Here is a 72089-nt window from a genome sequence, read left to right on the forward strand (position 1 = left end):
GGAATATGTATGACTGACAAGACACGTGTAGAGACCATTTCTTATCAATCGGGTGGGACACGTGACATTTTATCTCCAATAACCACAATACATATAAATGCCCCTCACTTCGAATAACAACATTACGTATAGTATTGGGGGGGGGGGGGGTCAGCATATTTGTTTATGGTGTAAATGCCACGTGTTGATATATACACTGAATATACCACTATGTACAATTACACCGCGTGTCGTCAACAGAATACTGGTCACGTGAATACTGGTATCCTTTAAATAAATGCCAAAGGTCAAAATAGGCGTGGATATAAATGACTAATACTTACACAATACCAGAATCTTGGAGAGACTATTATGGGATAACCGGCGGGTCAAGAAGAAAGGTGTCAAAAGACGTGAGTTGATGTAAGCACGTCGGAAGTCATCAACACATCGATGCAGTCAACACTGGCTACTTGTTTACTTAGACGACACACGGACCGCATACAGAACGGTAAGCATATTCTGGCGGCTTTAGTATTTGGATTCTTTCGCTTGACGTACCTGGTGATAATAGCGACATCTGTGACGTCTTGGACAGTTTCAAAGGTGAGTTATTATCTCCTAATATTGACAAAACGTAGACTTAATCGCGCTTAAATAGAATGTAGATTCAGGGACAACTGTTTGTGGCCATTTCCCGATGAATGTATGCCTCCAAGAAGGTAAATGTGGTGACTTAGTCAGTTTATATAATGTCTTGCACACAACATAAATGACTGAACACATCCAGGCTATACACTCCATAGTGTAGTAAGTACAGGTTTATTATATCTACCTAAAATCACAGACACGGAATGCACCATGTATTATTTGAAACTAATACATTTTATACCGAATAGATCGACACATACATTTCACTTTCTCAAACAATTTTCCAATTACGAATTGTTCGCGTTCATTTATGCAAAACAAGATGTGGTGCATAGTCGCATCCGGGATACTTGGAAGCGTATCTTTTCTTCAGACGGATCATGCAGTGAAGTCCTGACCAGTTACTCAGTGTCCTGTCTTGGTGTTTGGTTTCTTTTTTCAAATCCTCCTACTGATATAACTAGACAAAGACTATGGGACTGTAGCATTATACATCTTGACAGAGCAATAAGTACATATTTATTATACATGTGTGTCCAAAACAGAATAATCATGTCACAAGTAATGCTACTATAGTATTATACAATGCAAGTACCAATGAAGAAGGAACATTTACAGGAAAAGTTGAGTTTTATTAAATCTGATATTGCGGACATATTATTTAGATTTGAAACTCAAATCCTGAAAGTGAAAGTTAAATCCTATTAAATTTGAATTTTTACTGCGCTTCAAAGCACAATTGGGTATTAGCAAAATAATAATTAAGGTAGCAAGACTATTATTTGTGTTGAAAATTACGATTTTCACATTTATTTATTAATTGATGAAATGCACCATAAACTTTCATATGATAAAGTCAATATAACATAGAATGTCATGTAAGTTGGTTAAAATGTAGATTTTCTGAAGGGAAGCAAGGCAGCCTCAGTAGTGTTTTCCAAAATCAACAACATAGGTTTAATCTGTGTGCCTATAAGTTTCAAAGATAAACTCAAGATAAAGCAATGTTAGGATGTGTTATCAGTAGCTATCTGACACACAATGAGTGTTTCCAAACATTTGAGTGGTTTGTCTCCGCCCCTGTTTGTTTCACAGATTAGTCATTTGCATATGAATGTGTCAGACACAAGGTCACACAGCCACTGAAAAAAATCATTGATTTTGGTGTTTTCATATGCCGAATTTATCCAATTATAGCTATCCCATTCCTTTATTTTTTTGGTTTCCAATAGCCTTACACATTTGGATGTCCCTACACATGGTAAAACAGACCTTGATGGGAAAACAAATTGATTGTGCCGATAAACAAGCTTGAAAATCTTTGCTGTTACTTCATGGACGTTTTCTAGGAGTTTATGTTTTTCAAAATACAAGGTCTTTAACAAAAAATAACGTATACTTATTGTCGTCGGATTAACAACAAATTTTAACAGCTTTAAGGTGACAATGAGAGGAACTTGAATGTGTCCAGACAAACTATTTCATCGATTATTTACCAACGAGTTGTGGTTTGAGTTGGGGGCAATGCGACTAAAACAGTAATTGAAATTCAGGACACTATTTTTTAAAACGTGTTGCTTGAATAAAACTAACCAGACACATTCAATTTACCAGACTATTGAACAACTAAGAAAAGTGAAAAAAATACTTCTTATCACCAGCATAAATGCGTAATTTTTTTTTTTACAGAAAAAGTAATTTTTCACCTTTGATTGAGTAACGCGTTATAGAATGCAGATACGGGCATGCAAAATACACTTGTGAAAAGCTTGAAGTCTGGCGATTCTAAAAATATATACTTTCCCGGGTCTATTTGTAGTCATTTAGTCACAATTAGAAGATGAAAACAAGTATGCAAATAATAGTCCCGCTACCTTAAGCCCGACATTATTAGCAATTATACTCGTTGTGACAACTACCACAGTATTTCTTGGGTTCAGTTTCGGATCCATGCTTCAGGTAAACCGATTTATCGTTTACTTGTTTAGTCTACCGGACATGGACCCGTAGTTGCACGAATGGAAACACATTGTTTATTACTCATGGTGGACATATACACCATGCCGTTTAAAATAACCATTTGTAATGCTTGAACGAATCCAAATGGCGTGTACATACATAATATGTGTAGGTCTCACATTCAATGTTTAAATTAAAAGAAGCCTGTTATAGAAATGGTCTTTATAGAGGAAGTCTTATTCATCCACGATAATACGAATTGAAGAGGGTTCGAATTTCATTTGTCTTCACCAAAAGACGCTAGACTTTTAGTAGTAAAGCGGATGATGACTAAGTCGACAATATGCTCATTTGATTAAATAAAAAAATGTTTAATACTACCTAGATATGCAGTAAATAACACTATTTATTTTCGTTTGTATATGTGAAATTAAGTATTCATAGCGAAAAATTAATAACAATATGGTGTCATCGTATCCACTAAAAATAGAGTTAATGTTTTAGAACAATTTACGTTTATTTCATCATATGGCAAGGATATATCTCAAAATTGAACTTGATGACGTAGGGTGATCAACCACTTTCTTAAATTTACTATTTGATATAATGTTTTCAAATTGACATCCTATATAATCTGTTTTAATGATGAAATGTGATTTTCATTATTTGGCAGTATTTCACAAAAACAAAAATTATGATAACAGTAACTAAAACAAGTTTACGTGTACTGTTGACCAATACCAAAAAAATGTGCCATTGATAATGACATAGTCCCTGTTGCAATTACATAGAAATGTTATTCATGCCTAAGATCAAATAATATAATGGCTAAAACGCACTATAACTACAAATTTTTCGTATTTGTTCCGATCAAGATTTGAATTGTCATGAACATGTATTGCTACAAATGTAAGTACCAAGTATATCGGTTATGTAATCAAAAAGGAGATGCAAAATACTGTGACCTGGTAAATTGATTCTGAATGAATTTGTAGTGTATGGTCAGTAATTGGCGAATCCTGTTTCATCAAAATCTGTTCTAAATTTGCATCTAATATCACATCGTCAGCAATTTATAGGATATATAATTTCTCATACTTATATATCCATGTTCAAGTAAAATGCATGTATATAGTATTGTAAGTGTGTGCCAGATTATTTGTTATGGGGTTACCCAATGTCATTACTTCATGCTTCCATGGCGGGATATTAAGGTGTTTCACAATTGCATGAGAATGGAGCATAGGTCAAAAATGAACTTGTACCAAGTGACTAACATACATTGTATCTATATTTGCACGAAAAAAACCAGAATATTTTGGTTATATACACGAGATATACAGCATCTCAGATGTATGTCAACGTGATAACAGATTTCTACAACTTAACACATTGACTACTCGTGTCAGTTAAGCTTTCTCCACAACCATAGTCTCATAATCTGCTGTAAAAACTAGTAGACACCATTACATAGTGTTTATTGTAAACTTAATCAACTTGAGGATGAATTTCATTTTTGTTTGATTTGCCCATTCTAAAATATTTCCCAGAGAATTTTCTTATTTTCCCCACAATAGACGAATTTATACATTAAATGGACACCACTAAATGTGACTGTTGTTAGAAACCTTGCCAAATTTATTTTCTATGCAACTAAGAAACGTGATTCAACAAGTTAGATTTTTAGTATTATTGTAATGTAAAATCCTGTTTATTTGTGTTCTGTTTTGTTATTCTAGTTACCATGTAAATTTTAGCACACACAGTTATTATTAAGCGTTCTGTAATACATTCTTGACATATTTTACTTGTACATGTACTTATAGGCCTCTGTACCTTGAATACATATACATTAAGCATTACTGGTATACTAGTCTGAAATCTTCATTCAAGAATTCATTTGCAACCAGACTCGTGATATCCAAATGGAAACAGGACGGATACAGGATTTTTTATGGGAGGGGGGGGGGGGTCAAACATTAAAATCGCCAGACTGTTAATGATTTTTTTATATTATACAAAAACAAATTGAATACATTTTTTTAACGGGGGGGCGGGGCGGGTCCGGACCCCAAGAAAAATATGAACAAATTGATTTGTTTGGCCGAAAAGCAAAATTAACAGCAGTAGACGATCTTTTGGATTTGCTCCAGAGGATTCCGAAATAATACTCCGGACGGACGGATGAAGACCGAGCGGGGACTAATTACTCGTAATTGCAGCCTGAGACATATTTTTGCAAGAAATATTGCCACTGGTACTAGGTAACATACGCACATATAAAAAAAACACGAGTAGCAATCTACCTATTAATCAAAGTGGTCACTAGTTGTTAGTTTAATTTGTTCTCGCTTACTTGGTAATTTGTATTGATTTTTGTAAAGAGGCTGTTCAGATCTCGTATAAAATCATTAGTCCAGTAGAAATATCTACCTGCGGCAATGTAAAGGACACTCCGATAGGTACTTCGAAACGAAACAAATTATGTTCGTTCAGGTTCGTGTTGAAGCACTGTTCCACCATATACTTCAATCTCCGTGGCCTTGTGATCAATTGCCGTAGACAGTGACTGGTCATTGGCACTACAGGGACAGACAACTAATGTTATGCAAAGGAAAATACGGATTTGGTAGTAATTAGGACACTATTGTCAAAATTAGTGCGCGTGACTGGCGAAGAATAATATGGAGACAAAGACGAGGTTCTGCTAGAGGCGACTAACATTACTATAAAAACACTAATCACAGCTAACACATTATAACATCTCATATTGAGATAGAAAACGTGCTTCAAGTAGGTTACCTTGACTTGGGATTTAAATGACTCCATTGATAATGTCATTGATTCTGTCTCTAAGCAGGGGGTAGATGAACTTGCTGGTGACAATGATGTGTTTTCAATAAAATAATCCCCAAATATAAGCCAAATCACAGAACTATTGTGTGGATACGACTTTCACTATCTTTACAATGGCGGGCATTGCGAGTACGTAGCATACGGGAGAAAGGTATCCCTATGGCTACCGTGACGTAATCTATTATTTGGCGGTGTGGATACGACTTTCACTATCTTTACAATGGCGGGCATTACGAGTACGTAGCATACGGGAGAAAGATATCCCATTGGCTACCATGACGTAATCCATTATTCGGTGGTGTGGATACGACTTTAACTATCTTTACAATGGCGGGCATTACGAGTACGTAGCATACGGGAGAAAGATATCCCATTGGCTACCATGACGTAATCCATTATTTGGTGGTGTGGATACGACTTTCACTATCTTTACAATGGCGGGCATTACGAGTACGTAGCATACGGGAGAAAGATATCCCATTGGCTACCATGACGTAATCCATTATTCGGTGGTGTGGATACGACTTTCACTATCTTTACAATGGCGGGCATTGCGAGTACGTATCATACGGGAGAAAGATATCCCATTGGCTACCATGACGTAATCCATTATTTGGTGGTGTGGATACGACTTTCACTATCTTTACAATGGCGGGCATTACGAGTACGTAGCATACGGGAGAAAGATATCCCATTGGCTACCATGACGTAATCCATTATTCGGTGGTGTGGATACGACTTTCACTATCTTTACAATGACGGGCATTGCGAGTACGTAGCATACAGGAGAAAGATATCCCTTTGGCTACCATGACGTAATCCATTATTCGGTGTTGTGGATACGACTTTCACTATCTTTACAATGACGGGCATTGCGAGTACGTAGCATACGGGAGAAAGATATCACTATGGCTACCATGACGTAATCCATTATTTGGTGGTGTGGATACGACTTTCACTATTTTTACAATGATGGGCATTGCGAGTACGTAGCATACGGGAGAAAGATATCCCTATGGCTACCATGACGTAATCCATTATTTGGTGGTGTGGATACGACTTTCACTATCTTTACAATGATGGGCATTGCGAGTACGTAGCATACGGGAGAAAAATATCCCTTTGGCTACCATGACGTAATCCATTATTTGGTGGTGTGGATACGACTTTCACTATCTTTACAATGGCGGGCATTGCGAGTACGTAGGATACGGGAGAAAGATATCACTATGGCTACTATGACGTAATCCATTATTCGGTGTTGTGGATACGACTTTCACTATCTTTACAATGGCGGGCATTACGAGTACGTAGCATACGGGAGAAAGATATCCATATGGCTACCATGACGTAATCCATTATTTGGTGTTGTGGATACGACTTTCACTATCTTTACAATGACGGGCATTGCGAGTACGTAGCATACGGGAGAAAGATATCACTATGGCTACCATGACGTAATCCATTATTCGGTGTTATGGATACGACTTTCACTATCTTTACAATGGCGGGCATTGCGAGTACGTAGTATATGGGAGAAAGATATCCCTATGGCTACCATGACGTAATCCATTATTCGGCGGTGTGGATACGACTTTCACTATCTTTACAATGGCGGGCATTGCGAGTACGTAGCATACGGGAGAAAGATATCCATATGGCTACCATGACGTAATCCATTATTCGCTGCTGTAGATAAAAGATTTTAAATGGTTGGGATTATCGCAGCTTCTATATTATGCAATGTTAGAAACCACGGTTGTACAACCAATACATACCGAATATTTGAACTATTTCTACTATAATATAGGTATGTATTACTACACAACTGGGCCAATACTAACACATAAGACGGGGATTATGCTCAAAGTGGATTGGTGAGTTGATAACTATTCTATTTCAGATTCGTTCATTATAATTGTCAACGTATAAAATGGGAATATCAATGTCTCCATATGGACTACGATGGATTACACGTAATGGTTCCCTTGTGGATATAGATATACACATAATAGCCTTCCTATAGAAGGTAATGGGTAATAATAGGTTACCCTATTCATCAATGCGGGATGTGGTGCGTTATACGTAATAATCTCCACGTGGGTAATACGTAATGATCTCAATGTGGGTTATGATGTAATAATATCCACGTGGGTTACATGTAATGATATCCACGTGGGCTAATATGGGCTGCACGTATTAATCTCCATGTGGGTTATACGTAATGATCTCAATGTGTTTTGTGACGTAATAATATCCACGTGAGTTATACGTAATGATATCCACGTGGGTTAATATGGTCTGCACGTAATAATCTCCAGGTGGGTTATACGTAATGATATCCACATGGGTTAAACGTAATGACCTCCATGTGAGTTACGATGGGCTACTTGTAATGATCTCCCTGTGGGTTACGATGGGCTACCTGTATAGATCTCCCTGTGGGTTACGATGGGCTACACATAATGATTTCTCTGTGAGTTATACGTAATGTTCTCCACGTGGGTTAAACGTACTGATCTCCATGTGAGTTACGATGAGCTACTTGTAATGATCTCCTTGTGGATTACAATGGGCTACACATAATGATTTCTCTGTGGGTTATACGTAATGTTCTCCACGTGGGTTAAACGTAATGATCTCCATGTGAGTTACGATGGACTACTTGTAATGATCTCTCTGTGGGTTACGGTGGGCTACTTGTAATGATCTCCCTGTGGGTTACGATGGGGTACACATAATGATTTCTCTGTGGGTTATAGGTAATGTTCTCCACGTGGGTTAAACGTAATGATCTCCATGTGAGTTACGATGGGCTACTTGTAATGATCTCCCTGTGGGTTACGATGGGCTACACGTAATGATTTCTTCATGAGTCATACGCATTGGTCTTCATGTGGGCTATGAAGGGATGCGTGAGGATCTACCTGTAGGTTACTATGGGCTGCACAAAATGATCGCTCTGTGGGTTATGAAGGGTTATACGTAAGGATCTACCTGTGGGTTAAACGTAATGATCTCCATGTGGGTTACGATGGGCTGCACGTAATAATATCCATGTGGGTTAAACTTAATGATCTCCACGTGGGTTACGATGGTTTACTAGTAATGATCTCCCTGTGGATTACGATGGGCTACACGTAATGATTTCTCTATGAGTCATACACAATGGTCTTCATGTGGGTTATGAAGGGATGCGTAAAGATCTACCTGTAGGTTACTATGGGCTGCACAAAATGATCGCTCTGTGGGTTATGAAGAGTTATACGTAAGGATCTACCTGTGGATTAAACGTAATGATCTCCATGTGGGTTACGATGGGCTACACGTAATGATTTCTCTGGGGGTTATACGTAATGATCTCCACGTGGGTTAAACGTCTCCATGTGGGCTACACGTAATAATCTCTATGTGGGTTAATATGGGCTGCACGTAATGATTTCTCTGGGGGTTATACGTAATGATCTCCACGTGGGTTAAACGTCTCCATGTGGGCTGCACGTAATAATCTCCATGTGGGTTAAACGTAATGATCTACACGTGGGTCACGATGGTTTACTAGTAATAATCACCCTGTGGATTACAATGGGCTACACGTAATGATTTCTCTGGCGGTTATACGCAATGATCTTCATGTGGGTTATGAAGGGATGCGTAAAGATCTACCTGTAGGCTACAATGGGCTGCACGTAATAATCTCCATGTGGGTTAAACGTAATGATCTCCACGTGGTTCACGATGGTTTACTAGTAATAATCACCCTGTGGATTACGATGGGCTATACGTAATGATTTCTCTGGCGGTTATACGCAATGGTCTTCATGTGGGTTATGAAGGGATGCGTAAAGATCTACCTGTAGGTTACAATGGGCTACACGTAATAATATCCATGTGGGTTAAACTTAATGATCTCCACGTGGGTTACGATGGTTTACTAGTAATGATCTCCCTGTGGATTACGATGGGCTACACGTAATGATTTCTCTGTGAGTCATACGCAATGATCTTCATGTGGGTTATGAAGGGATGCGTAAGGATCTACCTGTGGGTTACAATGGGCTACACGTAATGATCTCCATGTCAATTCAAAATAACACTATTCGCTTCTCATATATCAATGATGATTTTCAGAGAGTCTGTGAATGGTGTAGTACGAACCAGCTCACTATCAATATACACAAAACACATTATATGTTAATTACACCACAACGGTTATTTACCACAGTGAGCATTTGTTACCTGTCCAGGACCCTTGTTCCAATAATTATTTAGGCATAATATTTGATCAGCATCTAAACTGAAAAAAATAACAAAATTAGTTGCCAAAAAGTTGGACTACTGTCACAAATTCGACAATTGTATGTTACCATGGATGATTTTTTTTCATTGACCGAGTTACGATCGTGAAACAGGCAGTACACCTGAACTACGATGGACACGTGACCATCGACAACCCATAATGCTAAAACCACGTGTGCTCTCCCAGGTAATATCCGCCAATGATACTTTTGTTTGGTTATTATGATATAACATGTTTTGGGGTTCCAGCTATTTATTATTTAATTTTAACCAATATAAGATACAACGCTTGAAATAACCACAGCATAATGGCAGCCTTCTACATTCGTCCAACATCGCTACATTGTTTGTACAACTATTAATGCTAAGTAGATAACTGCAACATGTTGTCTGTACCCTCTCGATTTCCGAATTTTGGTACCCCCATATCGCTACCATAAGAAATAGCTGGCACGGTGATTGCATCAAACAAATTAAATGCACTAACCAATGGCATACTACCAAGTTTCTTACAGTATGTAAATGTATTGGTTCATTGTAAATCTGTTTTTAGATGGCGGTAAAATAATATGCATATAGTAGCAGTTTAGCAGCGGTCTCAATAAACTTCTCCTTTTTATGAACCCACTAAAAATATAGAAAATTTTCTATGACATCAAAAAAAAAAAAAACGTGTAAAAAAAATATGTTTGAAAAATATGATTTATCGCATAGTTTCAGTGCTGAAGCAACACTGTGGGATAATTTTTTGGCTGCAAGAAGCTCTTCAACCAACTTTCAACTCGTGATGATAAATCTTCGTCATTTTTTTAATGATGTTTTCAATTCTTAGCTGTACACTATGTCCAATAACACATGCTACACGTACTAATACAATATGTTTACTACATTTGGCTGATACACTTAGAACAAAACAGTATATATGCCATCATTAACTTGAAGAATACAAAACTAATGAACCAATATGAAAGTACAGTGTCGTGTTGTCGTCTCAATCCCGTTCGAACCCCACACTTTACTAACTGAGCGAACACTAGCACAAGACAAACGAACCTATTCAGGACCACCACATCTTTCAGAGAGTGACTACCATTACATTATTGTTTCAATGTTGCTTTAATATTTAACATCAGCTGCTTGAACGCGATCTTCATTACACCATCGCGGAATCACCGAATAAAAGCTTGCCCATTTATAACAGCCTGTTTTGATTGGCTGCTGTTGAACTGAGACGGCGTAACTTCACGATTGACATTTAAAGCTCGTTGTCGAGTCTGATAGTTACCTCACTGAGTCAAGTTATTTAAACGATGATAATTATTTTAATTAATACTGTTTGTTTTATTATGTTCTAATCTACGATCATAAATCTATTCACTTCCAAAATTTAGGGGGTTCGACCGAACCCCCCGAACCCCCCAAACTACGGGCCAGTATTCACTGTAATGAGGCGGCCTTGGGTTATTGATGACGGGCCGATTGACGAGTGTGTGCCCCGCCCGTCACCTATCACACCCATTGTGCCCTGGGCGATACAATTGAATAAATAGGTTTCACGATCAGCAGTAAACTATATTGAATGCGATTCTTAATATCGTCCAGGTGGCCTTCTTTATGCTTAAGTACTTTGTGGTCACGGTAGCTATATGCGGCTAATTGAACTGCAATGCTTTACCAATGCCCCCCCCCCCAACCGGTACACATTATAATGAGATTCATTCTAGTCACGTGAACAATATATTTGATATTTATCACCAGAACAGACTGATGTCGTGACAACCAGAATGTAATATTATATAACATTATTATACATCTGTCACCGTAACGCCATAAGTTACAGCGTGCCGTAATTTTGCGGTATTTTACGGGGTATTTTCATACTACCATATTAGGAAATGCGAATTCCAAATATGGAATGATTACGCGTGTAAGCGTCCTCTAATAATAAAAACAAACATGGCTGCCACCAGGATTTGACCGGACTCCACACAAATAAGTTCGCTGATTCTGTTCTAAACTTTTTGGATTTCGGCATTCCCATGATGTATCATTGGAAGGAAAAAATGTATAATAATAAGGTTATTACGAAGATACCTCAAAGTATGCACTCAGACAGTACGCTGTCGCATCGACCTCCGCTGCGCGTCGGTCGAAACTGCCGCTGTACTGTCTTCGTGCATACTTTGAGGTATCTTCGTAATAACCTTATATCATGATTATTGTAGCCGTTATTTCACGAAATAGACTGGTCTATTGTGAACGCATGTCCTAACCCCCATCTGACAAAAAATGGAAGTTACTTAACCTACAAAAGGTTGTACTAACTATATTTTGTATAATCTGAAAAATATGAATAATGCGGAAATCACGAATGTCTTCGATTTCCTCTCACCTACATGCATAACAACACGTACTACGTCACTTCCTGCTGGAGTGAAAACAAAGTTCTATGTTTTCATAGAATCCAATGATAAATATCCGATGTTGTTTTGATTTTCTGTTTATATAGACAAACGTGACGTCAGAATGTATACATGCCACAGTTATATCACCTACTCAAGTTGGCAGCATACGTCTCATTAACTTTAATTAGTTAGCAGAATTGCAGAAGTATAGGTCGTTTAGTCAGCAGCCTTACTGCGGCATACGGTGTCCAATTAGAATGCTTCTTGCAGTACACGCCGTTCAGTTAGCAGACTTCCCGCCGTATACACCGTTCAGTTAGCAGACTTCCCGCCGTATACGCCGTTCAGTTAGCAGACTTCCCGTCGTATACGCCGTTCAGTTAGCAGACTTCCCGCGTATACGCCGTTCAGTTAGTAGACTTCCCTCAGTCCGCAGTCCGCGTGAAGTAGCAGGGCGTGTTCAAATTCCGTGTAAACAAACGATGTATATTACACGTGTTACACGGAGCGACGACTTGCACTTTACACTCGAAATTTCGCAATTTTATTGGCGTGGAAACGGCTCGACCTGGACGAGGTTTGAAAGCGCCCACGTCGCAATTTCGTCATTACTTCTCTCCTCTTCATCCATTTCTCATCCATAATCTTACTTACTTTCTCCCTGGCTGGTAACACACTGATAGACTGAACGCGTCCGATTACAATGTGACCCTCTATACCAAAGTACCATATTTTCACGTAGACATTAAATAACTGGATGCTTTGATAATAATATTTTTACTGGCATTAAATTTCATTATTTCTTAATTAAATTAAATTACATGGGGTTCGTGTTACCACGGTAATTATGAGTTGCATTGTAAGCAAACATTCTCATGAAATTCTCGTTCGCGAATATATCACGAGTCATATGACGTCATACTATATTTGTATTTACCTTGAGTGATATATTAATGTAAACATTTATACCACTTTGTTAATGATTTAATAAATGATTGATAAAATATAGTTTATTATTTCAACACCTGTTGATATAACTCCGTACGTGACATTCAACACCCACCACTGATAGAGGTACTCGATGCGCTACTCGTGCAAACACCCCTCACATGGAATGGTTTAACCCACAGTACGGAGTCGAGTATGATGCATGTTGTTGTAACCGTAGAGTTGCTACACTCCTGAACACAGTCGGGTAGAACTCCGGGATCACTGCAAAATACCCATACACGACGATTGAGTGGCGCTTCCAATGTTCCTAACGTGGTCTCCTACACCAGCCTCTATTTCTCGATTCATCAAAACACGTCTCGGCAAGATTAAGTATGTATATTTATCTTCAATCAATTCACCATAGCTTGTATTGTAATTAAAATTGTTACCGATTATGGCATATTTACAGTATACTAGTAATTAAGATTGGTAATACATCACTGAGGCATTTATTATTTCCGCTAGCTAGTTTCTTAACTGCCTCACAATTTAACACTTACGCCAATGCCACTTGTCATTCGGTATTCATCTGATTTATCGTTTTGTGGACGCGAATGCCTAAACTACAAGTTACATACGTTATTTGCCTGTATAGTTTTGGGTTAACGATTATAGGTGAAGTGTTAATTAAGTGGTTTTGCACACTTTGTGTATCACGATATTTGTCACAGGATTTTTTTATTGCAAGATCAGCATGAAAGTGTTTCACAGGCACGCAATAATCATCCATTAAATAACAAGTGCTGCGTGATAGATATGTTTCTGTGGGCGGCGTTTTCTCTCAAACTAGGGAAACATAGCTGAATACGCCCTGCTTCTGGGAACTCTGTTAGCGGTGTCTGATCCGATACAGTTTATTCACACTACCCTACCGTGCCCACTTTTATGAGAATGTATCTCACGTTCGAAATATGAAGCCAGACTGTGGGAGTAGCACAGCAACGCACTATGTGGTGTTGGGCCCCATGGTACTCTGATTACACGGCAAAGCATTGTCCATATCACTGAGCACTTGACGCGATGAACTTGTTGTTGAATATCACCATAGTAACAACATCTTTTTGTCCCGGGTTTGGCCATTACATTACCGGAATTCCAATCTATCCCAGGTAGCAATACTGGAGTGTCACCTTTTTTACTCATTGACAAGTCATTTGTAATCTATTGAGAGTCGATCTTCAGTTATTTAGAGGAGTGCTTCGTGGAGTATTTAGTTACTGTGTTGTCTGAATGGTGGTATGCTGAACATCGATTTTCTACTTTTGCTGATGAGACCAAGCCATTAGTTGATTCAACATATAGGCTTTGAAGTGTTGTAGGCTTCTTCCATAAGTTATCTCCATCGTTGTATTATACTAGCCACGTTACCATGGTATATAGGAATTTATCTAACAAGGATCGCTCTCAAATCACGCACTAAGTGTATATTGATACTTGACTGCCGCATCACACCCAGGTGTGCATTGGTACACGTCTTAGCTGCCCCATCACACCGTACACCAGGTGTGTATTGATGCAAAGCTTCGCTGCCCCATCACACCCAGGTGTGCATTGGTACACGTCTTAGCTGCCCCATCACACCGTACCCCAGGTGTGTATTGATGCAAAGCTTCGCTGCCCCATCACACCCAGGTTTGCATTGGTACACGTCTTAGCTGCCCCATCACACCGTACCCCAGGTGTGTATTGATGCAAAGCTTCGCTGCCCCATCACACCCAGGTGTGCACTGATACACGACTTAGCTGCCCCATCACACCCAGGTGTGTATTGATGCAAAGCTTCGCTGCCCCATCACACCCAGGTGTGTATTGATACATGACTTAGCTGCCCCATCACACCCAGGTGTGTATTGATACATGACTTAGCTGCCCCATCACACCCAGGTGTGCATTGATACACGTCTTAGCTGCCCCATCACACCCCAGGTGTGCATTGATACACGTCTTAGCTGCCCCATCACACCCAGGTGTGTATTGATACATGACTTAGCTGCCCCATCACACCCAGGTGTGCATTGATACACGTCTTAGCTGCCCCATCACACCCCAGGTGTGCATTGATACACGTCTTAGCTGCCCCATCACACCGTACCCCAGGCGTGCATTGATACACGTCTTAGCTGCTCCATCACACCCCAGGTGTGTATTGATACACGACTTAGCTGCCCGATCACACCCCAGGTGTATATTGATACACAGCTTCGCTGCCCCATCACACCCCAGGTGTGTATTGATACACAGCTTAGCTGCTCCCTCACACTCCAAGTGTGTATTGATACAAGACCGTCGTCCTGTGTCTATTTTGTGACATCATTAATATTGATTGATTGGAAACGCATTTAGACAGTTTTTATATATTAACTTAAATTAACGGACGCACGTGATTTGTGCACGTGACTATGACAAACTAAAATACGAAAGTTTGAAATACCACTGTAACTCGGTAGCTAAAACTGTTGCTTACAAATTAAGGTCGTCCGCCAAGGTCAACTGGGACGACAGGTCGTCATCGTTCATTGGGCGTGTAGCTACGTGTTCTATATATATAAAGACTGAGTTGATGTTTTCTTAGTATTATCATTATTACAATCACCACACGTATTCAATCAGTGAGCGATATTTACTTCACAAAATATAGAAATTATTCATCACGCATTGTTTTGACCAGGGACAACTATCGATCGCCTTATTGACTTAACTTAAAACCGGTGACTTGAAGTGTTTGCTCGCAGGGATCGGCTATATACGTACTAGAAACACTTAACGATGAACACTAAACAGCGGCAGCACACCAATTAGACAATCAAGTGTTTGAACACGCTACGATCGGCGGCATAACAAAACATTGAGTGAATTGAATCATCGTGATGTTGCGATTTGCGGCGAGGACGTGGATTCCAAGGGTGGGGGTTCTATGAATAAAATATGGTACGCAAGCTGAAAAAAAATAAAAAAAAAAAAACGTAAAAGGGGTTTTACTTAGTTATTTGACGCGTATACGCGTGTACCGGATGTAACTTAGAATATAGTAATAAAGTGTGAAAAAGGAATCTCATGAATTCATGTTACCTCATCTTGGAAACAGTATGATTTTAGTATGCACATACTTGAGTAGGTTATCTATTTTACGTTTCTGCACTTGTAGGGGTATAATTTCACAAAAATAAGTACGTGTTTAGAAGCTTTTTTGAAAAGCTATACTTCAGCATGGGCACTAGTTACCCCCTCCCCTCTCGGGCGTGGATTGTTGGCAGGCTACGCTTACACTCGAGATATATTTGGTGAATCGACCCAAAGAACGCATAGCAGCGGTTCTTTAGAGATAGTTCTACTTGATTACTAACCGAACCCTCCTTTCTACTATCGAGTCGCCCTCACCAATCACCAACCACTCATCTTTGGTCGGATTGCAATCTTCTATACATTTCTATATAGCAACGATGAGGCAATACGTCATCAGCCAATAATTGGAAGTCACTGACATGACCACGTGATTACTAGGTCGCAAAACTCATTAGAAAGCCTGTACAGTCGCTAGTCTCAACATAATTGCAATCTTAACGCGCGCGCACGACGAGCGATGAAAAATCTCTAGTGATACTCAAAATAATAAAAAGACAAACAGATCATCATTAATTTTCTTTGTTTTCTGTGATTTAATCGGATTGTTTTGTTGGAATTACAATATTAATCACATTTCCCGAGCTAAACGTTCTACAGAAAGTGTCGGTATGGCCCTTTTCATTGTACTCAAGAAGGGACCTACTTGTTGTGTTTGGTAACGTTTCCATGGCTATTTATCACATATACGAAGCATTGCCTTGATGAACAATAATTTTATATGATTATATTAAAAAACAAAAACAAAAAAACAACTGTAACAGAGTGTGACTGATTCTGGACTTTTCTCAACCACGCCACCTACAGTAGTAACCAATCGAGGATTGGAGTTTATATGCGCCCAGACATGTAGGTTGATGACATGAAGTGACCACATTACACTGTAGTATCCAGTGTGCCTACGTGCTTCTCACGGTTTACCCTTAAACTATAAATTATATGGTAACAATCATGATGACATACTGCGGGCCAGGACTACTTCTATGGTCGATTCGGATATTGTAACATGGACAACGTAATCCATCTGTTGTTATTAATTCAATAATCACATAGTTGACACATCGAACAGAATGGAAATGTATGAATGATTGAATGATTGAATGAATGAATGAACGAACGAACGAACGAACGAACGAACGAATGAATGAATGAATGAATGAATGAATGAATGAATGAATGAATGAATGAATGAATCTCCACATGATATTCACTGACAGCGCTATAAGGAAAATATATATAAAATATTCCTTTCCACGAAAAACAAGCCTGTGAACTATCTAAAAATTGTTCACCCTTTGTTAATCTAACAGTGTTTTTTTTATCTATCTTTGTTTTTACAGGTAAATAGCTGATAGTTTTCGTTGTGAACAAACATGGAGAAACATACAGAAAATTATCGTAGCATCGACAATACAACTGACGTAGAAAGCGTCTGTATTTGCAAACTGCCAAATCGTGAAGGTGAAAACACATTGAACACAAATGATGTGGAATATTTATATAACGCCGAGGGCGATCAATCTAATAGCATTCCCAAAAGTGCAGAACACTTACAGTGCGCATGCTCTGATAACAGCCTGAAATCTAAGAACTCAAGCGACTTCCATGAAGCTAAAATTAGAATAAATGGGAAATTAGAACAACTACGAAGTGATTTGGTAAGTTTGTCTCTTCCTACCGGCAATGATCATATTACCGAGATGATTTCAGTTTCATACAAATTTATGGAGTATTTACCCCTGAATTCAAAACAGCTACTCTTTTGTGCTGCAGGATGTAGTTTTCAGTTTACGAAGCGCATTGGCATTTGGACTCAGATTGTTTGAAAACTTGTCGAATGACTCGACTTTGAATACGACAATAAGTCTTCGACATAGTTTAACAAGTAGCAAATGAATACATCACCTGAGCAGTACATCTCCGACTAGCACAGTGTCATGAATACAAGATGTAACTAAAAATAGGCCATGGAACTTATCTATCTCTGGTACACGTGACCCATCGTCCAAATCGCATGGTTTGTTGGTGCCGACATAGTGTAGACTCCACCAACCCGTGCGGGATCAGCATGGGTAAACGTATTTTTTTTTATTTTAAACGAATGGCCAAGTTTGATTGGATGCGCCTGTTGGAAAGGCGCCCAATCAGATGCTTTGTAACATTGTGTGGCAAGCTAAAAGAACAAAATTCGGAAATGGCGACGTGTACATGGGTACTACAAAATTCTTCTAGTTACCGTGCGTGTAGAGTGTTTTGCCAAACCAAAAAAAAATGGCGCTGCATTTTTTCACCCAGTTTTCCAAAATTTGTCATGCCAAAGTTGCAGGCTGTATGTGGCATACTCCGTCAGCAAAGTGGCAAATATTTATGTTTTAACAAAGTAATAAAACTGTCTAACTCTGAAAGAAAATCTCAAAAACTCTACTCAACTGATCATTCAAGAGTTGAATTGTTGCACAATTTTCGTGATTTGCCACTTCCTTGTCCTCTTGCAACAAACTAATCTTTTTCAGCTAGTAATGTCTCAATGGTTCATGGTTTTGGTGATCGGTGAGGCTTTTTATCTTGAAAAACTGATTGGCTGTTTATTTTTGTCGCATCTCTCCTCCTTGTCGTTAAGGGCGCCTATGAAATAAACACTGTAGTTGTTCAATCTGCCAAAGGTTAGTTTGGAGGGGTGACCCGAAACAAGCGTTCCTTGGCTGGCGAAGATGCGGTGGTACACCCAACCGACTACCCCGGGTTTCCTGCGGGTCTTCTCAATTTTCCACCTTTTTCTTTCAGACGTCATTACAAAACCAGGATCAGTCACTATTACGTCAGCTACTGCATATTCATGAGATGATAGGACAGCTGAACGGAGGAAGATATAAAAGCCGGCGTTTTACCGTGTCGTCTGCGTTAGGTGGCGCCAGAACAGAAGTCGATCTTCAAGAAATTGTTGACAGGTTGTCACCAAGGAGACTGCGAAGTCTCAGTTTCTCTTCTATGGATGATTTTACTGAATTTGATTTTGATGGTAATTATTTATTTATTTACTTATAAAAGTACGAAAATATTTTATATACACGTTTAGACACTAAAGTCGATTTTCAATCTGCCACCGGAGGGCGCTGGCATCTGACCCTGCCGACGAAGTAACACTCTAGAAGCGAATACGAGTTAGAATGAAATTGTTTGTGACACTCTGATATTGATTTCAAAAAGGCAATGACTTTCAGCATTTGGGGGCTAGTGTAAGTGCGCATCTACACATAGGGTCCCATTAGGTCACCGTGACATTTTACGTTTTACCATATTTTTCATTGAATGAATACTGACCCACTGCTGTGCACATCGCCGAACGCGTTTTATACATACGCGTTGTATGCGTCAAATGGGATCCGTGCCAAACACGACACGGTACTTTGACCATGCCACGACCTCATTTGATATATTGTAACCCTTGAATGTGGTCACCAGTAGGGTGTTGTTGTTGGGCGTTTTTTTACGCTTTTTTTTTTTTTTTTTTTTTTTTTTTTTTTTTTTTTTTTTTTACAGATGATGCAATTGAAAAGCTTAGTATGTCTTATCCAGCTTGCTTTTGATCACGTGTACTTGGTAGGTACTGCAAGTTACCATTATGCTAAGCGTCCCTACTAATCACCATGAACACTGTTCTAGATGGCATTATCGATTTATGACACAAAGCGAACCTGAGCAGAGTAAAGTACATTATTTCCGCTTGAAGGATTTTATTTTCGCTGTTACCGTTGAAAGAATGAATCAGTGAAAATGAAATCCGTTGAAAATACTTTTTTTACCATATTTTACACATTCAACTCATCAAAAATCAGTGAAGACGTGTAATGACGTGAAGCTAGGCGATTAAGTGCCAGACGCGAGCGCCGGTTCGAGTAACGCATGCAGTACGAGTTTACTTTGATTTGACGTAGTATTTACCATATCGTTTATTCTGTGATATTTGCGCCAGGCGCCCCCCCCCCTCAGCCGCAAAAAACAAAATTGACAAATAGAAATGACAAACCCAGCCTACCGGAGGTGCGCGGAACAGGCCTTCGATCACGTCAATGGTAGCGCGCCCCTTATCCGCCAGTGATTTGCTGACTTTACTTTCTATGTCAGCAGCAACTATGAGTTTACAATTATTTCTCAGTACTCAGAAAACAGACGATATGTCTTTTCAGCTAAAAATAGTTCCAGCTAAAACAGTGGAGAAGTGGAGAAGACTTGGGTAGAGATAATAGACAATTAATGTGGCACAAGAGGCAATTAAACTTCGGGAGGTCGGGATGATTTCTGCAATATTAGTGTCAGCGTTGAAGCAATGTTTGTAACTACTCGGGAGGGACATGATTTCTGCAACATTAGTGTCAGATTATTGCCACCATCGTTTCTTATGAAATGTGGGGTTGTTAATTACGAGTGGAATGCCGAATCTGAGGCTAGGTTCATTGTCAGGTGGTACTTTTTTTTGGTATAACCCATAACACCTTGATGGAATTATTTGACGCCATATTATATAACCTGTGTTGATTGGGTTTGAAAATGAAACTAGAAAATGGGCTCCCAATCCCACAATGAAACCCCATCACCGGCGTACAATAAGCCCCATCCCTAAGTGTTTTTTAATTCACACTATAAGTCTATGTGCCTGGATGCCCTTTTTGGTATGAAGAGAAAATTCCCCGGAAAAATCTGTTTCGCGTCTCATGATTGGTCAAAATATGAACACATATTTAAATTAGGCGTGTCTTCAGGCTTGCCCTGGCAACCAGACACACTGTTACAGATAACGAAGTTAAGTAGTACTATACGATTACAGCGAAAGCAAGAATTTTCTCTGGTATTCGATTTCACTATTTTTTTTATTTTTTGGACATATGTCCCCGGGTTTTAAATTTCTCGCATTTGACTGGAAACAATGCGTTTAATGATAATTTAACATGTTCACGTCAATGCAGTTTATTTCACGAAAATAACGAAATCCAACTTTGAACTGCGTGGATATTCAATGTATTTACAGTATGTATGTTTTCCTTCTATAGCTTTGAGTGGCAATCACTGGAGTACTTGGATCGTCATCATGTTTAATCGCCTGATAACAGCGGAGCAGTTCTTTACACGGGCATAACTATAGTGCAATGGAATTGCATTGACACACAGAATGAGAAACCCGAGAGACGCCCTCTATCGAATTCATGTGTCCATCTGTTTAATAACATATACTTTGTGTAAATGCCACTTTAACATGTAGTTTTATTTTTTGATCTCAATAATAAAGGTTTCAACGTCTCAGTTTATGTTTAATTCTATGTTACATAAATTAACTTAACTACTCCCCCGTCGTCCACGCAAAACATGTAGGAAACCCCCATAAATAGTGTATGCGACCGGAAGTAGATTGATTCCACGTACTTTCAATGCGCCACAATTACACATTCTCTTGACATTCATATCTGAGAAGTGTCATCTCAGTTGTAAAAGCAGCCGACATCAGATATAGCAATCACCTTGCTCATAATTTTGCTGAGAGGATGTACTTATCATGTTTGGTCACCGTCTTACGTAACCGCCTTGTGTATAGATTTTCTAGTCCCACCAAGTCAAACGAGTATTAAGAAAAAAATCTGGTATAAAACGAGTCATCACAGGAAACAAGCATACATGATCACGTGACACCATTGCAACCACCGGTGACGTAATCTGCATCATGACGTACCGAAAACGTCTTACGGTTGACTGATTTGTATACTACAGTTTCTGTTCTGTTCGTTCAGGGAGCTGTACAGCTGTACAGCTCCCTGGTTCGTTAGAGACTGGAACCGAGTCGGTATATCACGGTGTATTTGAACATACGGGTCTGAGATATGATTTACGTCGAAGCGTTTTGTTTTAATCCAATAAACTGACTTTGAAAATACACACTATTAACTAAAATGTAGTTATGTACAAAAAAGAAAAAAGATAAACGGACGATTTGCTTTCATTTCTTTAGCATATCTATCCCACGCATTCAAACAGGTTACAACATTAAAATTTCGTACACGCCCCAAAATATGTGAACTTGTTGTTTAGGGATCATGTGAAAATTACGTGGTACGACTTTCGTCGTAATTAATGACTTAAAGCGAGGGAGTTGTCACCTGCGCATGCATCAGATAGCCATGGCGTGTCATTGTTTACAAACAAGCGTCTACCCATGAGACTTTGCGTTTTTAGCGTGTGTTGTTATCGTCGTCCCGCGCGTGCCTGTGCGCAGCTGACGACTCTCCCGCTTTAAAGTACCATTATGTGAACAACTCTGAAATAATAAAACAATGTCAACACACACCACGTTCCAGTATTCTTTATGTGCATATGAGACACGGCCAGGTTTCTACGTCCATATGATAACATGTCGGCGATCCTCACTCAGTGCGTGTAAAAACAAACTCTGTAATTTACACGCGTTGTATACAACGAGTATGACCCATTTCGAACACAACGCGATGAGACGCCATTTAAATTTATCAAATCACATTTTACGATACAGAATGGTATAGAGCTTAACATTTAAAAAATGTAACCGTATTTCAAAGCACATGTCTGCTACAGTAATACACGGTATTTACATAATATATTATTGAATGTAGAGTAAACAAGTGTAACTACTCTTGTACTATGTATATTGAACCTCTTAGGTAATCACTTTCACCTGAGATCGTTACATTGAGTCAAGTTGACAAACAAAGTCACCTAAAATTCCAATCCATCAACTTTCGGAGGTAGAAAACTGTATTATTCTTAAATATGATATCACATTGCTACACAAATGCACTGATAGTCATAGTAAATATAGTATTATTAGTTTGCTGTCCACTTGTACCATAGCCCAATTCTGGAAACAAACAAACTTTAAACTTAGGCTACGAAGAATCAGTCGAAATAAGGCGAAAAAATCGGGTAATAATCCAGAAATTAGTGTCAAAGTTCTCTTTCTTGTGGCTCGCTGTGGACTTGCTGCCTCGACTTGGCTTTTAAGATTCATCAATGTAATCTGTGGGATTGTTGTCGCCGTTGGTGGCGCTCGTAGGTTTAATACTCTCCACTATGAGTGACAGACTATCGAGACTGGAGACACCAACATTGTCATACCCTGAAATCACAAACAAACAAACATATTATGATTAAATGAACGCATTCAGGTCCAGAACATAACATGCAATCTCAATTATCACAAACACAGATTTAAATCACAGATGGCAAACACACCCCTTAATTACAGACGAAAAAACAAACAAACTCACGATAACACAATACTAACTCTAGATATACAATAACCTAAGTCTCTCTAAAAATAGAATAAATTATCTTTTTTTTATTAAAGACGACTTTTGCTAGACGCTTGTACAATCGTATATTCCGAACATTTTTATCACGTTTCCAACATTTGATAAATTTATATCATTAAAGGTCGGTGGTCGTTGCGCCACGCATGCGCGAGATGTAGGTCCCATATGTACAAAGACGGCGACTTGAAATGTTGCTCAGAGCAACGAGTACAAACATGAAACGTTTAGCTAGGCAATTTATGTGGCGATTAAAACACAATGACGAATATTATGAGTCAAAGTCAGTATTTTGTTCACATCACACCAAGTTCAAAACTCGTATTCGCTCTTGCCATTTACGGGACGCATTGAAGTCTGGGAAAAGTAATGAATATAAACACAATGCACATGCGCGACGACCCACGCCCTTTAATGAAAACAACAAGTGTGCCCATATTAAGAAACAACTTTTCTGAATTCATTGTTCATACCATGCTGTTGCAGCCTAGAAAATGTAATTATATTATTCACATACATAGCGATATATAAACAGTACTGCACTTGTATCCAGTTATCTCCATCATAATTGTAGTATTTTTATTGGGCAAATAGTTGTGATACACAAACAAAAACACACAAACAAACAGTTTTTCTCCTGAATATGTAGCTCCGCTGTATACATTGTAGTTAGGCAGCTGTTTAATAAGATTTGTTTACCAACAAATGACAAAAATATTGTCGTCACGAAAAAGTCGAAAGTACCCCGTTTTACCAAAAATTTAAGTATCAATATCGAAGCAATGGGCTCGCCGATTTAAGAAGTCTAAAATAGCTTGTGTTACAAAAATTGGCAAACAATTTGAACAGGAAGATACTATCAACTTTCTTCTTTCAACACCTTGGGTTCACGGATGACGTCATAGCATGCGCGCATCATAATAACATCCGGGTGTGGACTGAGTACAACTAATTCAATAATATAGTACAAAATCGTGTTTTCGGTTCATGTAATAATTTATCAGCAGTTGCTCAAAGGTGGCGAACATAAATAGTTTTTGTTGTTTTCTTTCCATTACACAGCAGCCAGGCACGAAATTGACCAGATAATAGAGACAGGCGTTGTTCATTTTATTGTGATTATACACTCAACGGGGGCCATCATTCAAGCGTGTCGGCAATTTGTAACTGATGTTTTCAGATTTTTACAAATCGCGTATTCATTTTGTTATTTCAAGTAACGCATATAAATAAACACATATATATTTCATCTAAAATCATCACGGAAACATGGTTTCTGAAAAGAGGGACAAGAAATTGTAATAATAAAAACACAAATATTTGTATTGCGTTTGCCGGCACTCGTCTTATTTATTTCTAACTCGGAAAGTTTGTTGAATTAGTGGGAAATCTGCCCATTACTTTTATATTAATGCTTTAATTAGTAATTAATATATATTAATATAACAGCAAACCGACGTTGATCCAAAAGTTGTTTTTGAATTATGAAACTCTGAGTCAGTCATATGTAGTTTTACCGATTTTCTAATCAAAAACACAAAGTCATTGTTTATTTGGCAATAAGTTTAAGTACCCCTTCTTTAGATGGCTCTGGAAAGTTGTCAGATTTATTTGATGGAACCTTCCGCTAAACGAAATATTCCACATTTTCCCCTAATTGGCTGCTTCCACTCTTGAATGAAATAGTAAATGAATATGGATAAAAGCGAGAGATAACATTTATTTTTAAGCAAATTGACATGCACTTACAACAAAAATCAGGAGAGACAACAGTGACACTCAATGTCCACGACTGTCGCCTGGCACAAAAACATTTAAAAAAAAAAGTTGACATGGTTCGGATAGTTGGCTAAATAAGATAAATATCACCAAAAATAATCTATACTAACATTTCCAAGGGTTTGTTATTTATTTATTTATTTATGATAATAAACACCACTGTGTTTACGTAACCATCACGTGATTATACAGATATGTACTATTTGTGATTTCTATGATATTTGATATATAGCGTATTTAGTCAGAAGTAACACGGTTTGGCATAAAATCATGCAATACACTTTCCACCGGAGGGTTTATTCATTGAGGCGTCCAATGTAATGCCAACTGTGGTATATCAGACACAGTGACAAGATAATGTAAATTAGCCCGTACATGCGATATCCCAGCAAATCATATCAAATTCGCTCCGAATCAAATCCAAAGATTGTAAAACTTAATAGTGGATTGTGTCAAATGGTTTGAAAGGGCGTGGATGTGCAACACCCGAATAAATATTCTTGTGGGGAATGTCTATATGGCATTAAATATTTTCAAAATTCCCTAGGAATAAAAGTATACTATGTCACAGATAGCCACTATAGCTGGTACATCATTGTTCGCGCCATCTTGATATGTTCGACCAAATGTTTCATATCGGACACGAAACAATACAGGCAAAATATGAGTACGTAGTAACTTGCCATGATTATATGATATCATTGTTCAATCTGGTAACATTGAAAAATCCTTTCCAAAATTCCAGTTTCCCTGACAACCAAATCTCCCCTAAAATCTAATCGAATAGTTCATGTTTTAATTAAAGACAATCTTCCTAAATATTAAATGAGAACTAGTTCTTAACACTTATTAGATTATTTTCCTGACACAATATTTGAACTAACTTTGATGTATGACCTGATAAAGTTTTCAATTTTTTTGTTTGTTTTTATTTTAACTGTCATATTAATTTTTGTTATTTTCGTTTCTATTATATTTTATATTTCCATTTTTTGTCACGGTGTGTTTCAATATTATATTGTTTTTCTTGTTAATTCCCTGTTAAGGTTTTACGTGTTTCAGAAATGTCGTATTTATTCTCATTCAAGTTTGTTTTTCATGCTGTAAACCTTCCAATTTTACAGCTTTCAGAGCATTCTGTTAGACACTCTGTCTCAAACTTAGATATGCGATTGACAGAACTGGTCGTCAGTTTTCAGCTCTAAATAGCATCGGCTCCGCCTGTATGTTTATTTTGCCCCGGGCTTCTATCTATGCGTTACTTAATTACTCTGCAGACAGCCAGAGAGACAACAATCCAAAGACGGAGGAGGTAAATAAGTAAAAAGTGTTGATTTAATTATAACCAGAAATTACATGACGTATGACTTTCAATGGTGAATAAATTAATTACGTGATGTATGAGTAAATTGTAAATTATATTACGTGACGTATGAATAAATTATAAAAATCCGTGACGTATGAATAAATTATAAATTACGTGACGTTTGAATAAATTATAAATTACGTGACGTATGAATAATTATAAATTCATAATTGTAACTATACCATAAAAGGAGACTCACCTCTGATACCGTGATCACGTGGATTTTCACCATAATGACGTAATTTATCAGAATTAAAAGATAGCGGACTTGTTGACATGGAGACAGGACTGCTGCTAAGAGAACCGCCCATTCCCTGTAAGATAAACCAAGAAAATTCATGTGAGACAATTATTCAAAAATGGGACGGTGAAGCGAAAAAGTTAAAAAAGATCTACTCGCACACATAAACATTTTTTAAGGCTTCACACAGCATAACTATATTAGGCCATTATCAAAATACAAATATACAAGCGAGAATTTAATAGGTCGAAAAATTAGCACAACAAGCAGATTTCTGATTGGTTCGACTATTGGGTGTTAGCTTTGGACGGCCAATCAGGCACAGTTTTGTATGTAGTTTCGTATTGACTCGAATACTGTACACGGACCAAGATATCCGATATAGCTTTATCCTCTTGTTCAAACATTTTGCTAGGTAAAAAATAATATGAAAATTGTTATGATGACGTCATCAAGTTGAAAACATTTTTTTTTGTAGTAGAAAATGATATCACATTATAAAACACGGTGAGGAAGGAATTATGCATTCAATACAAATGTGACCAATGTGACTGATACCATAGACAGACACGTGTTACTAGAAGCTAACAATTTCAGTTGGTCGATTCATTTATACAAGACATGATGGAAGAACCTGTTAAAAAATAAGCTTCTTTCTGATTGACTGAATTTGTTGTCAATCAGACCAATCTTGTAAGTTATTTTGACTTGACTCAAAAATGTATGATGGACTCGATATACCAGTATAACTTAAAAACGTGGAAATTTTAAAAGCATGACATTTTTGTTGAGTTATAGATTCCATAAAAATACATAAACCAAAAAAGGTTTCATGTTCTCTGCACGTAATAAGCTCGGTTATTAAGCATCCTTTTTTGGGTATGCCCGGTGGCCGAGGGGAAGACGTGTAGTGGCGTGAAGCTAGGCGATTAGGTGCCGTACGCGAGCGGCCGGTTCGAGTCACGCACGCAGTACGTGTTTACTATAATTAGACATAGTCTTTACCTTGCCGTTTATTCGGTGTTATTTGCTTACTTTACTTCCTATGTCGACAGCAACTATGAGTTTAGCCTCTCGGATGAGATAGTTCCGCTGTTAGCAATGCACATTTCAATTAAAGAACAGAAGATATCATTAGAAAATGAACAATATGTGTAGTATCAATGCAATGGGACTTGCTGTTTTCAACAAGAATTCAAAAATATAATTTTTCACCATAAATGATTGTGGTTTTTAACAAGAAGAAAATATCACTTTTTACCAAAAATGACAAAAATATTCACCAAAATTAGAGAATTGACGATATAATTACAAAATGAACAAATTTGAGAGTGGTCCACATGTAGTACCTATATATTTAATATCAAAGCAATTGGACTTGTGGTTTTTAACAAGAAGTCGAAAATATCACTTTTTACCAAAAATGACAAAAATATTCACCAAAATTAGAGAACTAAAGATATCATTACAAAATGAACAAATCTGAGAGAGATCCACATGTAGTACCTATATATGTAATATCAAAGTAATTGGACTTGCGGTTTTTAACAAGAAGTCGAAAATATCACTTTTTACCAAAAATGACAAAAATATTCACCAAAATTAGAGAACTAAAGATATCATTACAAAATGAACAAATCTGAGAGAGATCCACATGTAGTACCTATATATGTAATATCAAAGTAATTGGACTTGCGGTTTTTAACGAGAAGTCAAAAATATCACTTTTTACCAAAAATGACAAAAATATTCACCAAAATTAGAGAATTGAAGATATGATCATGAAATGAACAAATCTGAGAGAGGTCTACCCAAGGTACATATACACCAAGTATCAAAGCATTCAGGCTTGTAGATTTCAAGAAGAAGTCGAAAAAGTAAAACATTGACACGGACGACGGACGACGACGGACAATCACTCATATGATAAGCTCCGCTCGACAAAGTCGACAGCGGAGCTAAAAAAAATACCAATCAAGTGTACCCGATATTATTTCTATGGTAACAGTGACTTTGCGTTTTGTCTATAGCATTAAACCTTGCTATTGTGGATTAGAAATGAACAAAGAACAAAGTACATGATGAAATTCAAATACTGGTTTGGGTACCCCAATTTTTTTTTCTGTGGAATTCAAAACAGCCAATGACAAAAAATAATCTAACAAAGATTCGGTAAATTTCTGCCCCAAAAGTGTTAGCCGCGACCATCAAATTCATTGATGACATTTGAAAAAACAACAAAAACAATCAAATATTATAAGCCAAAATTCATACGTACTGGTAGTCAGTGGAAATTTGACAAATTTGCAACTTTGCATTCAATTGTTTGTAATACACACTTAGTATGTTATATTCTGTATAATTATTCAAATTATATTTTTTTCACGACGACAGTTATTTGACTTTCACGGGAGCTGCAGCTACACCACCATATGGAAGTTAGATCATCGATAATTAATAGCTTACAGTGTCTATAATTAGATTCAAATGAGAGGACTTAACGAGAAAGATGAGACACCCTAAGACGATCAGATCGTAAATTATCACTTGTCACGCGACACTGATAGTTATTTAAAGGCATATCGATTTTCGTTTTATTACGACACTTTTACGTTCGAGTTAAGAAGGTTTATTATTATGTGTTTTTTTCATCGACAGTAAGAAATAAATTACTATTGAATGTATCGAGTCAGATTACACGTAACGGAAAAACAACAACACGCCCAGTATCTGTACGATAGATTTAAAACAGTGTCCCCATATTTTATTGCAAATACATACATTGAATAAAATAACTAATTTTTACAATACTGGCAATGTCAAGTCCATGAACGTACAATATACACTATATTTTTACATATTTCGTTTAAAGTGACAAAGAACTAGGTTAAACCATCCAACATGTCAAAGGTCATATCAATGTGTTGCTCAAGTATTATGGAATAGTCATGTGATCAATCTATTTAGATCAACTTGTCTGCTATTGTTCTATTTACAAATTGCGACGAGGTCACGTGATATAAAAATTGATGGCAAGTACATTTTAAGATACAACGAAATATGTACAGTTAAACGTGTCTATTTATCACGTGACCATCACAGGCTCCGCGACATTATATTCAGTACGCCGATCTACTTGTTTACAAAATAAGTTCTGCTGGTAAGTATTTATGAAATCTATATTGCAAGGGAATGTTAAGCCTTATAAAATACGATATGTATAAATTCTGATCGGGTTGTTTGATATTAAGTAGGTATTGAAAAGACGGCCTGCATATTAATCTATGAGCTAAAAGCCGAGCCGCGTAGTAATCTGAGATAAAACTAGGTTAATTGCCGATATTGCGCAAACGTGCAGCTACAGATGTTAAAACAATAAGTCGATAACATTTCCGGTTTGAGGTCAAAGGTTACGACAATAGTGGGTGATTCTCTCCTGGGGTTATCGGATATGTTGCACATCGCAGAGACCGCCCTTCAGTGAATTATTACCCGCACTCACACCGACACTAACAACGCAAAAGGAAATATTTGTTTAAATCAGTACCGTATGCTTGTTGGCATAGAAACGCGTCATAAATTAGTATACATGCCTTATGTGTAAATACACAGGCATCTTTGAGTTTGTTTACCCTTGTTGAAAAATCCAACGTCATCTTTGTAATTCTTATCAGTGAATACCCTCCTTATGGCACATAAGGGATCTGTTACCCAAATGGGTGACTCTCACCACGGTATTAGAGTTGTATTGATGACTGCCTTAGCTTATCAGGGACGAGTTACCCAAATGAGAGACTTTCATCGATGCATCGAGGGTTTGTTACCCAAATGGACGATGTGTTTATCAATTCTTGTACAAAAACTACACATTTTATCTCAGGTTTTCCTATCCAAAACGTCTAATTTAGTACGTGGAATTTTGAAGGTGGATGTTTCTAGTTGGACGGAAGCCTTGACATGGATGGTCCTGCATGAATGCGTAGACATTTTTAACGGTAAATCAAACTGACAGAGTATATTGACCTAATCGTTTTTGACTTACATACAATCGATTTATGACATGTGTGTCATGACCGATCACTGAACAAGTCACAAAAGTAGGTGGCCATAAAACACGCTGTGGCACTGCTGCTCTATTCTATTCTATTCTATTCTATTCTATTCTATTCTATTCTATTCTATTCTATTCTATTCTATTCTATTCTATTCTATTCTATTCTATTCTATTCTCTATTGTATTCTATTCTATTCTATTCCATTCCATTCTATTCTACGACATGTCTCTCACCAGGATGAGTCAAACCATCGGATGAAAGAACACTTGCGGTTGTGCCATCCGCCGTCGCATATTTTGAGAGAGAGGAGGTTGCCTGAGAAATTAATGGTTAGATTCCCAGGCCGACTGCACACGGATCTATGTTCTATGTTCTATCCCAATAACCACTCAACATACAGGATTGGGATTAGAGAATTGTATCCCATAGAGGAACATGTTGCAGGCATCAAAGATCAGAAGATTTTCGTAGAAGGGATGTTTTTTCTCACACGCCAGCTTGCATAGGAGCTTGTATGTTTTTGTCTTTTGTCCCGAGTAATAAATAAATACGAACAAAATATACGATGCTTTTAGTATACGTGACCACATGTCCGAGTACTCAGGCTGGGTTTACGACTACAGGGCCACGGTTTATAGCCAATATTATTTACATTATTTATTGGTTAGGATGGAAATGTTTAAAGAAACACACAATCACTTCCGATATTTTTTATTAAAGGCGATGGGTAACACCAGTACATCATAACTCGAGGATTCATTCTTCACATGACATAGCACTACTCAGATGAGCATGCGCTTTAAATTACTTGTACACACTTTTAAATGGCGACGAGTCGGCGTGCAGTGCGCGTTCGAGTTTCGAATAAACAAAGTAATTTACACGCACTATGTTCGTCGCATGGGACTCATATCGAACAACGGGTACCACGCTTAAATTCCAAGTTCGTATTCGCGTAATTCACTATTTCTAATAGAAATTGGAGATATGGAAATGTTACACATTTTTCCAAATAGTATGAACTCGCGGTGTGCATGTGGGAGAGGGAGCTAGAGTAAAACTTTTGTACTAAGCCGTCAAATATTTACTACCAATTCTCGGAGGGAAGATAGATTAGATTACCTCTGGCAATGATTTTTACCGTCACTTTGTTTTGAGTTAGATTTGTTTTGTCAGTGTGCCTATGTTATTTAAATATATCTTTTTGAAATTATCCATGTACATTTTATAAAAAATGTGCAGATTTTTCCTTCATTCAAAAAATTTTAAATCTATTTTATTGGGACTAGGCTACAGGGATTTAGAGAACAGATTGTCGTTCGCGAAAAACAAACAATATATATTAAAATGCCACTGACTACTCAAAAAGTAAACGACTTGGAAGAAAACGTCAATCTAATTAACTACATTGTAAATAGAATATACTTCTTTATTTCATATATTTTAATATTTTCACTATATTCATTCTTTTCGTTTCATTACATCTTAGTTTGAATTATCATTTTTTTATCTATCGCCATGGGCGTTCACAATTACAAAAAAAAAACTATATGTTTATAGAGAAATAACTGAATACATAAAATTTGAAAATTAGTTATTGCCAGGGATTTATGAATAGAATTTAGCAAAATAAATAAATAAATAAATAAATAAATAAATAAATAAATAAATAAATAAATAAATAAATAAATAAATAAATAAATAAATAAATAAATAAATAAATAAATAAATAAATAAATTAATTAATTATCCCAACCGCAGATATAAAATACACATAATGGACATCCTTCATGTGCGTGATTATGTCAATATATTTGAGTAATAACAACGCCCTAATGACCAGGATATTCAAATAATATAAAAAATAAATTTTAAAATAAGACGACTACAACAATGCGCTTTTACTGAGTGCTGACATACACCCGATTATTCTTGCCAACAAAATTTATACTTTTCTGACATGCTCTGGTGGACAAGTGATTACGGTGTCGCCCACATATACGATACAGATCTTGCAAAGTACCCGCCGGAAAAAGAGTTTTTTTTTTGTTTTTTTTTTACCAGGAAAGGACGTAGAAACGATATACAGGTGTTGAAAGCATTAGAGGGTCTCATAGGCTAGGCATATTTATTTAACTTATCAGTAGCGTTAAACCAACCGTACCGATACAAGACAGAACACTCTGTTTGAAGTATCATAACTTTGTTCACGAATCGTTAGTTTCAAGCTGTTTCTTTGTACATTTCCGCGACATCCCCAACTAATCATTAACACGTGGGGTATATGGAGTTTCCACAGATGACCGGGTACTTCGTACTTTAACGAGTCAGAGGAAATACTAAAAACAAAAAGAAAGCCATACTCTGGGTGGGGGAAATGGTACAACAAAATGTACTTTTTTCAGGTCACATAAGTTTTGAGGTACATTTTTTATTCCCCGATGATGTTGGTGTAATTATCGTCTATCAAATACTTATCGTTTTGTAAGTTTGCAGATCTGCGCATATACATATATTTTTATGGTCAACCTGTCAGTTATCAGCACATTTCAGAAACACGGTTTGAAAACTCTTAATTCTGTTTCTAATACTAAACTCATACTTTAAATATTGTTAATATTGTTCGCTGATAACATCAATTGGCGACGCCGAGTAACTGTCCAGGACACCTTGATCCCTGACCTTTCAAACAATTACAGTGTTTTTACAGAAATCATTCTAGTTTATCGCTCAATTAATTTAATTCGAACACTCTCCGATGGAACCTCATATTGGGTTACATGGAGCAAATGACGTAATACTAATTAGAATAAATCGAATTGATGACGTTTCTTCATGTTTTCTCGCAGGATCTATGCGATGACGAATGACTGATGCATTTCATTCGACGGGGGAACAATGGTTTGCATTCACTGGGTTCACTGAGAAATGTCTCAATCATTCCATACAATTAAAGTAAAACAACCAGTTGGTGAACTCAAAAATCCGTTTTATCGATAGAGGTCACCCAATGTAAGACACTAGTCTGCAAAGCTGAATACAAGCTGGTTGTTTAATAGTGTGTTGTAAGCCGCATGCTTATAGACGAGGACGTGAAATCTATACACTAGTCATGAACAAGTAATTGCTTTATCAGATGCGCAAACCTTACATGCAGCGTTATCGACATCCATCTTATTAAATATCTAGCCTTTTAATAAATAATTTGTCACAATGTATTAGGAAAAAAAAGCGAATGTGTTCCACGACTACTGTGTCGGAATATTGATGTCCAGCTAGTCACGTGACACGTACCGTATTGTTACAAGGCTGGGATGTTTAGATATTTCATTCAATACAGTTAAACTTTCCATAGAAGACAATTCAAGTATTTAGAAAGTCAATGCGTTCTGTGCCAAAAATAAATATAAGACATTTTGATTTTTTTCTTGATTCTTAAGTGCTAACACGACAGTTTTTAATTGTAAACATTAACACTCTTTAACTGGCCCAAAATGAAGTCGAATTTTACACTGCGTGAAAATAAAACGACACAAATACGCATGCGTTGTGAATTACTTGTACGTACTATTAATTACTGCGATACGTAGTTTGTGCATCACTAAATTACGTCATTAAATTACCATGATTGAATGTACAATATCTACCAAAATACAAATATAAAAATCTTAAAAAATTCTATTTGTGTATACATTTGTTGAAGTGAAAATTTACACGTTTGCATTGCCATGTAGAAGAACTCAAGTAAGGTAAAATTTTAAAATACATTTACTTGTCTCTAGCGAAAATTTGGACAGATTTTTTTTCGATAATAGCGAGATATTATACTGTTAAAGGCAGTCGTCGTGTCGCGTTCTGTTCGATATGGGACTCATAGCGACGTATACAACGCGTGTAAAAATACATTGTTTATTTACACGAAATTCGAACACGCGCTGCGCTACGACCACCGCGCTTTAAGTATTGCCAGCATGTACGGTTTAATTACCGTCCTGATCGGAAAACACAATGTCTCACCCATATATCAGTTAAACGTTACATTAGATTACAGCGAACCACGGCACCGCGATCGAGTCTGTTTGGCCTGCATAGATGGATTGACAGGGTCGGAAGACGTGACTCGTATTTCTACTCAGTTTATCGTCAAATTAGGGGAATGAAAATAAACATCTTACAAAAACAAATGATTGTGACACGAGTGTTTATTTTACATCCTTACCTACCACATGTTAGTGAGATGCGTGAATCTGCTGTATTTAGTGTCTACTGCGCATCTAACTTCGCGTATATGGCAGGCATACCATATTTTTGCAATATTTTGAAATATAACAAGTTCACGGTGAATTTTTAAAACTTTAAAAATATGCCAACGTAAACTGGGAGTAGGAACGTTGAAACGGGCAAGGTAGAATTCCTCGCCATCTCATCATCGCTACCCTAATCGTCTGCAATCAAACAGAATCTCAGCCTGGGTGAAACCTTATGATTGAATCAATTTAAACAAATTTTGTGTATTTCATCATGAACATTCCATTATGCTTGTCAAATGACGTGTATTTGACCAAAAATCCAACAACAACTTCATCGCTTTTTTTTGCAATATAAATTTGTGCAATTTTCTGGTTAAAGATCCATCCGTGGCAAACATAAAGCTAGTAGCAATCCGTGCATTCTGGGAAGTTCTATTTCCGGTGGAAGTCCGTGGTATGATTGTTTTGGTTGGTTGGTTGGCTAAAGGTCTATTGTTTCATGCAAAATTAATCATTTCTACATATTTTGCAAATTTTCAGAGTCAGTCAAAATTGCGAAATTTTGTAGAGAGACACGGCCTCAACGACTTTCGCCAGCAGCAAAAATAAATAATATAGGAGTGCTATATAATTGATGTAAAAGATGTAGTGAAGGTTGTTCACCTAGTTCGTCTACAAAATTACTGCAATATTCTAGTAGAGGGTGAGATTGTGTAGAGGCGAGATTGATGTTAAGACGATGTTCTCCGTGAGATTGCTGTCATGTTCAATCCACGGAAACGATGTTGAGACGGCTTCCGTGTTTACCCAAGTTTATCTGTCCCGTCCCGTGTTCTTGGGGAGCCAACCTCACGCTGCCTACCAACACAACTTACGTGGTTCCATGTTTATGAAAAACAGCAATCCCGTTGATTTGATCGCTAGCTCAGTCTGTAAACAGACTTCCTCCAGGCTCCTTCCAATTCCACCAAACAGGCGTAGTATTCGATTGCACATTGCGGTCACAGTGAATATGATGTTAGATTTATAAAGCATAATTTGAAGTGCAATAGTCGTTACGACTGAAAATGAATCGACGTAAGTCGTGTATTTTACCCGAGCATATGTGCCTCGTAATGATCGTGGTCAAATGGCGAGTAAAGGGTATATATGTGTGCTGTCCGGGAAAGTTTGAACACCCGGAATAACCGACTTCAACATGAAAGCGGTTGTCAAGACGCTGTGGCGATTTGAGTTCTTGTACATGCATCCAGGGGTATGGCAAATAGTTTTAGAAAACTGTCCCCCACCTATCATAAATTCTGATGGATTCCAAAGCATATCAACTCAGCACGTCACGTGTTTTTGATCGGTATCGCTATCTCCGAATAATGGCCATACTGCTAGCTATTTTGCTAAGATCTAAAGAGACCGGTATATGGGGAATTAATCCCACTTTGAAATCAGACATTTGATCGTAAAGCAAACGGCGTGAAGTCAGTTTTAATTCGAACAAACGAGTTTGAATCTTCTTTGCACCAAGGCAATTTGCCGAAGAAAAGCACGGATTACCTAAATCGAATCGAACACAGACGAAGCTGTGACTATAGTGCGATTCGTCTATAAGATGATATCCCGTAGACAATTTTTAAAAATGTTTATCAATTAATTGTTAATTTTGTAGTGTATGTATCTGCCGTATGCCGCCAACAACGATCGAATACCATGGACCACCGGTGCTGAACGTCGCTCGCAATCACAACCATCGGTTCAAGTTGCTTGGCTACGCACTGCCACGCCGTGGTAGACGACGGCCCGGGGCTGCACATTATACCGTTCCATGTATCAACACACAATTAGTGATATTTATAAAAAAAAATGCATTTATAAAAAAAAAAACTGCGGATATTGAAAAGTGAATATCCAGCGCATGATCATACTTTGCTAATCTCTGATCCCAAAAATACAACTTGAAAATTGCTGTGAAGTCATTAAAAGAGGAAGGAAATTCTAGTAATATTAACGCGCGTGATGTTTCAGTGATACGACTGTGTCATATGCGGAGTATATTAGTGCGTTTACGAGTATCGCACCATGTTGATTAAGACCTATTTGCACCTGCCTCGGGACATTTTATTAACATTGAGAGAATTAGAACCATAGTGGAAAGTCCTTGAGGTAACAGACAAAACTGAAACAAGGGATGAACACGGGCGGAGTGGGGTTAACGGGTCAGTACAGACACAGGCGTTAAGGAATTTCACGCATTAGTAGTTACATTTTGTGTAACAAAATTTACAATCTTTGACCATATTCGGTATAGTACGGCAACCGAGCTAACTCGCAACATGGAATTTTATAAAATCATTTTTACAATTCATTTACATTTTTATAATTCTATTTTATTTTATAGTCCTTTTTAATAACATTTTCGCTTCTGAAATTTTTTTCGTTTCTAAGATCTGTTCTTAAATTTCGAATTTTGTTTCAAAATCCATTTTCGTTTTTAAAATCCGTTTTTATTTTTAAAATCCGTTTTCGTTTTTAAAATCTATTTTCATTTGTTGTTGACCTTTGAACTTTAGGTATAAATGTATTTTTCACTTTGAAGCAAATTTTCCATCAGAATTTACTGAAAAATGACTGTTGTTTCCCGCCTATCGCATTAACTTTAACATAATTTTTTTTTAATATCATTTCATCGTTTAATTTCAAAATCCATGTCTAATATTTCCAATATGTTTCACGTATACTGTCGCTGCTTTCACAGAATTAACTGAATAAGTTTCGGCCACCATTTTCATCCTCGGACTTTTCGGCCACGCGTTTTTCAGAAGGCGGAATTTTCGTCCACGCGTTTTTCAGAAGGCGGAATTTTCGGCCACTTGTAATAAGAAATATATATGTATTACTTGTAACACTTGAGTTGTCGGTAAGCCAAAAATAAATATGAAGACTTCCACCATCTGCATGGCCGAGATAATATATGGTGGACGAAACTTTCATTCACCGTATGAAACATATTCCACACACAACATGTTCATATCGTATATTTACTCACTTTCTCGACTTTTGCGTGGTATTTTCGTGGTATTAAAACGTCGAAGATAGCAAACTAATCAACTTAAAGAGATATAGGTACATTGTTAGTACTATCTGAAACTAAAAGCGTGATGTGTTTAAAATATCTCACTTAGTTCAAATAAACTTATTTCTACCAATACAGAGCAGGTCAAGTTTTTTTTCTAGCTACCGTAAGATGACACTTACTCAATCCAAATATCACAACAAACTGACATTTTAAGAAGGTCATTGTTTTGAAACGTTTTTGCTTCAAGTCTGGTCGTCTAAACAAACATTTTGAGTGGATCTGTATTGTATATTGGGATATATAGTTTAATTATATTTCAAATATGCCATGGGGTATATAGAAACAATGTTTGCCGGGTGTGTGGCACGAGTTCTGAAACATTTGATACTCAGTGTGACCAATCAAAGATCAGACGAGCAGTGAGGTAAAACTATACTCACACGTGTAGGCAAGCAATGTATACTAAACACTAACACAGAACAATTATTTTGGTTGGGTACTAAGTTCATTAGTACGACGCTTACAATAAATCCAGGGTAGATGTCGACGGTTCGATTGTACCGTTACAATCTAGCCTTCCGTCTTCCGACTGTAAACGTTATTATCAAACAAACGAAACCATTCTATTTTGGGGTTATTTTGTTTAAATCTAAAAATTTCGGAATTTATCATATATTGTAATAACGTTTAAATGATAACGCAGCGCAACGCAACGCAATGCAACATGGAATTAAAACATATTTTTTTTTCAACGTGTTCGTCTTCTTTATTTCTATGTTTTAACATACGTTTTGACTGGATTCAGAGATAAAGAAAAGCAATAAACAAAAACTCTGAGAACAATTAAGTTCTAACAATTTAAACAACATATCAGCCCGAGTGAAAGATGAATGTGTCCGAGTCTTGAAAAAAAAGCTCTAGAAAAAGTATAACAGATTAATTGTGTGTCCTTGCGTAAAACCAACAAATTGTACAGGTAATAGGAGAATGTACTTCAGGCAGTTGCAGAATACAAACAAACTTATCTCAGAACAAGTACTGCCAGAGTTGTTGAGATAGGACAAACGATTACAAAGTATGAGTTTCAAATAGTTCGTTTAGAGTACCCGAATAAAGTAATAAACGGAAAATAAATTGATATTTTTGTTTCGCATTTTAAAAATCGCATACATATTATCATTAAGTTTGTTATAGTGTCTAAAAAGTGCACCAAACCAAACTCTTGAATTTATGACAATATACCACGCATGAGTTATAACGGTTATGTTCAGCTTTCCAAGCTCAATGACGTAGTGCGTGCTTATAGGGTGGATATTTTCTTTGTTTCACAGATTTGTCTAACTGGACTGCGTTAAATCATTAATTGCGTGCAGCATAAAACTTGTTTCAATTCAGCTACTCTCCAACGACAACACAATCTGTGGTGATATGACGGACTGCGCTCAGCTTAGGGTACAGCCAAACAGCAAGGGCATATGTCAACGGGGTCGGGGGTACATGACTCAGCACATTAAAAAAAACACATAACAATCACAGGAGATGCCCCCTAATATATTGCCTAGATCAAATAATTAAATGCCACCTTACCTTGGGGCTCGCCGATTCTCTACCAGAGTCGTAGTCTAGTTTATCAATTGACATCGAGGATCTTTCCACATGTAACAATTTTTCGAGTCTAACAATGTATTCAATAGCGTTCCGTAGAATCTCTACTTTTGGGAGTCTCTGGTTGGGATTGGCACTTGTATGTCTCTTCAAAAGTTCAAATGCTTCGTTAACTTTCTTTAAGCGTCTTCGTTCTCTCATTGTGGCTGCCTTTCTCTTGTCGATAGCGACTGTTTTCTTCTTGCATGCTTTGCAAGCCCATAGTAAACACTTTCTCTGTGACTGTCCCGTATAGCCTGGCGCGAAGACATGCTCTAGATGCTCATCTTCATCAGCGTCACCGTTCTCCCCATCTTCCAAATCGTAGCATTCATTTCCTTTGTTGATATGCATGGAGTCGGCTAACATTGTCCGGTAGAATGCTCCTTGTTGACGTCTATATGTTTCATGATGCCGATGCTCGTCATCGTAAGTACCCTCGTGGCAACTACCCGTCAGTGGTGTATAGCGACAACTACTTCGCAGCCCGTTCATTGCTGTTCAGTCTAAAACACGATGGTGGTGTTATCAACTAAATACACATCTCATCTCGACTGGATGCCGTGGATAAATGATTCCTTAATAATAGAATGCTCGGTATTGAAACGGACACCACACAGTAACCCCAAGAATTTATAATGCCAAGTACGCATGCGCAGCATCAGATATAGTCAAACTTTGCTTGTTGCGGAAAACAATACTTCCATAAACATTTTGTGAGGACAAATAAAAATAGATTTTGTGACAACTTTGTGAATCAACTTAAATCGCATATAATTGTCACGTGACAGCTTGGTTACTTCATATATTGATATTTATGTTCAATATGTAAATTTCAATAGGTTTCGCGTCTTTGCCTGATTAAGGTCACCATGGCAACATCGCTGTTAATGATTGAGTTGGTTATGTTATTATCTTTCTTCTGACAATATGCCATTTAAAACAAACAAACAAACAATATTTTGACATTTACATATGGCAACAAAAATTCTGGTTGGCGGTTACAATTTGATCAGCTGATAGCGACGGGTCTTCATCAGTTGACGTTACGGGTATGCATTGATTTCTGTTGGTTTAATTAATAGTCATTTTCGGATAAAATACATCTTATCAATCAGGATGGCTAGCCCGCATTTTCTAGGAAACCTAACGAACGACTGAGGGGTGAATCAAACCAGCGACCTGGCAGTTCGAGTAGAATATTAATACTCTCAACAGGAAAGCAGCAGACTTGGGAGTGATGAAGAGAATAAAGTTGATTCAGATCTTTGAGCGAAACACAATCTGGAGTCAAAAAGAGAACCTGCATCTTCTCATACGGCCAGTCCGTGTTCCACCACTCAGCACGTTTTGATTTTGCAGTTTCGATTATTTCCTAATTCCGATGGTAATTAGGATTTCCAGCCATCCGTATCTCTTAGTCTTTTTAGGTGAGAGTAATTCAAGCCGATGTCCGCTTCATACCGCTAATCAAGTTGAACGCCATCGGTTGAGTTGTTCCCGTTCACCACATGGCCAAATTAGAGAACATGGCCGTGTCAGGTTTCGTATTAAGTAGGCACTCGAGTCAATGAGGCAAATGAATCAAAATTACCGTCATCATTTTGCTAGGTAAAGCGTAGACAAAAATGACCATCGACATATCGTGTCTTACACGTGGGAAGTTATGATTTCCTTCCATTCACACTATCCAGCAAATAAGTATACAAATCGAATAAATCATTTGTTGTTATTGGCATATAGTGTTATGTTTACAACTCACAATGTTGTGACATCCAAGTCGGCAGCTTGCACCAACGCTTCTCTGCTTCATTGCCACCGTAAAACAATACCTAAAACAGTCACTTAACATATCTTCGACACGTGTCTCATGCGCCTAAAAAGCCGACACCGCGAAATCGATGTTTTTTTCCTTTCCGCTTCTAAACACATGTTATCGAAAATGAAGAACTCAACTTTATTTTCCGTCAAACGGATTTCTAGCTGTATTACAATTCGTTAATTCCACTCAATCATCGACTTTTGGGAACTTTTTTGAATAAAAAGTAGTTCCGATATGATTTTTTTTATCATAGTGTTTTGAATAACGGCATAAAATGAAATAAAGTCAAAAAATATGATCACACACATGGTTAAAAACAGTGGTCCTCGCGACTATGATACATAATGTACTACGCAGAGGAAAGTATGCGTTTGAGAGATGAACGTGTGTATTTACCGTCCGTTATCTAGTTTTGGTAAGCATGTCTATTGCCTTTCCTGTACTTAAATTGTATTGTGGTGTTTGCAAATATTATCATCGATATCCTTCGTGTTAGCTTCGTGACTGTTACATCACATACTGTGGTGTAGGCATACAATCGAACAAGCACCGCCACCAGCATTGCAGTGCATTAAGTAATTATTTAAAAAGAGGTGAAAATTCAAACGAATTTTTAAAACTAAAGCCGGACTATGGGTTTTTTTTCTCATGTCATGCTGAATAAAATTACCTTAAAGTTTGTGTTACAAAATAAATATATAGGTGAAACGGGCAGCCGGAAAAAAACAAGCATGTGCAGCCCAGGTATTAGCATACATACACGTCATGTTACACGTCGATGTTTTCATTTATTTATGTGTTCATTATATGGATTAGAAAAAAATACTAAAACATATCAATAAATGCAGCGTTTTTAAGAGAAGAAATGAATATAACGTCTGGTCTTCTATTGTTAAAATCGTATTTGTCGCAGACAACAAAATCACTACTATTATCAATCGTATGTTTACATATTATAGCATTGTGGGTATATTTGAATATCGCGACGTATGAGAAATCACGTGAGTGTGAGTAGCCAATCATGTCACTTATAATATATCACATTAATTTTATTTTTAAGAAATTTACTGAAAGAGTAATTCGCACAATATGCTAACGCTGTTACATTATTATGTGCATTCATGGATGACGTCACGTTGAATAAGAATAACGCATCTATAAACAAGTCATTGCCGCCATCAATGCGTTCCTGTGGTTTTCCCACGTGACCTTACCCTGTCAGATCCACATTTCGTTTTAGTGTTTTGTCCCTGGTAGCACGGAAACAATTAAATTAAATGATCATCAGCACAGGGAGTATCGACACTCGTTGGCTTACTACTCAATCTATGATAGACATCCCGCCGGTGGCTTTAGTGCACCTACTGGCATGATAGTCAATAAACGACAAGCAGAATATTGTTAGTAGTCAGTGTATTTTGATATACAACGAGCAGGCAACCGGTATCTGTCTCGTGGTATTGGAGAATCATCTAAAACATGTCTTCTCGCTCTCACCCACAAACCACAATACATTAATCGACATTCTATTTTTGTTAAGATGTGTATCAAAACCAACGAGAATTAATTGGACTTGAAATTTATTTTCCCGCTAAAACTTGCCCATAAATTTTGTTGTTTCAAAAATAAATAAATAAATAAATAAATAAAGGCATTGTCGGTTTAAATCATGTGACAGGTCACCATCCACAAAGTGTTGAAATGTCACCTTCAACTTTGCTACAACCAGCAGACGATAGTAACATGTGTTAAAACAATAAATAGGGAAACATCAGGAAAATACGACGATGATTGCAGAGACTCAGATATGCCCCCAAACAGATACCTTACACCTTACCACCATACTAACGGTATTTAGTATAACGACTCAAGTGACATTCCGCCCACCAGTTTTATTGGAAGCACGTTTGCCAAACGCTGGAAGCGGCTTCGAAAATTCCAAGACTTCGAGAAATCTCAATAACTTTATTGAGTGGAATCCAAACCATTATTCATATGGCTCCGCTTACGTCATTATACGAGGTCGTCTGCTGTATCTGGCTGTTTGCCATTGTAAAGCTAATCTACCCCAACGTGGTGTTGGTGACCCGGTCGCCTGGTGGTGAACTCGTCGTCTGCCTATAACCCGGTCGTCGCCCGGGTGCAATCCGACTGCCTGGTGGTGAACTCGTCGTCTGCTTGCAACCCAGTCGTCGCCTGGGTGCAGATAGGTCACCTGGTCATACTGTGGAACTGATCGCCTGCGAATAACCAATCAAACATTCGTCTGCTTGCCTTAGGCTGCAACCTGGTAGCCAAAAATAACGTCTTCACCTTCGAATACCAACTTGTTTATTTTTAATTTATTCCCTTTAAACAAATCTGTGTTCATGTACTCCGTATGGAATTCTTTACCACGCCAAAATAATCATATTTCGTTTGATTATGCGAATCAAAATTTGTATAAAAAAATTTCAAATCGCAAAAGTGTTGCAGCATGGCCGTAAATGCCGATGTGACATTTGATATACGATTATAATATATATGACGTCATCAATGTTGGATATGGGACGGTGAGGTATAAACCTGTAGTTGGGAAACTATGAATATAATCGATAAAATGAAATAATAATTGGAATGAAACGCTGTATGAAGTAATGTGTCAATATTGTTATAAATTACATCTTACTTCTGTGGTTGTGTGACGTCATACTACGTAGTGATCGGCCACAAGAGTTACCGTGAACCTCAATAACCAGAACACCTCACGGTTGGAGTCTTCTCAAACATTCAGGTTGTCACGAATCGTGCGTATTCGTATGAATGATCTCTGAGATGGATTTATTCTGAGCGCACATGACGAGAATTCTTGCTACGAATGAGTGTGAATCTACTGTCAAGATAGCGACAGCAAATGAATTTCGAACAACAAATCAAATACTAGGAATCCGAAACAATCACTAGCATTCATTTGAACCGGAAATTGTTGACATTTGAACGTATTTGCAATAATTTTCACAATTCACACATATATCAATCAAATACGTCATACAATAGTTCAAAAGTACGGATCCACTAAAAAAGAGATTACCATGGATTCATATCCACACACATGTGATCCACGCGAGTAGATGACCAGCTTGGGTAACTATTCAACGCTGACAACGGACAACATTTACCGTACATCGCCCAAATAACAATTATCTGTTTGATACACTACCATCTTGTATTTATTCCATTGAAGTCTAAAATGTTCGTGGCATGTTTCAATTACCGGAGAAACCAACCGAAGACAGATATTGTTGTCATGTGAAATTTGAAAAACAAAACAAACGAAAAAAAAAAAAAAAAAAAAAGGCGAGGGAATAGTACTTGACAGATCGGAGAAGACATGCATTACAAGCTCAGCTTGCCAAATGTTAAACTCTTTTCTCTGATGATGCATTGAACATATTGTATTGACACAGAACCACTACGTAGTACTGCGAAGAGAGCCTGCAGAAATGTTTAACAGAACGTTACTCAGGCTGTGAATGTTTTAACGTAATTGATCACTAATTTTAAACCGCACAAACTTAGATATAGATCGTCACACTTTGTAATCTGAACTTTGTGGATATCGCTTAAATCAGGACTTTGCTTTTTTTCACGTTTTTGTTCTCGTTACTGCAGAACTCACGTTACGGTAATGAAATGGACTTTAGTTTGCAGAACGGTGGCGATTTTGACAATTAAATGCGTTGCGCGCATTATCGATAATTGAACAATTATCAACACTATTTTCAGAAAATTAATAGTTGAAAAAATTAAAAATTCAAACTGTGAAATTTTTGCGTCATTAAATTGTCATATGTATTATGAATATGAACAAATCAACATTGAATTTTATAAACTACGAATTCATCATGTTCGTTCTGTAATTTATTTTTAGTTTTAAGACATCATTACACCATGTCGTGTCCTTCCAGTGTAGTTTGCTGCGGTGACTCACACAGCGTACTGTGGGAGTTCCATGGCCATCATAATAGCTGGAACCATACAATACAATCAGAATGCCTGATACACTTTATCGCTGTTTGTAGTTGACAACAGAAGGAAAATATATAACACAAAAACAGGTTGTCTGTCATCTGTCAATCATGAACCAATCAGTGCACATGGTTCTGACCGCATGTTAGCGATCATGAAGTGACGTCATTCCTTGGTATGGTTTCATTTATATCGGCTTCTTCTTTTATCATGGTACGATTCGATGGACGACACTTTTTATGATTTTTCCAGTTCTGATATGCTAGCATATATTGAAGATATAATTAAGGCAATTCCATTGTAATGCAAGCTTTGTAATTACTGGTAATCCCACAGAGTAATATATTAATATTATGGAAGAGAACATATATAATAATACGGACATTTAATGAACTTTTATAGGAATTTAGAACAGTATCATATCACTCAAAATACTGTAAAGGGGGTAATTATTCACTGGGTTTTAATTTAGCTTATTTCGCTGACTGGAAAATGCGCTAAATTAAAACCCAGTGAATATGTAAAATTTAGCATAGAACACATTATCTAAATGACGAAACCGTGAATTTAAAACCCACTGAATATGCCTGAAATGGCAAATCAGTGAAATTTAAACCCAGTGAAAATTAGTCATTTTACAGTATGGTACTTTCAGTCAATGTCACCAAATATTAATCTAGGGGTGTCAAACATTACTATGGACACAAGCTGGGAAAAGAAATACAATGATTATTCTGACATTTCTCAATACTGCCTAATAATGACATGAAAGTATGAAGAATGTGATGTTTGATTCAGTTGACGACTTGTTTGTTACAGTACCACGTGGTATGTTTGTTCGAGTACGTCACACCTGATTTCTCGTTCGTAGCCAGCCAGTCACGTGACTGATGAAACGATCGTTCTCCTAATACCTACATATCACACCAATGCATGGCAGATAAATTCTTGATATGAAACACCGCAGAATCCAGAAATATTTGCATTCACCATGTATGTCATAAAACGACTGCGAACGAGCCCACAAGTTCATGGCGACAGAACATCAAGCTAACACATATCTATTTGTCAAATTTTCTTATTTTTTTGAAAATAACATAATTAATGTTATATGTTTAAAATGCAATAAAGATGCGAACATTTAAAGGGCGGTAGTCGTCGCACATTTGTGTTGATAAACATTGATTTTCCCACAATTCAATGCGCTCTTCTAATATAAATCACAAGTATGAGCTTGACCTGGGTGCGACTTGCACTAATTACCGCTGGTGGCTCATTCGATACCTTCCAATTACCTGAAAAGTCCTAATTAAAGCTTTGTAACGTTTCAGTTTGTATTAGTTGATCTGCGCAACAGTCAAAGTCGCCATCTTTGTTTATATGAAATATATATATCTTGCGCATGCGTGGCGCGACGACTACCGCCCTTTAATATTGTTTGATACTGCATGTTGATGACTACATCGTACTAAGATTATTCATATCCAGGAAACGTTTTATTGTACATACACACATCTCAGTGAGTGTTCGTTCGATGAAAAATGACGAAATCATGCGCACCGGTCTTTTAGTACGTACAATAACAATCAATGCGCATGTTTTGTGTTCTGCAAACGCAACATTTTTATGGAGTATATTTTATGAAGTATCGAACAACAATATTACAGATATATGTTTAAAGTGAGCTCTCGTATGTATTGTTTGGTATCAGAGAAAAATAGCGAAAACAAAGCGACTGGTTAAGTCCAGCTATTATTGAAAGTTGAATTCACACTTTACATATATGTGAAAGATCACACCAGTGGGAGATAAAAACATAAAATGTGTACAAATAATGTTGTTTTAGCTAAAAAGATATATTAAAACTAGATAACCTGGCATAACTTTTCTCGCTCGTTTCATTTTGAGAGTACTGGAAGGTCTTATCCCTTATCCATCATTGTTACTGACCTTCAAGGAAAAACAAAACCCCCTAACTCCTAACTGTATAGTGTTTACAAATACAGCTTAATTTAGGAGAGGTCACTTAAATTCTTATTCTGCAGTAATTTTTCATTACTCATCCACAATCTCAACATTGGATGGATCAGAGTGAATGGAACTTCACAGATTTGAAAAGCGGCTCAATTACATTGATAGAGGGCGCAACACGCAAATTCGCCTTGGCACAATGCTTTATGGATAACATTTCTATTTACATTTTCATCATCAGTGTAAATATGCCACAATGTTACTGACATTGACGTCATCAGTGTAAATATGCCACAATGTTACTGACATTGACGTCATCAGTGTAAATGTGCCACAATTTTACTGACATTGACGTCATCAATGTAAATGTGCCACAATTTTACTGACTTTGACGTCATCAATGTAAATGTGCCACAATTTTACTGACTTTGACGTCATCAGTGTAAATATGCCACAATTTTACTGACATTGACGTCATCAATGTAAATGTGCCACAATTTTACTGACATTGACGTCATCAATGTAAATGTGCCACAATTTTACTGACTTTGACATCACAGTAAATATGCCAAACTTCCACTACCAATTACGCCATCAAAAAATGCAAGTCACAATTATAGTGACATTGACGTCATTAACATCATTGTAAATATGACAAAAAACTAAATTCAATTCCACACATTTAATACACATACGATTAGGCATGGTTGCTGGGTGCGGCGTTAGTGGAGGTCAGTAAACCATTTATTAAAATCATTAGAGATAAACACCTTTTTTGGTCATATGACTCATTTTTCTGGTCGTGCGATTATTTCAGCAAATCCACTCATACCCTTTATATCTCGTGCGATTATCTTTACAAATACACACAAATTGTACGAGATAATAAAAAATCGATCTTAAAGCGGGAATTGAATCGAACTGCGCACGCGCGGGAATTAAATCCCAAACGATGAAAAACGCAAAGGCTCATGGGTACGCGCTTGTTTGTAAACAATAACACGCTATGTCCACCTGACGCATGCGCAGGTGACGACACCCCCGATTCAACAATCAGAGTTGCGATAATACTGACGAGAGCATACCTTCAAATCACACAGTTATCTTATTTATACACTGTACAGCATACAAAAACGTACAAGATGATAAGCAGTCGCTGAAAATTATCAAGAACCTGAGCTCACCGGTGATAACACGTTCAAATAGGCACCGTAAGTTATTTTCAAAAGCTGGTAAACAAGAAACGTGTCAAATACCGCATTAGAACACGACAAAATATAAGCATCTAAATAAACACGATACATAAACAAATTAATAAACAACTATAAATTCTAGTGACATTGACATTATCAGCGCGAATATGCCGTTATTTCATCGATGGTCGTATTTTCATTTCAATCATTTTAAGGCCGTAATCTGCCCCTCTCCACGTATTCCACGAATCGTTAGCGTCGTCACGTGAATTGTGCCCTCCTGCATATTTTCCATTCAAGTTCGACCAATGGCAGTGGTTGTACCACCAAGCACCGTATGACGTCACTGCGCAATTGTTGTTGTCTCTGTCTTTAGTGGCGAATTCCATGTCGTTATGATAACTCAACGAATCACCTGAGAGTATGGTTTCAAATGGAAATGTAATACAACACATTAATAATGTAACATCTCGAATTGATAATGTGAGATCTCGTACTAATAATGTAAAATATTGTAGTGACTATTGATCTCGAATTAATAATCTTGTATTGACAGTGTGAGATTTCGTATTAATAATGTAAAATATTGTAGTGACTATTCATCAACTAAGATCTCGAATTAATAATCTTGTATTGACAGTGTGAGATCTCGTATTGATAATGTGGGATCTCGTATAATGTCATATCTCATACTGTTAATGCGAGATCCCGTATTGTTAATTTGTGAGATATTAATATTAATAATATTCGTATTAATAATGTATATCAAATCTTTTATTGATTCTGCGATTTCGTATTATTAAAAAATTTCGTATTGGTAATGTACGATCTCACACTGATCTCGTATCATTTTATTCCACCATATTGTATCGTCCCTATGACATAAAAAGCATAGCACAGAAGTTGAGTAATCAACATATAAGAAGATATCGGACAACAGCTTACCGGCAGTACCGCTATAGTCTCTCACATTCAATTTATAGCCATTTTGTTCGTTTCCAACGCTGAAATGATTGTATTGCGCACTCGCATGGTTGTTGTCAAAATCCTCCATGTCGATTCTCAGACTATATTCTTTATCTTGATTCGTAAGACTGTGAATGTTATCCAAACCTAACCAGAACTCTTCCCTAATATTACCAAAACCAGTTTTGTAATCTATCCATTCGCGATAGAAATCTTCACTGCCGTCGCGTCGCCGCTGAATCACCTAAGTTGCAAATTAAATTAATTAATCCAAACACTATTTATGTATTTATATCACATAATAACTGAGGCAAGGCTAGCTAATTAATATATATAATTATTTAACATATTGTACAAACCGTCCATCCTCCTCCGTCCGTCTTCATGTCACAGTAGACTTTCAATGGTTTGTCTTCACTGACGGTGATTGTATAAACACCACTTACAACCGATGGCGATTTCAATGAAGTTTCATAACAATCACGGCCAGTCAGCTGCCCTGTGGATGGATAATACGAGACTCAAGGCACAGAAGCCAATAAAATTCACACACCAAATAAATGTGTGACGTCATCACGAACGTGAGAATCCCGGATAGTTGCGTATTCACATACACAATCCATGATGACGTCACAGTCGTTCGAAATACAAGCAGAATATATTTTTAAATGTAAACACGTCATACTAGAAATTTATAGTTTTTACGGAATATTTAAATGTGATTCGCAGCTAATACAACAGAATGCCCAAGCAATACAAAAAATACGGCAATTAAACTTCAAATATATAATGCCAATTCTTATAACATCGCGATATTGCGGCCAATCGGTCGTACATAGTTTAAATTAAACCAGAACTCGAATCTTACTTTTAATAGGATTTCGGCTTTTACATCTGTGCACTTCATTAAGTCGCTAGCCAACCAATAAATGCTTTTTGGTTTTATGGACAGACTCTCACCTACTTGTTTACGCTTTCTAAGGCGTCTTTTGATTGGTCGGTGGCACAATAAAGAACCCGAATGTATTTCGTTCATAGTGATATTAATATAGATATCTTTGAGGGTCCTTGCCGTTTTTTTTCGAGGCTCGAAGTTTTTTGAGCTTGTCTGAAGTTGCACTCATTTTCTCTGTTGAATGTGACGTGTACGGGTAGAGGCTATTCTGATGCATTTTTAGGATCACTGTTTTATTATTTTTATTTATTTTTAGTTCTCCCATTCTATTATCATCACTCATCTTTTCTATGCACGATTTACTTAAATGTAAAATTTGTAAATATTTTTGTATTTTCTCACACAGTCTAAGTAAACAAGACGTCATCTGGCTAACTTTGGTTCTTTAGCGAAACATTATTTTCGAAATCATGTCCATATTAATCACCGGTTTTACTACATAATACTGTATGATCAACATAATACTATTTATGGTCAACATATCACCGTATGGTTAACATAACACTATGTATGGTCAACATAACACTATGTATGGTCAACATAATACCATGGATGATCAACATAATATAGTATGGTTAACATAATACTATATATGATCAACATAACACAATGTGTTTTCAACATAACAGTGTATGATTAACATAATTCTACGAATGATCAACATAACACTGTATGGTTAACATAAAACTAGGGATAGTCAACATCACACTATGTATGTTCAACATTACACCAGATATGGTCAAAATAACACTATATATGGTTAACATAAAACTTAAAACTATGTGTAGTCAACATAACACTGTACGGTTAACATAATACTATGTATGGACGGCCAATATAACACTGTATGGTTAACACAATACTATGAACGGCAAACTTAACACTACATGGTCAACATAATACTATGGATAGTCAACATAACATAGTATGATTAACATATACTATGTGTAGGCACATAACACTGTATGGTTAACATAATACTATGTGTAGTCAACATAACACTGCATGATTAACATAATACTACGTGTAGTCAACATATCACTGTATGGTTAACATAATACTATGTGAAGTCAACATAACACTGTATGGTTAACAGAATACTATAGATGGTCAACATAACACTGTATGGTCAACATAATGCTATGGATGGTCAACATAACAATGTATGGTTAACACAATACTATGGATGGTCAACATAACACTGTATGGTTAACATAATACTATGTGAAGTCAACATAACACTGTATGGTTAACAGAATACTATAGATGGTCAACATAACACTGTATGGTCAACATAATGCTATGGATGGTCAACATAACAATGTATGGTTAACACAATACTATGGATGGTCAACATAACACTGTATGGTCAACATAATATTATGTGAAGTCAACATAACACTGTAAGGTTAACATAATAACATGTGTAGTAAACTTAACACTGTATGGTTGACATAATATTATGTGTAGTAAACTTAACACTGTATGGTTAACATAATACTATGTGAAGTCAACATAACACTGTATGGTTAACATAATACTATGTGAAGTCAATATAACACTGTATGGTTAACACAATACTATGAACGGCCAGCATAACACTACATGGTTAACATAATACTATGGATGGTCAACATAACACTGTATGGTCAACATAATGTTATGGATGGACAACATAACACTGTATGGTTAACACAATACTATGGATGGTCAACATAACACTGTATGGTTAACATAATACTATGTGAAGTCAACATAACACTGTAAGGTTAACATAATAACATGTGTAGTGAACTTAACACTGTATGGTTGACATAATATTATGTGTAGTAAACTTAACACTGCATGGTTAACATATTACTATGTGTAGTCGACATAACACTGTATGGTTAACATAATACTATGTGTAGTCAACATAACATTGCATGGTAAACATAATACTATGTGAAGTCAACATAACACTGTATGGTTAACATAATACTATGTGTAGTCAACATAACACTGTATGGTTAACATAATACTATGTGTAGTCAACATAACACTATATGGTTCACATAATACTATGTGTAGTCGACATAACACTCTATTGTTAACATAATAATATGGAAGGTCAATATAACACTGTATGGTTAACACAATACTTTGAACGGCCAACATAACACTACATGGTCAACATAATACTATGGATAGTCAACATAACATTGTATGATTAATATGTAATATGTGTAGGCAACATAACACTGTATGGTTAACATAATACTACGTGTAGTCAACATTACACTGTATGGTTAACATAATACTATGGATGGTCAACATAACACTGTATGGTTAGCATAATACTATGTGTAGTCAACATAACACTGTATGGTTAACATAATACTATGTGTAGTCAACATAACAATGTATGGTTAACCCAATACTATGTGTAGTCAACATAACACTGTATGGTTAGCATAATACTATGTGTAGTCAACATAACAATGTATGGTTAACCCAATACTATGTGCAGTAAACATAACACTGTATGGTTAGCATAATACTATGTGTAGTCAACATAACACTGTATGGTTGGCATAATACTATGTGTAGTCAACATAACAATGTATGGTTAACCCAATACTATGTGTAGTCAACATAACACTGTATGGTTAACATAATACTATGTGTAGTTAACATAACACTGTATGGTTAACATAATACTATGTGAAGTCAACATAACACTGTATGGTTAACATAATACTATGTGTAGTCAACATAACACTGTATGGTTAACATAATACTATGTGTAGTCAACATAACACTGTATGGTTAGCATAATACTATGTGTAGTCAACATAACAATGTATGGTTAACCCAATACTATGTGCAGTAAACATAACACTGTATGGTTAGCATAATACTATGTGTAGTCAACATAACACTGTATGGTTGGCATAATACTATGTGTAGTCAACATAACAATGTATGGTTAACCCAATACTATGTGTAGTCAACATAACACTGTATGGTTAACATAATACTATGTGTAGTTAACATAACACTGTATGGTTAGCATAATACTATGTGTAGTCAACATAACAATGTATGGTTAACCCAATACTATGTGTAGTAAACATAACACTGTATGATTAACATAACACTGTAAGGTTAACATAATACTATATACGCTATTATGAATTTTAGCGATTTGAAACTAATTAATTTTACACATTACAGATTTGACGCTAATTACCATAGAATGGACATGTAGACGTTGACATCATCAGGCAACAGTAAACTAATAGTCCATAAAAGCAGCCAGTCATATCGCGTTGTTTTGATATAAACTTCACCTGAACAAAAATGACATTAATCAAAATTGAATTGAAATGTAACTACATGGTACATATCACGAAAACAAACAACAAAGCCAAGTTGTAGAACATACACCACACAATATATAAGTAGCTGTCACAAAAACAGACAGTACAGCTAAGTGACACCGCAAACTTAGTTCATAATAGGCAATAATTACGAGTTTACGAGACCTTACTGGAAAATAGAAATGACGTAATCAAAACTTACTTACTCAGAAAGACTTTGCGAAATAACTTGAACGCCACAGTCGTTCAATATGTCTTTTACTGTTTATATTTAAAAAGTATTACAATGGTGTCAAGGAAAATAGATACAGCAAGGAGACACGTGAATACAATAGACACGCGATTCGACAATGTGCGGGTTGCAATTCACTTCCGGTGTTGAATATGTAAATATGGACGTGATGAACATTTATATAATAATTACATTAACAATAATAAGTTTCTGGTATCATCTGTGAGTACTGTATGGTAACAACTGCCGTGTAAATACATTGCAAAGAATACTGACAACTACATGAAACAGAAAAAAATAATACAAAATAAACAATCTATGTATGTTCCATGAACATTTAACGGAGGGGGTTGGGAGGGTAAAATTTAAGTGGTTTGCTAACTCTTAACGAGATCTCGACAGACGTAAACACCCGTGGACATGTACTGCACTAAAATATGAGATAATAACATCGAAATATATTTACGGGCATGTATGTATTTAGGCTCCATCGATATTTCTTTGATATAATTGATTTTCCCAACTGTCTGTTTCGAAGACATCTGCCAGTTTCATCAGATCGCACGATCATATTGACCACGTGACCGAGAAATCTCATTAACAAAAAAATTCACGTTTTATTGCTGATAACTGGTGTGATCAGTGTTTCTACGGAGATTGGAGAACTGTTGTCTGTGCTGTTAGCTTCATAAGTTGGTATAGTCACGTATGTAGGTACGTACGGCAATCGTTACCAAGAAACGCTTAAAAGTTTTGTTTTTTCTGTTCACAACGTCCGATCAATAACTGATCTATTATCTGACTAGAACGGGTCCAGGGTGATGGCATTGTGATGGGACTGAATTGATAGCGGTCCTTTTGACAGGATGCAAGTTCCCTTGTCACCAATCGAGCTTCTGTTACACTCGACTCACTGGTTGCTCCGATGTTCCTCCCTACTCGAAAACTGTTCTCACTCTCCATAAACATAAGCAAGTAAATTGCATAGTTTCTAATTTTCTGTTCGCTTTGTCATGGATCAGTCGTAGTTCAAACTCATTGTCAGTCTAATGGCTGTTTCGATTGAGCAGTTAAAGGGCGGTGGTCGTCGTGCCGCGTCCTGTTCGATATGGACTCATAGCGACGTATACAACGCGTGTAAAATACATTGTTTATTTAGTACATGAAATTCGAACACGTGCTGCGCGACGACCACCGTGTTTTAATAGCAATTGTTCCCCTCCGAAATGTAGCAAAATACAATGAATAATGTAGAACTACGACCATGTCTTTTTCACGGGACGCTGAATTGTTCGGACATCGTGGCGGAGCCATTTTCATGTAGTCGAGCAATTTTCAAGTAGCCGACCGATTTTCAAAGTAGCCGACCGATTTTCATGAAGCGAAGCAATTTTCAAGCAGCCGACTAACTTTCATGTAGCGGACCAGTTGTATACATGGACCACAATTCTTATTACTATTGAGTAAGAAATGTTCAACTGTGCCCTACTGCCAAGATAAGATTCGTATCTATATACTATTATATCTCTTGGCCAATGCCAGTAGCTGTGCCTCTCCAAAGAGATATGAGCGGTAGCGTCCTGAGGAAAAATGTTCGTCAGATTCGTTACAATAGTATTTTTTGGATTTCATGTCTCTGGTAACCCGATTGCTGACACCAAATATGGACAGGTTCGAGGGGTCTACTCGGATACCGGTCAGGAAGGGCTGAAAGTGACGTATTTTCGTGGAATAAAATATGCCGAGCCCCCCGTAGGAGACTTGCGTTTCGAATTGCCAGTTGAGATCAAACCATGGTCACCCGACATATATGATGCAACAGTGTTTGGTCCATCTTGTCCACAGTATTTCTCAGTACCCGATTGGATGCAAAAGCTACTCCCGAACAACGATATTTCTGAAGACTGTCTTCTCTTGAATATCTACGTACCTGGTCATAACCTACAGCCGGCAAACACGTATCCAGTTATGGTATGGATCCACGGCGGAGCATTCAATATTGGACAAGGTATGCTGTATGAGAGTACTGCTCTGGCTGGATTGCATGACGTAATCGTCGTAACCATCAATTATCGCCTTGGAACATTCGGTTTTTTGAGCACCGGTGACGAATATTGTCCTGGAAATTTTGGTCTCCATGACCAAATTATGTCACTACAATGGGTTCAAGAAAATATTGCCAATTTTGGTGGTGACCCTACTCAGGTGACGATCTTTGGTGAGTCGTCTGGAGGTGCTTGTACCAGTATTTTATCTCACTCCCCCGCAGCTGTAGATTTATTTCATCGCGTCATCTCACAAAGTGGCGTGTACCACCGGGGATTAATGATATCCACTGAGCGGGCAACACAGTTTGCTTACAACGTTGGTTACACTGCCAACTGTAACACAACAGATAACCCCGATCTGACCGACCATTACCTACTGATTGAGTGTCTGCGTGATTTGACCTGGGAGCAGTTATTGTACGCCCAGTCTGAATCGATTATTGTACCCTTCCCCGTTGTAGATGGAGACATAATTCCAGGTATCGAACCAAAGCCCGCGACTGATAAGTTCAAAGAATACGATTACTTGGCAGGGACAAACAGCTGGGAAGCTTCGTTATTAGTTGCAAATGTGGACCAGTTTGACGATGGAAAGATGAATGACGTCATATTCAGGGCAATGATAAGGGTAGCAGTGCAAGTCATATTTGAGAACAACGAACATTTAATATCAGACGCTTCGTACCACAAATACACAGCATGGTATCAAACAGATGACGATGAAGTTCGTTTAGATAGATTTAAAAACTTCTTCAACGAACTGGCTTTCCTAGCTCCAACTGTAGCACAGTTACGTGAACACTCGAGGCGCACTCTCATTCCTCCAAGCCCACCAGAAACCAACACATATCACTACTATTTCGACCACCGTCCAAGTTTCTACACAGGTCCTGATTACATTGACGGTGCTGCGCACGCCACTGAAATACCGTTCACATTTGGACTCCTCATGATGACGGGTATCGGCCCATTTGGAAACATGACTGCGCCTGCGGATGAAAAACTGCTCAGTTTAGACATGTCCAGATACTGGACGAACTTTGCCAAGTCAGGGTAAGTCACTTATCTTATTTGATATCACGGAGTCTTTTGAGAAGAAGCAGTCCGTACCCCAAAAGCCAGTTGTCTAAAATGCCCCTATTTGACCCTATTTTTTGTATTAAGTGACGTAAACACACGTCACATATTACTTCTAAACACTTGCCATGAACATTCAAAGATCCATTGTGCGAATTAGAATACTCCAGGCGGCTCTGCACTGATTTACGTAATCTCTTTAAACTACGTGAATATATAATTACCCATATACAAATGTTTTATTTTTCATAGAGATCCCAACCAGCCTGTTGCCGTGCCGGTCCAATGGCCACTGTATGATAACACTCTCTATACCTACATGCGATTTGAACCGAATATGAGCGCCAATAACGTGAGAGAAAACCTACGAGCTGATGGTACTGCATTTTGGATCGAATATGTTCCCACTCTAGTGAATTTGACGTGTCCATCGACTACTCCACCTGAATGCGCATCGCCTACTCCACACGACTCCGCGCCAATCACTGATTCTGTGGCTATGGTTACGACAAGCAATTTCCCAATATGCATTTTAACGTTAATTGTGCTGTTTATTAGTTGTTAATATTTACTTCAACCTGGGGATTTTTAAAAGAAAAACTGACGCCGAGCTGAAAACAAAGTTTCCCCTTTCACGTTAAATTCTCGTACATCTTTGAGATCGGTATTATCATATTATCATATTATTATTGTAATCGTGCTTTTAATATATTTCAGGGCAATTATTTTTTTCATCCCATAATATCGCAAGTATCGCAAGCACAACATAACCATGCAAATTAGTCACGTAGTAATTAGAGATAATTCGTGGCTAAACCGGAGATAACATGTGGTATTTCGAGAAACAATGCTCAATATGTGTACTGTGATGCGCCCTGGACCGATTGATGTACTAACTGCCAGTTTTCGAAGACATTTGTCCGTCTCATTCGACCGCACGTTCTTATTAACCACGTTATTGACAGAGATATCCAATGAACAACAAAATTCTCGTTACTACAGTCAGTAACTGATAGCAGTAGATTGGCATGATAATCGCGCCGCATATCGACTATGCTATCTTGTCCTTTAAAACTATAACGCGATAATGTGTTTAGAAATGTCTTGATAACCTTCAAAGATAGATAACAGAAATACAAATAATAGCTCTGCAGTTCTATTGCTACAGTGGGACCGAACTAAATCACTATAATCGACCCAAGTAATACATTACTTTACCCGAACCTTGTAATACATTACACCAGTTCACTCGAACTAAGTAATACATTACTTTACCCGAACCTTGTAATACATTATACCAGTTCACTCGAACTAAGTAATTCACTACTTTACTCGAACCAAGTAATACATTACTTTACTCGAACCAAGTAATACATTACTTTAACCGAACCTGGTAATACATTACACCAGTTTACTCGAACTAAGTAATACACTTCTTTACTCGAACCAAGTAATACATTAATTTACTCGAACCAAGTAATACATTACTTTACTGCGACCTAGTAATACATTACTTTACTCGAACTAAGAAATACATTACTTTATTCGAACCAAGTAATACATTACACCAGTTTACTCGAACTAAGTAATACACTTCTTTACTCGAACCTAGTAATACATTACTTTACTCGAACTAAGTATTACATTACTTTACTGCGACCCAGTAATACATTATACCAGTTTACTGGAACTAAGTAATACACTACTTTACTGCGACCTAGTAATACATTACTTTACTCGAACCAAGTAATACATTACACCAGTTTACTCGAACAAAGTAATACACTTCTTTACTCGAACCAAGTAATGCATTACTTTACTCGAACCAAGTAATACATTACACCAGTTTACTCGAACTAAGTAATACACTTCTTTACTCGAACCTAGTAATCCATTACTTTACTCGAACTAAGTAATACATTACTTTACTGCGACCTCGTAATACATTACACCAGTTTACTCGAACTAGTAATACATTAGTTTACTCGAACCTTGTAATACATTACACCAGTTTACTCGAACTAAGTAATACACTTCTTTACTCGAACCTAGTAATATATGACTTTACTCGAACTAAGTAATACATTACTTTACTGCGACCGAGTAATACATTACACCAATTTACTTGAACTAAGTAATACACCACTTCACTGTGACCTAGTAATACATTACTTTTCTCGAGCCTAGTAATACATTCTTTTACTGGAACCTAGTAATAGATTACTTTACTCAAGTGATATATTCAATGTATTCGAGCCTAGTGATACATCTACGTATTCGATCAGAGTAACATATCTCTATAATCAGTCTCAGGAATACATTCAGTGTACTTGAATGAATTATTCATCGGTGTACTCGACAATACATATATGAAGTAACACACGTAGTTGTACCCGATACTTCATCGCTCATGGTATTCAAACCAATATCGCTTTATTGTTTCTCGAGTGAGAGCCAGATATTTGGTCAAAGGAGGTCACAGGATCATTTTTATAAATTCTTATATTAGATTCACCTAGTGTATTTCTTGGGGATGACGTCAGCTCGTGGTTTACTGGCCTCTGATGTCTGAATACCCAAGGTACTTACATTGATTCAGATTAACGGATGCCTGAACGCTTACTTGACAATAGATAGCTGTACTGAAGCCGAGTGATACATTTGTTTAACTTTGTACGATAAGATCCGTATCTGTATACTGATTACATTTCCTTGTTGCTTTGCCCAGTAGCTGTGTGTCCCCAATGCAAGCATTACCGATGCTGACTTGCGGCAAAATGTTTGTCACACTTGTTACAATAGTGTCTTTCGGTTTTCTTGTCTCTAGCGAACCAATTGCTGACACCAAATATGGACAGGTTCGAGGGGTCTACTCAGACACCAAACAGGAATATTCAAATGTGACGTATTTTCGTGGAATAAAATATGCCGAGCCGCCAGTCGGAGACTTGCGTTTCGAATTGCCAGTTGAGATCAAACCATGGTCGCCCGAAATCTATGACGCCACAGTGTTTGGTCCATCTTGTCCTCAGTATTTCTCAGTACCCGATTGGATGCAGAAGCTACTCCCGAATAACGACATATCTGAAGACTGTCTTCTCTTGAATATCTACTTACCTGGCCATACCCTACAGCCGGCAAACACGTATCCAGTTATGGTATGGATTCACGGTGGAGGGTTCAATTTCGGTCAAGGTATGCTGTATGAAAGTACGTTTCTGGCTGGAGCGCACGGCGTAATTGTCGTAACCATCAATTACCGCCTTGGAACATTCGGTTTTTTGAGCACCGGTGACAAATATTCTCCAGGAAATTTCGGCCTTCATGACCAAATTATGTCACTACAATGGGTTCAAGAAAATATTGCCAATTTTGGTGGTGACCCTACTCAGGTGACAATCTTTGGCGAATCGGCTGGGGGCATCAGTACCGGTATTTTAGCCCATTCCCCGAAAGCTGCTAATTTATTTCATCGCGTCATCTCACAGAGTGGTGTGTTTCACCCAGGGTTCATCATACCAATTGAACGAGCAACAGAGTTTGCTTATAACGTTGGATACACTGCCAACTGTAACACAACAGAGAACCCCGATCTGACCGACCATTACCTACTAATTGAGTGTCTGCGTGATTTGACCTGGGAAGAGTTATTGTACGCCCAGCAGCAATCAACTATTGTAACTACCCCAGTTGAAGATGGCGACATCATCCCAGATATTGAATTAATGTACGAATCTGAAAAGTTCAAAGAATACGATTATATGGCGGGTACAAACAGTTGGGAAGCTTCGTTAATAGCAGCAAATGTGGACCAATTAGACGATGGAATGATCAATGACGTCATGTTCAGAGCAATGATAACAGTAGAAGTTGAGGCCTTTTTTGACCATAACGAACCCTTGATATCAGACGCTTCGTACCATAAATACACAGCATGGTATCAAACAGATGACGACGAAGTACGTTTAGATAGACTTAAAAACTTTTTCAACGAACTGACTTTCATTTCCCCAGCTGTAGCACAGTTACGTGAACACTCGAGGCGCACTCTCATTCCACCAAGCCCACCAGAAACCAACACATATCACTACTATTTTGACTACCGTCCAAGTTTCTATAACGGTCCTGATTACATTGACGGTGCTGCGCACGCCATTGAAATACCATTCACTTTCGGGCACGTGATAATGGCTGGTATTGGTTCATTTGAAAACATGTCTGTATCCGCGGATGAAAAACAGCTCAGTTTAGACATGTCCAGATACTGGACAAACTTTGCTAAGTCAGGGTAAGTCACTAAGTCTTCAAAGTTCACCTGCGCATGCACACGCCGCAGACGTCCATAGCTTGTCCTTGTTTACAAAAATACGTCTACCCATGAGCCTTTGCGTTTTTAGCGCTCATTACAGGACTTTCAATTGTACCTTATCACCATGTGCCACAATAAGTGATTCTTAATTTGCATACATGAATATTTCAAATTGACGTAATATATAATTTGATAAAACATGTGGACGAAATGTGCTGACCTTAAAACTATATAATAATAGACCGTAAAAACACTTTTTTAAGAGAAGAGTAGTAATAGAAACACCACGAAAAAGTATGGGTTTACAAAGGCAAGCCCACAGTTTCGGTCACAGTCGAGTAAATTGCAGGAGGGCACTAGTTGGCATTTTATTCGAAACTTTGTCAATATCTGTTAAAAATTGGAAATTGATGCAAAATTTAGGATTTTATAGAAAAACGCTAACCACGTACAAAGTGCATTTTTTGCAGAAAGGATGGCATTTAAAGACTTAAAATTCACCTAGCTGGCCATATTTTGGACCGTCTGTCGATAAGACAACAGGGCACCATACAGCAGACTATTGCAGTAGTATATCCACATTTGTCCTAAATGTCCCTACAAAACTAAGTAAACTGACGCAACCGGGACTTACCGATCAAAATTACAAGTTTTATCAGTATTCATTAAGTTAGTTAGCACGTCATTTTAGGTGGAATTAAAATTGCGAAATGAGTTGCATCGTCATTGAATTCCATAGCACGTTTATTTACAATAAAATTTACATACCACCAGAATTTACGATGTAAAATTATTACTAGGGTCTGTGGAAAACGGTGGATGTTAAGAGATTCATCATTATCTTCGTTGAATGTTTTCAATTATACGCAAACTCTCGATGCAAAGCAATAGGTGATTTTCCGTACAATTGCGAGATCTCGCAAGATGCATGAAAGACGCGCGTCGAACGTCTGCCGCAAAAATCGAACGATTTGATTTTGAACTCGAATTTCCTTATTTCGTAGCTCACACCGACCGGCCGATCTTCGACAGAGGAATACTGTAAAATGACTAATTTTCACTGGGTTTAAATTTCACTGATTTACCATTTCAGGCATATTCGTGGGTTTTAAATTCACGGTTTCGTCATTTAGATAATGTGTTCTATGCTAAATTTTACATATTCACTGGGTTTTAATTTAGCGCATTTTCCAGTCAGCGAAATAAGCTAAATTAAAACCCAGTGAATAATTACCCCCTTTACAGTATTGCTTCCGAATACCCTTACTTAATCGAAATTGCCTATCGTCAAATGTGGACAGCACATTATTAAGCATGGAAATGTCCCCAAAATACTTTCGCGTTTGTCGAATCCCACGCGATGTTTGACGCCACTACGACGCTATGACCTTTGTTTGTCCTGTTTTTACGTTCGATTTCACGCATAACGCGTGATTCTCGCAGTGTACATAAAATGGTCTATTCCCACCATAATGTTTTCTTGCATGGCGTGACCTGATCGTTCCTTGAATTCTCCGGAAATTCCCGAAGGCATTCTGGTAATCGAATGCGGAAGTAAATTGTACATGCCTTTCATTAAGTTAACATGTCATTGTCGAAATGTAGTTTACGTACGGTTATCGTGGTCTACAAATTCGCACGAATTAGAATATTTTTCAGGCGACTCTCCTTTTATTCACATAATTCCACAAACTATATAAATATATTTACTCGTTAATAATTTTTTTATTTTTCACAGAAATCCCAATCTGCCTGTTGCCGTGCCGGTCCAATGGCCACTGTATGATAACACTTTCTATAACTACATGCGATTCGAACCGAATATGACCGTAGATAACGTGAGAGAAAATCTACGAGCTGATGGTACTGCTTTTTGGAATGAATATATTCCCATTCTACTGAATCTGACGTGTCCTCTGACTACTCCGCCCGAATGCGCATCGCCTACTCCATCCGACTCCGCGCCAATTACTGATTCTGTAGCTATGGTTACTACAAGCAATTTTCTGATATGCATTTTAGCATTAATTGTGCCGTTTGTGCATTAGTTGTTAATATCTACTTGATCTTTGTGGTGTCTGAAAACGAAAACGCCACTTTCTAGTACATCCTTGAGACCGATATTATGCATATTATTAGAGCCTATAGTATTCAATGATTCACCTGTTATCATTTTTCGCATTGCTAGTTTGAATAGCACAACACAGTGCCAAGGAATATATAAGACTGGAACTCGATTGTTGACAGTTTTGACCTATCCCCGTCCGCAAAATGAACATTATTACCTAAATTCACTAAATTTGCGTTGTTACTTTGACATAGCAGTGAGACGTAACACGGCATGAGAAGAATAATAGGTGATCTGATATGAAATTTACGCAAAAGAATATTACCCTGTACCAACAGTTGCTGACACTCTCTGTAAATCTCGGCATCATCTGACAGATTGCTGGAGATACAACGCCCAAAGTATACACGAACTTCCTAACCTAACTTTTCAATACAAAGACTCTCTAAATTAAGGGATCTCAATTTAATGATAATAGCTTTAATAGGGTTTATTATTGTCATGACAATTACAAAATCTTTTAGATGTCTATATGGTTAGGCATTTTATTGGTAGAACATTTCGTCAGCATAATATTTTGGTTAATAAGAACGCCATGATCCTCTATCTAACTCATTGGATACACCACACCCATTGGAGTAAACATCTCCCTATCAAACACACATCTTCTGAATATACTACCAGCCTTTCAATAATTCGTTGCCAGACAGCCCTCTTTAAACTTTTTAAGCACTGTAAACTGAGAACAGACTTCTCAAAGTAGAGTGAACCAAGTGAGTATTGGTCACCAAATTCGGGCGGAGAATATTGCACTGGAAAGGAGCACTTGTAGCCAAGGTGTTTATTGCTCAACTGCTAGGCCTGGAACTGAGTCTAAAATACTCACGAGATGTTCCATACAATGTATCAATATCATTATGCAAATAACTAAACTAAACTTCATAGCCTCAAATCATTACAAGCACATTAAATACATTGATCAGTCCCTTATTTCGTTTTATTAAACTCCAACTGGTTCGAGTGTGTTACTAAGTACATTCAGTAATATTTTCTCAACTACTTCGCTGACAATACTGGCAATTGGAGGGTAGTTACCCATATAAATTGTTTTTACAACTATTGTTTTTAATAATTGGATTAAAATCCAACCCTTTTCATTGGTTAAAGCATCAGTAGGTAACAATGTTTCACGAGCTTTAAGAAATCTAATTGTATAGATGTTTTCCTGTGAAAAAAATATATAGATGAGTCATTAGGTTTCCTGAAGTACACCATTTATTCCATCATACCATACACATACTCGGACCAACCGGCTTGGCACTAGCGCGTGTTGGTTAATGTCATGAACTGAAAGACTATTACTAATTACAATGTGATTGGCTAATTTCATTTTAAAAACGGGTTTATGCCAGCAAATTCAAGTATGTATCAACATATAACACTTATGCTTGCAGTGAAATAAACAGACTGCATTGGACTGAATTATATTGTGTTATGCGTAGTTATTGGAAGGAAAAAATATATATTCAATGTTAATGTGAAAAGCCGATATTAGCTATTTTAAAGCGCGGTGGTCGTTGCGCAGCGCGTGTTCGAATTTCATGTAAATAAACAATGTATATTACACGCGTTGCGTACGTCGCTATGAGTCCCATATCGAACAGGACGCGGCAGGACGACTACATCCCTTTAACCTATTATATTAGACAATATATTAGAATATGATGAATATCATTACATTACTATAAGTTAATAGTACCTCATGGTCAAACTAATAACATATTATAGTCTTATGCGCGAATTAACAAAGTAAGAGTACGTATTTCTTGACGGGAAGTAATGTGGGTTACAGTATACAGTAGTATACGCTAACTACAGCAGTAAAGATACGTACATCATTACGTCATGACATTCAAGGGGAATTATTTCACGTAAGAAGTAATACTAGTTACATATAACAGTATTATACGTTAATTGAGAACTATAGTACGAACACGTATTCGATATCGGAATATGCACGAATTAACAAAGTAAGAGTACGTATTTCTTGACGTAACGGGGCAAAAGGAAAATTACATGGTAAGAAGTAATGCGAGTTACAGAATACAGTAGTATACGTTAAGTACAGCAGTAAGGATACGTACATCATCACGCCATGATATTCAAGGGGAATTATTTCACGTAAGAAGTAATACTAGTTACATATAGCAGTATTATACGGTAATTGCGAAATATACATGTAGTACGAACACGTCGTCGATGAAAACACAAAGAACCAACAAAGCAATAGTCCTTAACAGTAGCCAGTCATATGTCGAAAAATCATGAATATAAACATAACAAAATTGCTGTAATGAAAATTGTAATGTTAATGCAACTGCAAGACATGAATTATAAATTGAGGTGAATTTTAAAAATAGTTTCAAGGACAACAGGCAACAAAGCATATAAGTATTACTATTGAGCGAGTTTATAAACGGTTACAGTAAGTGCAAACTACTAGTACTAGTAGTAACGCCGCAGTCGTTATAAATACGGCTGTCAATGTTAATATCTGCTTACTGTTTGTCAACGACTGTCTGAATAATTAAAAACATTGCACAACGCTACAGTGACGTCATTTTAAAACTACGGTATGTCACAGTCCAGGGACTGTGGGTATGTTATAAATAACATCCCTTCAAAATAGTTTCTCTGTCGTTACTAGTCACACAGCATAACAGTGACAAGGGCAATAAACAAACGTGCAGACGTCAGACACGCGATTCAACAATGTGCGGGTTGCAACTCACTTCCGGTGATGGATAAGTAAATATGAACCCCGGCAGCATAAATATAATAGATTTTAAGGTAGAGATGCAGTTTACCTGACAGGTATTTTAATTAGTTAATTAGGAAACCAAGATGACCTCCCTTGTCCACAAAACTATATATTTTCGGAAAGCTTATTGTATGAATTTTGAAGTTTTGTTAGAATTTTATTTTTATGGACACTGTAGTTTGACATATGTACAAAAATGTGCTTTTTTGGTCAAAAGTGATTTAAAAAAAATAGCTTCTAAACCATGCTTCTGTTTCTGTCAAAATTGGTTTATAGGTACAATGAAGAAAGTGCCGTCTTGAAAACTGTCTACCAGTTGTCAATTTTGCAGGGCAGCAGCTCAAATTTCACTACTTCAAGTTTATGCATAAATTAACACCCAGGCTAGTTGTCTGTACGATTGCTGTAACACTATTCAACTAAAAACAATTCCCCGACGGCGTTTTGAAGATAAACACATTGTCAACCATTTGTGAAAATCAAAATTTCAACTTAAACAAAAGGTCAAAGCGTCTAGGAGCTATTTTTTTTAAAGTTCTGGAATGTGCACTAAAAAGAAGCTGAGATAATTGCTAATTTGCATAACAATTCACCCAATAAGAAGTTTGCTAATGCTCATAGTTAAAATGGCTGTTACAGTTTCAAATTTAAATGTATTATCGTTTTGTAAAAAGTTAAATACAGTGCATAATATGGAGATCCCGTCATTTCTTTTTTCACCATGTTTTTTTTTATTATTTATGTACAGCCATGTTAAATCTTGCTAAGCATTCAAAAGAGATAATTTTGCACTTGTTATCTATATTTTAAAATCGTTTTTTGAGTATGTTCCACTATTCACAATTCTACAAAATTTCAACAGTCTATAGTCAAGACCTTTTGCATAATAGAAAGCAAAAAAAAAATTTCACTCCCAAGTGCCCACGAACCTGTATCTCTGCCTTAAGTGAGAAGACACATGTATGTGCAATGACACAAAATAATGGTCGAGCGTTACTTCTAAGAACCTGATGATTCTATAGAAATAAGCCATCCAAAGAATATAATTGCCATGGCAACCTACAAAATATCATTGCATTGCTCCATGTCACGTCAGACTAAAATGGCTGCACCATAAATCCCCCAGAAGAATGGTGTATTTAAATACATATCAACATTGAGAGCAGATAGCACAGGGGTATATATACCAATGATTGTTTTTAATTCCAGCCTCTCAGAAGCCGCGCTACAAATACTTCAACTCGAGTCGCTCGTGTCGTACTAGTATCTCAAATACCATTCAAACATATGCCGTTGAGGGCAGCACACCGACTTCGTCCGCTGTAAAACAAAGGCTTATGTAACAAATCAATGTAGCTCGACAGCGTACGTTCATACTTGACAACGAACAATTTTATAAAATTTTATAGAGTAGCATTAATAGCAAATGCGAAATGTATTAGTCATCTATCAGATTAAAGGGCGGTAGTCGTCGCGCCACGCATGCGCGAGATTTATGGGTCTCATATAAAATTTTATAGAGTAGCATTGATAGTAAATGTCGAAATGTATCTATTCATCTATCATACTAAACCAGAGACACTAGAAAAGATTTCTTTTCAAGTGTATTTGATTAAACAGGACTAACATTCCCAGAACGTTACAGAAGAACATTAACAAGAAATCACAAGTCATTCATGACACAGTCCCCGTTAGTTATCGAATTTAATATACTAGTATATAGTTTTGTTTATAATCATTGACATCTTGTATCTGATCGTCAAACGAGAACTTGTCCGTATTGAGAGATATTGTTCTGGAACAAAATCAATTAAAACAAAATCGGTCATTTTGAATAAAATTTGGTCAAAGCATCATGTCAGCCTGAGAGATAGAAGCGCATTCATTGAAACAAAATGCCCATCAGTCAGCCATTTTGAATCTGATCTGAAAAACAAACAACATGCCACCGGACTCCATAATGTCTAATGTATGTACAAGTTTGAACAAAATCAATTCGTAAATGCCACACACATTTGATTTTTGATGATGGTTTCAGCACAAAAATTGCCGCCATTTGTCCATTTTGAATCAGAACGTGAAACAAATTGATGTACATATGTATAATATTATGTATGCTGTATGTGTGAAGTTTGAATGTAATCGGTCCAGGCATGTCTAAGATATAGGATCGGACGCACGCACGCACGCACGAAAGCACGGGCACAAGGACGCACGGATGCACAGAGGTCAATCCATAAGTTCCCGTTTTCGGACTGCGTCCGAACAGGGACTAAAAATGGCATCGAGAATAAAGGTTAATTAATATATTTTTCTTGAAGGAAGGGATTGAATCTACAGGAATATCTATTTATGGATGTTTTCCCGTCTGATAGATTACTATACATACGTACATTGATTCTGGAAAAGACGAAAGTTAAGTGGACAATGTGGAATAACACCAGTTACTGTAAAATACTTTATTTCCGCTTGGAATTTATTTTCGCTATTTTCGCTGAAGGGCTGATTCAGTGAAAATAAAATCAAGCAAATATACCCTTTTTCCTATATTTTACATTCAACTCATCAAACCAGTGAAAATAAATTCCATACAAAACACCCAAAAAAGCCTTTTCAGTGAAAATTAATTGCAGCAAAAATATAGTATTTTACAGTCAGTAACATACATGCAGTATTATTCCGGAGACTTAAATGTATACAATATATTTACATCATGTATTCATTATATTTAAAGAATATACTTCGACTCATGTTCCGTTTTTATTGATTTTATAACACATAAAAATACATACTTGAAATAAAAACGATCTTACTCATGTGGTTCATTGCCATTTACCTTCAAACCCATAAAAATAACGTGGAACAAATAAATAAAACATAAATGCGCGATTCATATGTCACAACCTCACGAGCGGCCGTGAAAAAGGGCTTCGAAAATATCAATTGTAAGTGCATTATAAGTTTTACAAAGAATTGCTAAATTATAATTAATTATCATATGCACACATGTTAGTTCATTGAAAATAAATATTTATGTAATATTATTTATGTAATATTCTGTTGATAAAAATGACCTCGTCGTAGATTATATACGAGAAGCAAACAAAAAACGTCATTGTTCATTGGATAGCTAACGATTTCTTGTTTCTTCATTTTCACAATCGGACTTGCTGTGAGATGTAACATTGGGAGCTCTAGCAATTGGTGTGACAGTACATCAATCAGAATAGACGACTAGAAACAGGTCATGTAACCGGTCGACTATCTACCGACAAAGTGCACGCATAGTGGCGAACTATGTGTTATTGTTGTATTGAAACCACACAATATCATTGTACTCGAACCGAACAAAAATCGCAAACATCTTTGTAACTGAACGGCAATTCATTTTAATCTCGAAATATAAACCTTGCCTGTGGTAAAGTAAGCGATTACTGAATGAGAACTGTAATGGACAATGATGTGTAATACTAATAAATTACCTAAATAATAATCCAAATATGTATGAAACAGTCGCTGGTTTGAACATATTCTAAGATTCGTACATTATAGAGCATCTTCGCCTTCCAAGTTAAATCTATTCCGCCGCCGCCTCAAGTTGGCAGAATTGCCTCTATAAACTAGTATTCACTGTCGACTAAATCAAACACTTCGGTGCGTGCTATGACGCATTTACATGGTAAATGAAACATTAAGTCAGGTGTTGTGACGCGTTTCTATGGGAAATCTAAACCGAAGTAACAAAATTAATGGTTCAAATTGATGGGATGGGAAGCTCCTCAAGTTGGCGTGCCCAATCAAATCTTTCAATCAACTGAGGTCAAATAAAGCTTGTCCACAACACGATCACGCACAGTGCGAATCAGACGATAATTATAGAGCCAAATATTGAAAAAAAAACAGATTATCAACATAAATACGTTTTTTTCATATAATTACAAAAAATACAAATATAGAAAGAATGATCATACAAATATTCTATAAATATAAATATAAATATTTGCATACCGTGCAGGTTCACGTGCATACAATGTAGGTAGGTTCACAAACAGGCACGCGATCGAAAAGGGAGCTTGCAATCTTTCTAGTCGTTGGTGGCGCTGTTACATATTCCTTACTTAATTTGTGCCGGCGGATTTCTCAGTTTATTTATCCAATGACGTGTAAAGTCAGTGAAAAAAATAGTTATGAAAAAAACAAACATTATCTATTATGTATATATGGCACATATATTAATATATGTATTATTATTCATATATCTAGTTACCCGTGTTTGCATTTTAACTGAGTGGAACCTTGATTTATGTTATCTTTTCTCTTGGCCAGCCAAGGAACTTTTGTTTTGGATCACCCCTCCAAATTAATCCTTTGCAGATTGATCCACTACAGTCACGAGTGTGTACTAGTATTTAATAGGCGCCCTTAACGACAAGGAGGGGAGATGTGGCAAAAATAGACAGCCAATCAGCTATATTGTATCAAAATACAGTAGAGCGGTTTGTATTTAAATGGCGACCCAAGCAGAACAGATCACGCAGTTTTTCAAGATAAAAGGCCTCACCGATCACATTACTCGCTGAGTTTGTTTGAGGACAGGGAGTGGCAAATCACAAAAATTGTGTAACAGTTCAACTCTTGATGATCAGTCGAAGAGATTTTCTTTCAGAGTTGATAGTTTCACTTTGTTAAAACATGGTCGACATCAGGGGGGGGGGATTGGCACGAGAGGGCGCCATCCGATCTGAATGAAACGTTTCGACGTCAGTCGTCCGTAGCCTACCGTCAAAGCAACAACGTCCCGTTTACGAACAGATGAAATAATTTCAGCAATTTCTTTGCAGAATAATCCTCAACAAAACTTAGAAACATTTCATAGACAAATACAGGCTCCAAAATTATGTCTATTGCAAAACAATTCAACCGATAACCAGTTTGACGACACAATTTCTTGCTGGAGCCCGAGTTCTACGCGTGATTTTATTGCGTTCAAAACTGTTCCATTTCAAACTGCGCATGCACACACAATGTGGTTTCTCGAAATGCATACTAATTAGGTAACTTGTCACTGATAAAAGTCACCGAAAAAATGTTGAGCAATTTTGAGCAATAGTACTAGAGTGAAATATAAACGTGCCTCTGCATTCTCCAATAATTTCATAACTTGCTATGATCATGGTAAAGAGAAAACATGTGCTTACTTTCAACAGTTAGCTGGAGTCCGATCGAAAACGTGTCTCAAAAAATACCTTTACATCATTT

General features: G+C 37.1%; 5 protein-coding genes across 7 annotated transcripts; 3 read left to right on the plus strand and 2 right to left on the minus strand.

Moving 5' to 3' along the window:
• Positions 1–374: 374 nt before the first annotated feature.
• On the plus strand, positions 375–21560 carry LOC100370890 (uncharacterized). Of its 3 annotated transcripts, none has more exons than XM_006812233.3 (5): positions 375–585; positions 17603–17920; positions 19047–19281; positions 19803–19862; positions 21311–21560. In XM_006812233.3, exons 2-4 carry the CDS (start codon positions 17636–17638, stop codon positions 19847–19849), a joined length of 567 nt encoding a protein of 188 aa, XP_006812296.1. In that variant the 5' UTR covers positions 375–585; positions 17603–17635; the 3' UTR covers positions 19850–19862; positions 21311–21560. The 3 variants fall into 3 exon arrangements, with proteins under 3 accessions (XP_006812296.1, XP_085362716.1, XP_002731386.1); XM_085506590.1 differs by lacking the exon at positions 375–585 and adding an exon at positions 645–789; XM_002731340.4 differs by lacking the exon at positions 375–585 and adding an exon at positions 13318–13472.
• Positions 21561–22136: 576 nt separating this feature from the next.
• Positions 22137–40502, minus strand: myoD (myogenic differentiation protein). Its single transcript, NM_001164956.1, is given in 3 exon segments — positions 22137–23400; positions 26938–27052; positions 39942–40502. Coding segments are annotated over 3 exon segments (786 nt in total). The 5' UTR covers positions 40494–40502; the 3' UTR covers positions 22137–23281.
• An 8588-nt stretch (positions 40503–49090) lies between these two features.
• Positions 49091–50994, minus strand: LOC100371197 (fibrinogen C domain-containing protein 1-B-like). Its single transcript, XM_085506049.1, has 4 exons — positions 50919–50994; positions 50318–50457; positions 49938–50202; positions 49091–49407 (listed from the first exon to the last, which is right to left on the minus strand). Exons 1-4 carry the CDS (start codon positions 50992–50994, stop codon positions 49166–49168), a joined length of 723 nt encoding a protein of 240 aa, XP_085362175.1. The 3' UTR covers positions 49091–49165.
• A 5466-nt stretch (positions 50995–56460) lies between these two features.
• LOC102804643 (neuroligin-4, X-linked-like) lies at positions 56461–58374 on the plus strand. The gene is made up of 2 exons (XM_006812234.3): positions 56461–57608; positions 57885–58374. The coding sequence occupies exons 1-2, from the start codon at positions 56476–56478 to the stop codon at positions 58195–58197; spliced, it is 1446 nt and encodes a 481-aa protein (XP_006812297.3). The 5' UTR covers positions 56461–56475; the 3' UTR covers positions 58198–58374.
• Positions 58375–60409: 2035 nt separating this feature from the next.
• Positions 60410–63989, plus strand: LOC100371351 (liver carboxylesterase 1F-like). The gene is made up of 2 exons (XM_085506050.1): positions 60410–61920; positions 63680–63989. Exons 1-2 carry the CDS (start codon positions 60410–60412, stop codon positions 63987–63989), a joined length of 1821 nt encoding a protein of 606 aa, XP_085362176.1.
• The last annotated feature ends 8100 nt before the right edge of the window (positions 63990–72089 follow it).

The sequence above is a fragment of the Saccoglossus kowalevskii genome, chromosome 12 (assembly GCF_978046115.1).
Source record: "Saccoglossus kowalevskii chromosome 12, keSacKowa6.1, whole genome shotgun sequence".
Taxonomy (NCBI): domain Eukaryota; kingdom Metazoa; phylum Hemichordata; class Enteropneusta; family Harrimaniidae; genus Saccoglossus; species Saccoglossus kowalevskii.

Coding starts and splice junctions, on each gene's coding strand:
- LOC100371197 (XM_085506049.1), bottom strand. CDS start 50,994: ATGAACGAAATACATTCGGGTTCTTTATTGTGCCACCGACCAATCAAA. Junction 50,203..50,317: donor CGGACGGAGGAGGATGGACG/GTTTGTACAATA, acceptor TTTGCAACTTAG/GTGATTCAGCGGCGACGCGA. Junction 49,408..49,937: donor AGACTATAGCGGTACTGCCG/GTAAGCTGTTGT, acceptor CCATACTCTCAG/GTGATTCGTTGAGTTATCAT.
- LOC100370890 (XM_006812233.3), top strand. CDS start 17,636: ATGGAGAAACATACAGAAAATTATCGTAGCATCGACAATACAACTGAC. Junction 17,921..19,046: donor AACAACTACGAAGTGATTTG/GTAAGTTTGTCT, acceptor TTTTTCTTTCAG/ACGTCATTACAAAACCAGGA. Junction 19,282..19,802: donor TACTGAATTTGATTTTGATG/GTAATTATTTAT, acceptor TTTTTTTTACAG/ATGATGCAATTGAAAAGCTT.
- LOC100371351 (XM_085506050.1), top strand. CDS start 60,410: ATGTTTGTCACACTTGTTACAATAGTGTCTTTCGGTTTTCTTGTCTCT. Junction 61,921..63,679: donor ACAAACTTTGCTAAGTCAGG/GTAAGTCACTAA, acceptor TATTTTTCACAG/AAATCCCAATCTGCCTGTTG.
- LOC102804643 (XM_006812234.3), top strand. CDS start 56,476: ATGGTATGGATCCACGGCGGAGCATTCAATATTGGACAAGGTATGCTG. Junction 57,609..57,884: donor ACGAACTTTGCCAAGTCAGG/GTAAGTCACTTA, acceptor TATTTTTCATAG/AGATCCCAACCAGCCTGTTG.